This window comes from Lissotriton helveticus, chromosome 6 (genome assembly GCF_964261635.1).
Source record: "Lissotriton helveticus chromosome 6, aLisHel1.1, whole genome shotgun sequence".
Lineage (NCBI taxonomy): Eukaryota > Metazoa > Chordata > Amphibia > Caudata > Salamandridae > Lissotriton > Lissotriton helveticus.
This window is the reverse complement of record NC_136067.1, coordinates 964,242,574-964,314,662: the sequence shown is the minus strand read 5'-3', so window position 1 is coordinate 964,314,662 and position 72,089 is coordinate 964,242,574.

Sequence of the window (72,089 nt, the reverse complement as noted above, 5' to 3'; positions counted from 1 at the left end):
AGCGTTATGACCTAATCAGATAACACGTTCCTGTGCCGTAGTGTGGCTTCGTCAGATAACGGTATCTGCATCATGGGGGTTTGCTGCCTCATGGGCCGACTGCTAGTTAACTTGTTGGTTTGTTAACCAGAATAGGGTCAGGAATAGGGGGATCGATTCAGAACCTATAGGAATACATCACACCCACTCCACGCTAACTATGGACATATTTACTAATCTATGCATAGTAAAACATAGTACAATATATTTATAAAGTATTGTGTATACCTTACCACCCCAAAATACATAAATGCATTTTGAAATTTCCAAATATACGGAAGAAATGCAGTCATATGTATAGTATGCACTCAAGCTGTAGAATAATGCTAAAGTAATAACGCATTTGTATACATTAATGCTATTTGGTACATGAGATTTACACATGAAATGTCTCTTAATACAGAAAAAAGGTTCGAGACCACTTCATCACAGAATATAATACAATGAACATACCAGCGGACAGATAATGTCTATAAGCTATAAGTCTATAAGCTATCTAAGTTTAGAAATCTTAGTTCTCCAAGAATAGTTCTTACTTTAAGCAGAAGATAGTGTCCCGAAAAATATGCAAAAATATTTTGGGGCTGCTGAAAAAATGCTGTCCGTGAACTGGAGGGAAAAGTGTTCATGTGCTTTTAGTATTAAAGTCGAAGGCCAAATTCAGGGAACGCCGTGTACGAGTTTGTTCAAAAGTCTCTATTTCTGTTCTGGTGAGAACATCATATCATTTAGGCTTTCGAAAAAGTTGTCAACAGCTTCCTGGGAGAGTTCCACTAACTCGGAAATAGGTGTAACCATGCATTCATGCGCATGATTGTCTCCATTGACATTCTGATTTGAATTGCTGACAGAAGGTCGTACCTGATCGATGCTGCTTTCATCTTGAACTTCACTACCCCTTAATCGTAGTGGTGAAGCTTCCACGAATGCCGTCATCAGGATTGGTAGCCGTTGAGGGCAGCACAAAGCATGAACCTTGATTGGGCTCAACAATGTTTCTGCATCCATTGGCGCATCCGATTGTAGCGTCAGACAGGTGTCTAACACGCATTCTTCTCCGCATAGCAGGCACCTTAATACAGGTAAAACACATCGTTGCCACATAGGTCGAAATGATAGAAACCATGTCATGTTCAGGTCTCTAAGCCGGGATAGTCCCAGGATTCTTGATATCCGGTCCCGGTATCCAATGGCTAGGATTGTTTCTTCCCTTGTCGCAGGTGTTTTGTCTGTGACATGGTTTGCCATAACGAAAAATAAGGACTAGGAATAGGATTCCTGCAATCAGTCCTAGAATGAGGGGAAGTCCGCCAAAAATCGAATGGACGAAGTCTGGAAAAATACCCAGTATGGCTTTGAATGGTGTTAATGCCATCGAAAATACTGTCTTAAATACTTGTGAGACCCCACTGGTATCAGAAATATTTAAGATTTCATTCAGGATTTCTGCGAAATGTATGGGGGAATTAGTTGATAACAATGAATGTATCTCTGCAGTCGTCCTTGCGACTTGGAGATCATACGTTTCTTTTGATGACGTGAGCCTAGTAGGCCTCTGAAGAAGCACTGTTTTCATTCTGCTTAAAGTATCTACTCGAATAGAAGTAATTTTCAAGTTGGGCCATGCCCTTGCCTCCCTGTCTGGAAAGGAGCTGGGGAACAATGAGTGTCCACAGCACTTGACCTTCGCAGTCGTAGTTACGAGATAAGGAGTCCCGGGCATAAGACTACAGCATCTGCGGTCTACAATTAGAATGTAACTCCCATTATAGAGTCTTTGAAAGAATGGTTCTATCTCTGTTGCAGGTGCGCCTTGCTGGTGACATGAAAGGTTATTTGAGTTCCCTTCACAGGCTCCGTGCAAACTAATTCCGTTACACAGAAGTGTACCGCTTAGTGACATTGCACAATTATTGCCACTAAGAAACACTTTCTGTCCTTTATTACTGACACATGCAGGGCAGGTTCCATGTTGTTTTTATGTACCCTTTTCCCAATTTCTCGTACATGCCAGCCTGTATATATTTTTGGCAGTATTGAAACCTGAAGGTTGAAATTGGAATATTTATTATCCCATGTATTATCCATTCACTGACAGGTCGTTCTGACATTGTCACTGGTAATCTCTCAAGTTTCTCAATGCTCAGGATTGTATAATCAGCTCCCTTTTGGGCCATACTGATTTGTCTATCAGTAAGGTTAAAGATATAGAATAGTGACGTTGTGTTGATTAAACGCCAAGGCACATAGCCTGAACGCAGATTTTGTAACGTCCAGCCAAGCTGTACAATAGAACGCAATTGGGACTGACCGTGTTGTAATAACAGTAAGTCTTGCGATATTAAGTCGATTGCTGAAGACACAATGCTGTCCAAAGAAAAAATTCTGGAGGACTGAGTCATTAACCCATTGTCCACTACAGAAAGTGATTTTTCCAAATTAATACGGTCAATTTCCCGTATTCTCTCTGCTGTTTCAATTTGAGTAACCTTCCAGGCCTCATTGTATGCTGCATATACAGAGGCTGCTATGAATCGCTTGTGACGCTGTTTGCGTGGTCCCATAGTGAAATCACGCAAGTTAGCACCATCAGTAAGTAAAGTTAGGTGTTGCTTAATTTCTGCCAGTGTGGAAGTTTGTAGCCATTGAAGGCATAATTTGCCCACACTGTAGGTGGTTATTATCCCTGGGTGATGTCTTTGAGGATATCTAGGGTCTGGCCTGGTCATTTTGAACCCCTGTGTTTTGTTCAGGAATCTGTCTTGACAGTTATTAGTATCTGTGGGCCAGATCAACCACTGTTTCCAATCAGGATGTGTTCTGTTTTGGTTTAATACATAATTTACGTCTATCTCCTCATCTGTAGAGGTATTGCTGTACATTGTTGGTTTTGGAATAGACGGTTTATTTAAGTCTTTAATTTTGGCTAGGCCAAGACAGGTAGTTTGTTGAACAGTGTCATTTAAAAATATAATTTGTTCTGGGATCATGCAGGCTCTAAACAAAGATTCTATACCCTGTACTTGCCATTCTTTTGTGCCCCAAACACTTTTCAATTCAACATTTTTGTCCCAATAATCAAAAACCAAAAGTATTCATTTGTTCAAAGAATGAGTCCGAATATATCAATTTTGTGTTTGTTATCATGGTCTTTGTCCCTGTCTTATTTGACAATTTGAAATAAAATGTTTCAGCATTACTTATGTTAAAACCTGAAAAGTATGAATATTTGTCGTAAACGGTTCTTGAGCTCCCTTTTGGAGGTGTTGCACAATGTTCCCATTGATTATAATTTAAAACATTTCTAGGTTGTGCAGATCTATGTAGAAAATGGTTACCATAATGGTTATAACAGTACATACTATCATAATTTGTAGAACCCTGCAAATAATCATGTTTGGTAAATTTAGCAGACATTACTAAGTCAGACATCATATTATTAATGCTTTCAAAGTCCCAATCATCAGCAAATGAGCTTGGTTTTACAAAGATTTCGACCGGATCATAAATTTCATAGTCTGTGTTGTCCCATGCTACCCCACCCGGTATAGGATTGGCTGTGAAGTTGGCTGAAGAAAGTTCTCTTTTCTCGACGTGTGAAGATGTGTGTGGTTTGAGGATCAAGTTGATTTTCTGACTTGCTGTGTCCATTTTAGCATATTTTCCCTCAATGAAGCGTCCCAAAGTTAGTATCATGATGAGCCAAAGTATGAGGATAAATGCACCAAAACCCACCCAAAATTCGAGCCATGGAGAAACCAGATATGTTTCTTTCAGTTGTTTCAAAAGTTCTTTAGCTTTATCTTTAAAGGTTTTTGATGATGGCTGTGTCTTTGATTCACTGAAGCCTTCGGAGGAATCATCGAAGTTTATGAAGTAGCCGGATGCAGTTCTGTCAATTGTTCCAATTGGTTCAGGATCACTGTTTCTTGCATTTGCACTTGGTACTTCATTATAGATTGGTGTGTCTCTGCTAAATGTTTTTATTTGGGTTTTCAGAGGTCTAAGTTCCATTGCATTGTTGCATAGTCCTTGTTGTTCTTTTGTAGGTGTTTCGAAAGTGATTAACCTCTTTGTTAGAACCTCTGTACTGGTAGCAAACCTTGGTGTTCTGCTACTTATTGGGAGTCCACTTGGCCTACTATTTGTTATCGGCCACATGATTGTGGTTTTACCAGGTCGATGGATACAACTCGGTTCTCCTTTTTACCAGCAAGTGGCGGTAGTACAACTGATCTTGTCCCGTTGACAGACAAGACAGGAACTGCTTTTCTGTAAGAAGGCCCAAATTCCTTCTTTACCGCGATCTTTTCTCTGACTAGATCCCCGACTTTTGGAATCCAGACATGTCTTGCTGGGACAGGTGGTGGTTCTTCAGTGGTTGTTGGCTGTTGTTTCAACTTTATGTTGCTCAGGTCTTTTCTTGTTTTGTTTAAGTCCTGCAAAATAGCCAAACGGTCTTTGATATCAAAGCTTTTTTCTTTCACCACTGAAGTCTGACTATCAAGGTCAGAGATCAACATCCTAGTTCCAAATAATAATTCGTACGGACTGAATCCCTTCAGAGAATTTCTTGGCAAGTTATTTAGACTACGTTGGACACTTATTAAATGTTTGACCCACCCAGCTCCCGAACCTAATACCTTTGCCGTTATAGATTGCTTTATGTCACGGTTTTTTCTTTCAACAATTCCGTTCCCCTCAGGGTGAAATGGACAAGAGTACCGCAATGCCACGCCCATGCTGACCATGGCCTCCTTATAAGCCCGAGAGCTAAAAGCAGTACCGTGGTCTGAATGCAGCATGCCAATTGCGTATGTGCCGATAAAGACTCGCAAATCTTTTATAACAGTTCTGGCGTCAGCCGTTCGCTGGGGCCACATCCATATGAATCTCGTACATGAGTCCACTGCAACCAAGATATATTTATAGTTACCATCCCTTTGTAAGGGACCACAGTGGTCTAGGTAAACACAGGCTAATGGTTTATCCGAGATTAGAAGGGGCGTCTGTGCTGGACGTCTCACCGTTGATACTTTCATTTTTTGACATATTTCACATTCTAAAACATAATTCCTTGTTTGTCTTCTCATTTGTGGCCACCAGTATCTCTGTTTTAATAATGATACTGTGGCTGAGACGCCAGCATGTATAGAAGCAAGCCCTTCGTGTGCCGCTATTATAAGTCCTAACCTATGTTCCATGTTTGGAATTGCCATATCCCCCACTCCAGGGATTCGAGCAAAAGGAACATTGTTTGTATCAGTTATGTATGAGTATTTTACAGGAAAGCCTTTCGGGAGTGTTTCTATCGAATCCTTTTCTGTAGCGCTGACAGCTTGTAATATTTCGCTGTCTATTTTTGTTTTTGACCGGGTGATGGCAGCTACGGAAGCCGTTTGCACATCTGCCTTCGCGGCCTCATCAGCCAATGAATTCCCTGCAACGTGAACGCCATCACGTTGATGACTCAGCGTATGTATCACGTGAGTCTTTGGTAGTTCTTTTTGTAAAAGAACTACTTGTTCCCAGAGCATTTTATGCTTGATTGTGCCACCTTTCGCATCCTTGAAACCATTCTGAAGCCAGATCTGCAAGTATTCATTGTAAGACTGAACGCAATAATACGAATCGCACACTATGAGTGTGGGGAATTCTCGATCGGTATTTTCAAGCGCCATCTTGAACGCCAGTAGTTCAGCTCGCTGAGCTGTACAATCTCCTAAAGATTGTGTTTTAGTGATTGATGGTTTAAATTTTCCTTCGTGCCAGCGACCTTTAACGATCGCGCACGCAGCACTGTAAGCTTGCTTACCCCCCACTGCGGGTTGTGCTGATCCGTCTGTATATATTATACAGCCGTAGTGTTCTAGAGGCAGAATTTCGGTCGGCGGAGGACATTCAAATTCATATTGGAGAAATTCTTGTGTTTTTAAGTAAGGATCAAATTCGTACGCCACGTCTGTTGCAGCAAGAGAATTAGCCCATTGTATCCATCTCGGATGGAGCGCTTTAGCATTCGGAATGCTTGCTTTTGTTACAGCCTCTAAGGCTGGTATCGGTGTCACGATTATTATTCGTTTACCTTGTGCCAGGGCTCGTTCTTTTGCTATAGCTGTCTGTGTTGCAGTTAGAATTTTTTCCGTTGGGCTGAATTTCACTTCAGCCTTAGTGTACAAGTGTGATTTGAATGCAATCGGTACCTTTTCTCCCTCATTAGAGGTCAGGTATGTGAATCTGCATCTTCCTGGGATGACTCGAATCACAAGATTGCGTGTGTTATCACGTGTTTCTAATTTTGTTTTAACTAGCATGTCTGTTTGTAAGGATCTCTGAATTTCTGTGTGTATTTGAGTCCAATTGGATCTTTTAAAATCTGGTTTTATCGATCATAAAGGCGTTTGACTCTTTCTGCGTAATTTGCAATATATGTTCTTCCGAAATTTAGGAAGCCTAGAATTGACTGTAGGTTTTTTAGTGTTCTAGGTGCTTGGAGGACGGCACATTTTTCTAGAAAATTGTCAGCCAGGCTTTTACCTTCACTTGATAATTCATATCCTAAGAACAGGACTGTCAGATGGGCAATTCTGGATTTTTTAAAGTTGAATTTGTAACCCTCTGCTGCGAACCCAAGTATTATGGTGTTCACTCTCTTCAAGTGAGTCTCCAAGTCATCATCTGTTAAGTATATGTCGTCGACATACGATAATGCTTCGTCGTCATATATTTGTAGTAATTCTGTTACTCTCGCTGAGAATACCCCCGGGCTGTTTTTGTACCCCTGGGCTAACCGACAGAATTGTTTTTGAGTGCCATTTATTGAGAACGCAGACAAATATCTGCTCTCTGGTGCTATGTTTTGACAAAAGAATCCATTAGAAATGTCTAATGTTGTTTTGTATTTTTTGCGCACTATGTTATTCATTAGTGCAGCACTATGCGAATTTTGCACTGCAAAAGTTTTGCAACATGAGTTAAGGTGTCGGTAATCCAAAACTAGACGATATGAATTGTCTGGTTTGGAGACCGGAAACAAAGGGTTGTTCATTTGTGAGGTGCAAGTTTCAATCACCCCCTGGTATTCTAGCTGATCTAGGATTTCTTTTACCTGTTTTTTAGCTTCTTGCTTAATTGGGTACTGCCTTTGTGCAGTAGGTTGTGATTTTAACTGGATTTTGTGAGGAGGAGAGTCCTCATCCCATCCTACGTGATTTTTATATAAAGCAGGAGCTTGAGCTACTGCCCACTTTCTGGCAAGTGTGTATTTTTTATGAATTGGGATGTGATTTGAGAAGGCAGGCATAATTATTTCTTCGCCATGAGGGCACTCCCTGACAAACTCTGGTGGCCAGTCTTTTTCAGCTAGAAGGATGTCATAGCCCTTGGAGAGATTATCCCAAAATAGTCCCCTTATTTTTCTAGTCTTATCTCCCTCTATACGTAATGTTATTTCGTATATTTTGTGAGGTTTGCTAACTCTGGTGTCTGCAGTTTCCACTTGAAGATATTCATTCGTGTCCACTGTCTCCAGATGATTCATAAGGACTTTGCGAGCTATGCTCACTTCTGCTGCGCTGTCTAGCATTGTCTGAGCCCATTCTCCGTTTTTCAGTTGTGTCCTCAGTATTCTCGGCATTGTTAACTACCTTGATACTGGCTACCTTCTTTTTTGGAAATTGTAATTTCTTTTTTAGCTGAGCAGGTTCCTTGTCTTTGGACTTGGCGTGCTCTTCTCTTTGTTCTGATCGTCCTCTTCTTTCCGATTTCTGCGAGGAAGTCTGAAAAGATTGAGAGGGACGTGTATCAATGTCTTGATATCTATCAGGCTTTTTTATATTATCCCTATTTCTAAGGTTATATCTTTTCCCAGAGGGGTCACTCTGTGGTGACCTGTGTCTTTGGTTCGGAGATTTTTCTCTTCGCCTAGGAGACCTTCCTCTGGACTGGAATTTCTTTTCTTTAGGATTGGATTGTTTGTTTCCATCCCAGCTCTTTTTCTGTGATGTTGAGTTATTATGAAAAAATATTTTTTCAGGACTTTCAATCAGTTGTGGTTTTTCTGGTATTCCACCTAAACTATCTCTACCTAGTTCCTCATCGGATTTTTCTATGATTCTGGCAATTTCAGCTGGTTGGTCTGCTATATCTGTCTCCTTTAACCTCTGGCGGATCGCCACGTTTGCTGCTTCACCTTTTATGTTGGCTAATAATATAGCCGAGACCTGCTTGAAGTCTTTTAGTAATTTCATACCAAGAGTTAAAGCGGGTTCTGGACCGTATTCGTCTTGAATTTGTTTTAGCACATCTGGTATTACCGAAATGGATGGAACACCGTGCGTTTTTGTGTAGATGGAAGCGAAGACTGTACCCCAAGTGTCACAGTCCTCAATGTGTGGTGCGATTCCCATTGGAAGACAGATAGTCAGAATCCTGTGTTTTTCTAATGGGGTGGTGTCAGGAAACACCGCCTATATTTGGGTGATTTTCTGTGCCAACCAGAATGGTATTTGTTCCCGTTTAGCCGGTACTTTACCTAGGCAGGATTGTATGTTCTGTGGTGTAATTTTATTTGTGTTCCCCTGGTGAGGGGTCAGCTGTGGAATTTTAATCGCTGGCTGAATTGTTGAAGTCCGCATCACATACTGGACTAATTGTCTGTGTATTTTTATTAGTTGTTTTAGCTGTGTTAAAAGGTTTGCTGCAGACATCCCATCGATGTCTGGATGTGGTGTGTATCCGGCTAGGACCGGCCACGTTGCTCCTGGTCTACCTAAAGGACCGAGCCTGGTGATGTGATTATTATGTTTTAGGGCGCCATCAAATAAGAGCAGGTGCTCTTGAAATTTGAGTGGTACTTCCACCTCCTCGAAAGGAGTGTACGTTTCAGGAGGTTCCTCTATTTTGTAATAGTGGAAGTACTTTGTTACAGCATTTGCTGCTGGAAAATGTATCCTTGAATAGTATACCTCTGTCTGCCGATATTCGTGTGCCTCAATTACGAATATGACTGTGCCACCTCTAGGTGTCAGTCCGTTTTCTATAAGTTTTAAGGTTATAGATTTCCTTTTGATGACCGGGATGAGTATTATCTCCGGGTCTGCATTTTGTAGTGCAGTATCAGCTTCTGCGAGTTCAGTTGCTAATCTAACTGCCTCTCTTTCCTCATCACTGTCTACCATTTTACCGACAGGATGGTTATTTCTTTTGTTTGCAGATCAGGTTTCTTATGGAAACAAAGATTAGATGCACAATATTTTGGAACAGTGTATCCTTCAACGTTGACTATACCAAGAACCATACATAGGAGTTCCCTCCTGCGAGGTCTGGCGGATATGACCTTTCACCCACTCCAGACGTCTTTGGAGTATAATGGGAAAAAGGGGTCTGAGTGAGAAAGCACGACTGAGTTACTCTAAATGTCTTACGTTAGTTTTATCGCCCTTTCCAAACGCGTTGGGCGCCATGTAGTGTAGTTCCTATTATCCCAATAGGCTCTGCGCATTGGAATAATACCTTCAATAGTATAGGCCTAGACAGACGTTAACTAGGTCTACTACTGTCGATATTAGACTTAAAGTTTTGGGTTTGCCAGCTAGCTCAGAGTTCACTAGAAACTTTCTCGAATGTACAGGAAGGAATTAACTTCCCTGATTAGACAAGAAGGGATTTAGTTTCTGACAACCATAGAACATGACAACTTTGCTCTCCCCTAATCAAGAGTGTATCTCGAGAGTCGTGTGAACAAAAGGCAATTTATTTTACTCAGTCAGTATGTGCATTCTTAGTCTCATCAGAATGTAGAGAAAAGGAAGAGACGGGCGTGTTCAATAAAAAGGTGTTATTTATTGATCAGTCTCTTTTCTCGTACAAGAGAAATGGATCGATATTATTGCAATACTTATGGTTAAGTAAAGTGCATACATTAGAAGCAGAAGTATAAAATAATACTGTAAAAACATTGATATGGTTTCTAAGCCATATGAAGGTTTAAAATGATTAAAATATATTACATACACATATACATTTGACTAAACGTACTCAACTGGTGTTTCTAAATAAGCCTACCCCGTGTACCTGACCTAAGTCTAATACGTGGGCGGGAATAGAAAGTTACAGTTTAAGTTAAGTTTGTTTTTGCCAAGTGACTGACTAAAGAATTCTCTGTGAGGGGTTATTCAGTTCTGTACCTGGAAGTTAGGATGAATGAGGGATGGTATCTCTCTTCTCTGCTCTCGATATTCCAGGCGCCTGCGAGGGCTACCCGGAAACGCCGGTGCTGGATTTCTCGGCAGGAGAAAGCAGCGCGTCTCGTTCTCAGCGCGTCAGGAAGGCGGGGCTGCGCCAGCGGGGTCTGCTCTGCTCTGGGCTTCGGCAAGTATGGCTGCTCCGTCTCGTCACCACCGCGTGTGTTTGCATAGGGCAATATCGGTAATATTTATACCTTTAAGGTGCCGAGATTGACGTAAGGATGGACATAGATACGTCAATAAGGATGTCATACGACCAGGTTGTTAGCACATTCTTTTGCTGAAGTTCTCGGTGAAATCAAAACAATGGCCGCAGGGTTTTTCCCAGGTTGTCATAGGTTTGATTTGTTATGAGAACTCCGTATGCCTTATCAGGGGCTGGAGGAATATCGCTTGTCTAATTAGATCTCAAGCGTTATGACCTAATCAGATAACACGTTCCTGTGCCGTAGTGTGGCTTCGTCAGATAACGGTATCTGCATCATGGGGGTTTGCTGCCTCATGGGCCGACTGCTAGTTAACTTGTTGGTTTGTTAACCAGAATAGGGTCAGGAATAGGGGGATCGATTCAGAACCTATAGGAATACATCACAAGGTAAGATGCAGTCCATCCAGACTGGGCTAAATGACAGGAACCAAGACACACTTAGTTCTCTTAGGCGAGGTGTGCCTAGATGTTGTGCCATGCAATCATGGTATTTTCGCTCCAGGAGTACTGTTTCCATCTCCTTGGTGACTGGGAGGTCCATTGTGTAGCAGAAAAATAACAATCAGGATACCTGTGTAAGAAAGTGGCTCTGTATATACTCGACCACAGTAAGGTACAGTGTGTACAGAGTCCACAGTCCCCAGAGGTTTGGCAGAGGCTAAAGTTAGATATAACCTTACTCTCTAAAGTGGTAGCTTGGTTGAGCAGTAAGGCAGTATCAGAGGACAGTGTAAAGCATTTGTTGTACACACTCAGTCAGCAAATGGTCTCACACACTCAAGAACGGAACTCTAGGTGAATTGTTTAGTATCAAAATATATAGTTGTTTTTATTTTAGAACCAACAAGGTATCAAAATATACTTTCTCAGAATGAGTTACTTTAGTTTAAATACTTTTCAAATAGGCAGTAGACTTTTAAGTACAGTAGTTACAGTTGTTGCAATGGGCAAGACAATTTCAAACATAATGCAAAATTGAGCTCAATGGGAATTTCTAGTTAAATGCAATTAGTTACTTTATGGATTACTTTTCTAACCACAGGACTGGATTCTAGATTCAGTTCTGGGACATCTCCTGTAACAGTTGAGTAAAAGCATTTTGGTTACAGTAGTGATTGTTAAGGAATATATTTGTATTTTAAAAGTTGACAGAATTTTTTTCACATAGAATCACCAATGTTATCCTATAGGGGGAAATTCACTTAGCAGGTAAGTAGTGTTATCGTTACTTTTTCTTACTCAGTGTTGGATCCTGGATCCAGCCCTGGTGCATCTCCTGTAAACAATTGAAAGAATGCGTTTAAGTCATACGGGCATTTTTAAGGAATATTTTTAGTTTGTGAAAGTCGACACTTAGAAACGTTTCTGGTGAAAACCAGACAATGGATTCCTCTGGAAGGAAATACAAGTTACTGGTAAGTACGGTTAAAATCACTTTTCAGGGTCAGTGCTGGTCTAAAAAGATGCAGCACTGGGTTCTCTCCTGATAACAGGTGAGTAGATCAGAATTCGTTGCTCAGCTGATTTTAGATGAATATTTTAATGTTTCAAAACTCCACACTGGGAAGAATTTCCAAGTGAAACCAGTCAATGTTACCCTATGGAAAAAAAGTGAGTTATCGGCTTTTGGGTAAGTACTTGACTGGCAGAGTTAAGGTTCTGGGCATAGACTCAGGGGTCTCCCTGGGTCAGGTAGATACAGGTGGTACACCCTCAGCGGCACAGGGGCAGCCGGGTGCAGAGGCAGTTAGGCCCAATGTTATCCAATGAGAGGCAGGGGTGTTCGGTTGGTGGCTGCTGGCAAGTATGCCACGCAGCTGTGGGAGCTGGGCTTCTGGTCACTTGCTCAGGGCTAGTGGGGAAGTAGAGTAGGACAAAGGTTGCACTGCCAGGGGCACTCGGGCGGCCTGGTGCAGGGTGCTTTTGAGCGGTCGGGCGCTCAATGTTATTCAATGGGAGTCTTGAAAGATGAACAAAGGCTGCAGGCTCGGGGATGGAGATTCTTCAGGAATGACCAACCCTTCGAGGGGTAAGTTGGGATCTTGGAGAATAGGTAGGCACCCCGGAGTTGGGCACAGGGGCCGTGGGGCGCCGGGTCCAGGGGTGTCTTTTGAGTCGGTGGTTTCCCTGGTTGTGAGGCTGCAGGTGTCGTCTGGGTCGTTGAGGAGGGTCCTTGGGCACTGGATTTCAGGTCACAATCCCCGGGGGGACATCCTCAGGGCCTTTGTCCACTCGGGCACAGGCCGGGCTCGGCGGGTGCAGTGTGCTGGATTCGCGGTTCCTGGCTGGCACCAGGGGTATTGCTGTTTGAGCAGAACCACTGCTCATAGGAGTCCCAGTCTCCGGGGTTTTCAAGGTTGCTGCCTGCAGGAGACTCCGGGATTTAGCAGGAGCAAGTTCAAGGATCAACAGGCCTGTAGATCTGGGGCCAAGTCAGTTGGTGTTGTCCTCTTGTTAGCAGCTGTACGGCAGGTCTTCTTCTTCTTGATCTTCTTTCTTGTTTTCAAATCGGGATCTGAGGAAGGAAGGTACAGTGTGCCCCTAAATACTAAATTTAGGGGTGTTACAGGTAGGGCAAGGGCAGGGTCCAATGGGTACACCCCCTATCCTGCTCCTCTCCTGTGGGAGGAGGGAAATAGCCTAGCTCCGATTGGGTAGGGCTCCCCATCCTCAAGATGGCGGTAGCCCAGAGTCATGCTTCACCTCGCCTCTCCCACCTGAGAGGTGGAGTTGGCACAGGCTGGCACATCCCCTTTCTTCACGTAGGGTTTCCTGCCAGTCTTTCCGCCAGAGTGGGGGTCAGAACTGGTGGGGGCCAGTTGCTGACTACAACAAGTGGCCTGGAGAAGCTCACAAAGATGGCATGCCTTTGAAGCTTCCCCTGCCCATCCTGGGGGAGGAGACCTAGCACCTCGCCATTGTTGCAGGCCCAGGAGAGCAGATGGCTCTCTACCAAGGGGTCTAGCAACATGTCTGCTGTGTGGCAGCCCAGGCAGCCTCTCAGACAAGACGTGGATTGTAGGTCAGGTTCAGGGGCAACTCTAAGTTGCCCTCTGTTGTGCATTTGGCATTAAATCCCACACTGGCATCAGTGTGGGTTTAAAGTGCTGGGAAATTTGATACCAAACTTCTCAGACTTCAGCGTAGCCATCATGGTGCTGTGGAGTTCGTAATGATAACCTGCCAACACCATTTACTCTTAATGGCATCACTGCACTTACAGTGCCCAGGAATGGCTCTGGGTACTGTAGGGGCACAGGGCTCATGCACCTGTGCCCACACCACTGGCATAGTGCACCCAGCTAGAGGGGTGACTTATGCCAGGGAAGTGTGTTTGTGGGCATGGCACACAGGGATGTGTTATCTAAGTTAATCACTAGCACACCTATGTTTTCCTCTTTTAATTACTGAGTAATCCTGTTATTGATGTGTATCCTACTATGGCGTGCTTGTGGGTATCGTAGGGCTGCCTGTCCCTGCGTGGACTGAATCTGGACTGAAGAGGTTCGAGACGTGCTGTCACTAAACTTAATTTCCACTATCTTATCTCAAATAAAACATTAAATCATTAAATCAACATTTGACTTGTTGTGTTTACATCATTAAATGTTTGTATTCATTTCATTTCTTTTTGAATCATCATATTGTATAAATCCAACCGAAATTTCAAAACATAAACTTTGTGTATGTCATACATTCATTATTTTCATGACATTATACTTCAAAATATACATATCATCAGTATCTTAAATACAAAGCGATAATCAATTGTTGTAATGGCATGCAATGTAAATGTATGCGCTGTAAGGGATGTTGCGGTGTAAAAACTGCGTTGTAAAGGCATGCGTTGTAAATGTATGCGTTGTAACGTCATACATTTGGACCAAATATATCATAATCAATCTTTTCCCATACTATACCATCAGGTATAGGAACAGCAGTAATGTTCACTGATGACAAGTCTCTTTGTTCTCAATGTGACGATAGGTGAGGTTTCAGAATAAAATTCACTTTTTGAGCTGCAGAGCGTTGTCAAAAGTAAGTTCCGTTAATAAGCATACTAAAAACAGTTACTAAGCCTATCCAGAAAAAGAAAGAAAAGTATCCCAGTAATTAACCAGAGTTCTATCCAAGGTGATACCAGATAAGTATTTTTCAGACAGTTCAGAAAATCAGAAAATCCTTAATTTGCTTGTTGCGTGTCTCTTGGTCTGGCATTGTTTCAGGTTCACTTGGATCCAATGAAAACGTATCAAAGTCTATGAAGTAGCCAGATGCAGTTCGATCAATTTTTGGTATTTCCCAAAAGGTCTTGTGGAAACTGTTGCTTGCTCTTGTTGAGGCATGTTGATGTAGATATCTGTGTTAGGTCGAATTGAAATTTGTCTTTCTTTTTTGTTTTGAACTTCAGTTTCAAGAGGAACAAGTTCCATGGCATTGTTGCATGGTCCATCATTCCGTGCAGGTTACTCTTCAAACGTGATGAGTCTTTCTGTTTGAACTTCTTATTTGGTAGTGAGAGGAGGGCGCCGGTTACACCGGAGTTCACGCAGCCTACTACTCAGTATCAGCCACATAGTGTGGTTTGGTAAGATTAATTGAGACACATCTTTGCTCCTTTTTACCGGCAAGAGGCAGCAGAAGTACAGTTCTTGTTCCTTCAATGGCCAGGACAGGAGATCCCCAATTTTAGGGACCCAGACAGGTCTTGCCGTGACTGACTTGACTTCCCCAGTTATGTAGGAAAAACAGTGGTTCCTGTGGTGGAGAAGTGTGGCTCAGGGGTTAGAGGCAGCAGAGCCGGAAGCTGAGATCGGTCCTGGACCAGGGTTCAATTCCCCGCCTCGGCGGGTCTTGGGCTAAAAATTCCACGGACTCGATAATTCTCGCCCCGGTGCCTCCTCGACTCACGGGTTCACACTCTGCGACTCTGGGCAATAGCTTGCTTAATCTCCACAACGGCCCCTCGCGGCGGGATGCCTGACTTTCACCTTGTGGATACCCTGCTATCTCACAGGGGAATACCAGGAAGGGTTCCCTAAGCAAGCGCCGGGAAACCCACTGCGGGTAGCTGTGCGCTATATAAGCTCAATTACATATATTATGAGGTTATGATACATAAGCACAATCGTAATATAAATGGTTAGATAATGGCAGAGTGCGAAGGAACTACTACACCGATTCCAGTGTAGTATATTGTATGGATTTTTTAAACAATAAAGTTAGGAGTACACATTATACATCAAAACAACATTTGTGCACAGTGTCCGAAGTGACAAAGGGAACCTAAACCTAAGTGACAATGTGAATATTATATACAAGGTTGCCACAGTTTGTACAAGTCGACCATTATCAAAATAATTCCATGTGAACAGCAGCCATATACAATGATATGTGCTGGGAAAATGGTTCGCTTGTTCTGTTTGTTGACAGTGTTTTGACCCTCAAAAAAATGTGGGGTCTCTTCAGGACTATTGATGAAGGGACAACTAAATGGAATGAAATAAAAAGAGCATAAGGCCCATATATCGGCACAAAAGGGAAAAAGGAAAATAAAGGCTAGTGGCGGTCCGCTTTACCTGGACATTGCTTTGTAGTGCCCTGGATTCATTTAGCTCCTGTAAAACAGCCAAACGTTTATGGATGACAAAAGGTTTTTCATCCGGCACTTTGCCATCACAATCAAGATCAGGTACCCACATTCTTGTACCAAATAGGGCCTCATAAGGAGTGACACCCCCTAGAGACCTTCTTGGCATATTATTTAACGCTCTTTGAACTCCATACAAATGTTTCACCCAATACTCTAGCTGTTAAAGACTGCTTTAAGTCCCGGTTTTTCTTCTCCACAGCTGAATTTCCCTCAGGATGGTACGGAGAGGAGTACTGCAATGCTACACCCCAACCTCTGATGGCTTCCTTGTAAGCCCTAGAGCTAAATGCGGGCCACGGTCAGAATGTAATGTGCCAATTGCGTATGTCCGTATAAAGACTTGCAAATCTTTTATAACAGTTTGAGCGTCAACCGAGTGCTGGAACTACACCCATAGGAATCTTGAGCAGGATTCTACTGCAACCATGAAATACCTTTAAGCCCCATCTGTTTGTAAGGGGCCACAGTGGTCCATACACGCGAGTGTTTTGTCTAATATTAGCAATGGTGTCTGCGCTAGACGTGCTATGGTGGAGCTTTTCATTTGCTGACAGATGTCGCATTTCAAGACATAATCTTTAGTCTACTTTGTTAATCCTGGCCACCAGTAGCATTGTTTAGGTAGGGAAACAGTTGCCATTACTCCTGCGTGTGCAGAACCTATACCCTTGTGTGCTGCTAGAATTAAACTTAACCTGCGATCCATATTTGGTATTACTCTATACCCCACTCCAGGAATCTGAGCAAATGGAACGTTATTTGCATCTAACTTGTAGGCTACTTGAGTGGAAATGTTTTCGGTATTGCTGATTTATTGTGTGTAGCAATAATCAGAATCAGAATCTCACCGTCTATAATACCGTTTTTGAACGAGTGATTGCAGCTATGGAAGCCGTATGTACAGCTCCCTTCGTGGCTGTGTCAGCCAATGAATTCCCTTCAACGTGAATGCCATCACGTTCATGACTCAGTGTGTGTCTCTCGTGAGCCCATGGTAGTTTGTTTTTCAACTCCACTACCTGTTCCCATAGCGTTTTGTGCTTAATTGTGTCACCTTTTGCATCCTTGAACCTATTCTGTCCCAGTGGTGTAAGTAGTCATTGTATGACTGTACATAGTAAAAGGAATCACACACAATGAGTGTGGGGACTTCTCGATCCGTATTTACCAGTGCCAATAAAGGGGCTTGAAATTCTGCCAGCAGCATCGTGCAGTCTCCTAGAGATTGAGTTTTTGTACAACTCGGATGACATTTTCCATCCTGCATGTGCCTTTTAACGATTGCTCATGCAGCGCTGTATTGCTGTTTACTCCCAATGGCCGGCTTAGCAGATCCGTCAGTGTAAATTATATATTTTTACTGATCTAGAGGCATTATTTCATTAGGGAGAGAATATTCTTGTTCGTATTGCAAAAATGCTTGTGTTTTTTGACTCGGGTCATACCTGTATTCTACATCTGTTGCAGTAAGAGAAATAGCCCATTGTATCCATTTTGGATGTAAGGATTTAGCATTTGGAACGCTTGCCTTTGTAGCAGCCTCTAAGGCTGGTACTGGGGTTATGACAATTATCCGTTTCCCCTGAGCCAGTGCTCTTTCTCTCACTACATCAGTCTGTACTGCGGTCAGAATTTTTTCTGTTGATGCAAAACGCATCTCAGCATTTGTGAACAAATGTGAGTTGAATTCTATTGGCACTGTTTTACCTTCATGATACGTTAGGTATGTGTACCCTGATTGACCCGCAACTATTCGAATCACCAGTGTGTCTGTAAGTGTTTTGAAGCTATCATATCATCTTGTATGGAACGAAGGATATATGTGTGTTCCTGTGTCCATTGTCTAACTGAAAATTCAGGTCTTATCAAATTTTTAGGATTTTGGAGGTTGTAGCAGTTCACACTTTTCTAAAAAGTTAGCTGCTAGGATTTTCCCTTCACTTGAAAGCTCATATCCCAGAAAAAAGGACATTGAGGTGGGCTATTTTAGATTTTTTTAAATTACATTTGTAGCCCTCAGAGGCGAATCCCAATATTATTGTATTTACTCTTTTGAAGTGTTCTTACAGATCATCATCCGTTAGCTACATATCATCCACATAGGACAATGCCTCTTCATCCAGATTTTGAAGTAATTCAGTTACTCTGGCCGAAAACAACCCCGGGCTATTCTTATACCCCTGGGGTAGTCGACAAAATTGACTATGGAGCCTAAGGCAGAGAGTGCGGTTAAATTCCTAATTTCAGGCTCTATATTTTGGCAAATAAATCCATTTGAGATATCTAGTATAGTTTTGTATTATTTCCACACAATGTTATTCATTAATGCGGCACTTTGTGCATTTTATACTGCAAATGTTTTAGTGCAAGTGTTTAAATGTCTGTTATCCAAAACTAGACGATACGAGTTGTCAGGTTTCATTGCCAGAAATAAAAGATTATTCATTTGAGAGGTGCAAGTTTCAATCGCCCCTTGGTATTCAAGTTGATCTAAGATCTCCCTGACCTGCTTTTTAGCTTCTTGCTTTTTTGGATACTGCCTCTGTGGAGTCTGAGTATTTTTTATGGAATTATGTGGTGGGTTGAATCCTCATCCCATCCAACATGGTTCATATATAATGCCAAGGCTAGGGCTACAGCCCACTCCAGTGCATAAGTGTATATTATTTATTTGGGAACCGGGTCGTAAAAGGCTGGTAAAATTAATGGTCCTCCCCTAGGGCAGTCCATGATGAATGCTGGCGGCCAATCTTGTTCAGCTAATAGGGTGTCATAGCCAAACGTCAGAGTCTCCCAAAAGAAACCTGTAACTTTCCTGGGCCTGTCCCCTCCATTTGAAGTGTTATTTCATATAATTTATGTGGAACAGTTACCCTAGTATCAGGTATTTCCACCGTGATATAATGATTATTTATGCACAATTGAAGAGAGGATATATTGTGTTTTCTAATTTCCATGATGTGAGTTTTCAACGTATCACATGTAATTCAAACATACTCATAGATATGTCCGTACGTACACACATATTAGAATCTAGGGCTTTAAACACACAACACATACTAATGTTTTTTAACATTTTAAAGTGCTTACAGATCCCCAACATCATTGTCCTGTGTAATAAACAAAATATATGACACTGCACATCACTAACTACACTTCACTCCTGAACTCCAAAGGACATTGTAGCCTCTGTTAAAGGAAACAAAATATTAGACAGATTCACATATAAATTTCAGACATGTACCTGTTGATCTGGTGAGCCTTAGAGCTGACCATACAGGGAAAGGACCTCCTGTACTAGTAACTCCAGCTCTTCTGCCGAGAAGGCAGTGGCCCTCTCACTTTTTCGACCTGCTCCCAGAGTTTAGTAACAGCAGCAAAAGTGGAGGAGGTCTTGATGGCTGCAGTGTTAGGAGACAACTGAGCTTTTATTGAACTATCACCTACATGTATGCAAATTGCAGCGGAGATGGACACAGCCATTGACCTTCATACATTGCTTTCACACACGTTAGCCTATGACTGTGTCACTTGTGGAGTTGAACACCCACTATGCTTCTGCCACAGACTTCTTATTACACATGGCCTAACGGTTGGTTAGCTGACTGCTATTTTAGAAGGTGAAATAGTGTGTGAGCGTTAAACCAGTCAAAACCAGTGAAACGGTGGGCAGCTTGTTTACATAATCAAACTTCAAAAGACACTAATGTATTTATATGTAGTGCGTTCCTGTGGTTAAATACGATATTTGCACGCGTTGTTTTGTTTGTAAAAAATGTTTAAAAATGCATGTGTAACTGATATATCAAAAATGAAATATTTATCCATTCCTTCAGAATTAAATTATTGATGGCCAACAAATTACATTTTTGAGGGAGAAATGATCAAAATAAATGTTAGAATTAAATTTGTTTTTAAATCACATATCTTTTTTAGCACAACTTTACATTTGTGTCAATAATAAAAAATATATTTATGTGGACAGTGTTTAAATATGTTGACAATTCTTTCAATGCAAACATTTGAACCTGGGGAGATTGAGGAGACAACAGCCTTAAGTGTACCGCCCATTTGCAGACCTTGCCATCATGGAATAATGGGATATTATCAAAAAATTCAGATTGAATAGCAAATTATACTGGATTTATGCCATCAGCTGGAGCCATATCTTCTGCCTCATAACAGAAATACGACATCAAATACTCCAATTGCCAAAGTCATGGCAGTTCTTCATATTGTGTCCACGGAATAATTCCAATACATTGTGGCAGTATCAGGTAGAATGTGACAACCTACTTTCAGTGGTGTGCTATAAGAAGAACTTTCATCAATGATGAAACACATCAACAGCTTCATCCACTTTCCACAACATGAGGAATTTATGAATGTGAAAGGTGATTTCTTGCTTTGGGTGCCGACCACATGTGGTTGGAGTAATTGATGGCACACATATTGCCTTTGTGCCACCACATGCCGGAAGCAATTCCATTCAATCAATGTGCAAATTGTCTGCTTAGCTGATTTGTACATGACAAGTTTCTGTATGTTTTTCCCCGGATCAGCCCCTGATTCCTTGGTAGTACAGAACAGCAGCATTCCCCTGAAAATGTCACAGCTTGGACCTCAGAGGGCCTGGCATGTTGGTAAGTACAATCTGACATATAATTTTTGGGGGTAATTTCAAGGGGAATCATCTGAAATGGTGTTACATATCTTGGCTCTTCTCTTTTTTTTTTGATTTAGGAGACTCCGCTCATTCTAACTGACCATGTTTGTTGGCATTGCTGAGGAATCCAATAACTCCAGGGGAGGTCTGCTTCATTGAGACCCATGGAAGAACACGGAGGCCAGTGGATTGGGCTTTCGGGCTCCTAAAGGCCTGAATTCACTGTCTGGACAAGACTGGTGGAGCTCTCCTCTACTCATCCGTTATATTGTATGTTGTGCCATATCACCATGGCATAGTCGCTGCATTCTGCACAACATAGCCCTGCAACAGAACATCCTTTACATCGCAAAGGATAGTGACCATGAAGAACCACCGGATAAGGATCCTGAAATGCCAAATGATGATGATAGTGATGAGAAGGAAGGAGTTGACTTACTTCAGGATGTCATTGTCAACGTCTTCACATGAGTGTAAGAATCTTTTTACATATTTTCAGAATAACTTTGAAACTAACTATTGATGTAATGAATATAAAAGTTTGTGCTGGACATCTTTTTAGGAAGGGCAGGTTCAGAGAAATCTAGGCCTCAACATTGACATTTGTGTTCATTTTTATTGCTTATCTCTGATTGGGATTTGGAACATGTGTCCTCGAAAACATAACTTTGCAATGTGCCTATTTTATTATGTTTCATTACTTGTTCTAATCTTTTTTAGGTATATTTACCATGTCATCTTCATTTGGACATTTCAAGGTTGTGATATTTGCAGTAAAATGGTGCTGTTTCAAAGTACAAGGGGGCCGTGGATTGTTGCTGTGGAAGACACACATATTTTGTGTGTACATATCTTGCAGGGAGACAACTTGCACAGTGATTGGATGGAAATGTCATAGAAAGCATTAGACTTGCTTTTTGTTGAATGGTGGCACCAATCCAATATGTGCTGCTTTATTTGTTCTAACCTCATGTGGTATTCAACCAAAAGCATAGTCACCCTCCCCTTCACATTGGCAAAATACACATTTTGTGTTAAGTGTATGAATATGTTGATGTGTTTCATCATTCTAGGAAGAAGTTCTTGTCTCACACCACTTAAAGGTGGTTGTGACATTCCCCAAGCTCCTGCAATAGTGGCATTAGTGTATTAGACAGAACCTGTGACCACAAAATTGAGTACTGCCTGATGAGATTCATGTTGAAATATCCCAGAAGGAAGAGGAAATTCAGGATATTTATCCTAAAAAGAAGTAAGTCTCTGAATGGGATTGGAACATGGTGATGGTTGCAGGCTGAAAGGTGAAGACACGGTGCAAATTCTGGGAGCATGACTTGGCAAATGAGGAGCTGGAGGAGATATTGCAAGTATCCTTGAAACTGTTGTATGCTATGGTGAAATCCACTCCATTAAGAATGAACCACCTCTTTACTCTTTATAAATGTGATTAGACTCTGTGTAAATGAGAAAATGTAAGAGTACAAGAGAGTACAGATGTACAAAATTCTGTTTTAGGTGGGCTAATGACATGTACGTTCGTGGAATGTCCAGTTATAGTCACCTATTGGCAAGATGTGGGTAAAGTGTTAAACACAATAACAAACTGCGGATTCTGAAGAAGCCCCATCTTGATATTGTGCTGAGTAGATAAAAGTGGTTCTTGTGGGAGGGTCTTCAATAAAGACCAAAATGCATTGCTATTCTATCTGTTGCTGTTTGCTAGAAGGGGAATCTGTAAAAGATGGACACATGCCAAGCCCCCGTCAGTGAAAGAGTGGTTGACAGTGGTTGCTAATGTGTGTAGGCTAGATAAAGTGAACTTCAGTCTGAAAAAAAGAGTAATTGTCGGAGCTGTTCGAGGCATGGCAGGCGAAGAAACAGGGTAAAACAGTCCGATGACTATACCAAGGTTGTCTCTATAATGTGCTGTAATATTTCTAAGCATAAGAATGAGAGAATTGTTACCTGTCCACAGAGCACCTGTGTGGATGTTATCCGTGTACCCCATTAATGGCAATAAAAGGTAGTCAAAAGCATAAGCATAATAATGATAGAATTGTATGGCGTTTTAGATTCCGAATGGATTTTCCAGATTCATGCCCTTATATAGGTACAATTCAAGTTGCCCTTATATAGGCATAGAAATCAAGCCCTTATTTAGGCATATCCCATGCAGTCCAAATACCGGCATGGCTACTTCCATCCGTTCACCAAATGTCACAACAATTTCTTAGAAAACCAGCTTAAGCCGTTAGGGACTTCCCCTTGCTTGAATATTGATTTCTCTAAAAAGTCAGTTACTTTACAATGAACAACTATTCCCTAGGGGTTCATTCATGACGTCATATGCCCGACTTTACGTCAAACATGGCCTTCCTAAACACCTTCAAGGTATAAATATACCTTCACTTACTATGGCAAAGCATGGTGGTTAGGTGCAGTTCGACGACCTACTTGCCCGACGCAGCTCGACTCAGCAAGTGCCGAAGGAAGCCGACTCTCCGATGACGTACTGATCAGGAAGCTGCCCTCCTCTGCTGTGAAATCCAGCTCCAGTGTTTCTGACTCCCCTTGCGGGGTGTTGGGAAATCGAGTCCCGAGACAGAGATACTAGACCTCCTTCATTCTAAGGTATGGAGCTGATTAGAACCTAGAGAAACCTTTGGCAAATTCTTGACAAAACTAAACCTATGCTAAAGACCATACTTACTTCTTCCCACGTACTAGACTTAGGTTAGATACATTGGATTAGGCGTGTTTTAGAAGCACCAGTTGAGTATTTTAGCCTGTGTTATTTATGTATGTATTTTTATATGGCATAGAAACCATACAATGCTCTTACAGTATTATTTCATATTACTGTTTACGCTGTACACATTACATTTTGCATTCTGCCTAACGATTGTAGCAGTTCACCTCTCTTGCATGAGAAAGAAGACTGTTCAATAAATCCTTTTATTGAAAACGCCTGTCTCTCTATTTCTCTGCAACTCTGTAGAAACGTAGCATGCACGATTGACTGAGTGAAATACTTATCTATTGTTTTCACGACTCTGAAGATAGTTATTCCAGTCCTAGGGAAACAAAGTTGTCATGTTTATGCGGTTGTCAGAAACAAATCTATTCTTGTTTACTCGAGAAAGTTTCAAGTGACCTCTGAGGTAGCTGGCACTCTCTATTAAGTTTTTTTATATTTTATAGAGTCCTACTGACCTAAGTCCTACGTCATATCTATAGGATATATTATTCCAATGCGCAGAGCCTATTGGGAATATAGGAATTACACTGCATGGCGCCCAACGTTTGGTAAGGCACTAATTTAACGCTTGAGACTAAAGTAACTCAGTCCTGCTTTTCTCAGAGACCCCTTTTTCCGTAATACTCCAATAGACGTCTTGAGTAGGTAAAAGGATAATATCCACCATAGCTGAGTAGGACGAAAAATCCTATGTATTCGCTTTTTGGTTTGTTCAACGTTGAAGGATACAGTGTTCCAAAATATTGTGCACCTTATCTTTGTTTCCTTGAAACTTGCTCTGCAAACTTTCAATCAACAAAATGACGGATAGCGACAACAACAACAACAACAACGGTGGAGCTGCGGCTGATCCAGCAGCTTTTAACATAACAGGTTTCCAAGAAACCGATGAGGATACTATATGCATTCCTATAAATGTAAGGAAAGCCATCACTATAAAACCTATAAAACATGTCCTAACATTGATAGGTGGTAGGATAGTTTTTGTGCTAGAGGCACATGAATATCACCAGACAGAGGTATTCTATTCATGGATAGTCTTCCCTGAAGCAAATCCAGTAACACATGTGTTTCACTTCTACAAAGAAGATGAACCACCAACGGAATATATTCCTTTCGAGGATATTGAAATTCCACTCACATACCAGGAGCATGCGCTCTGGTTTAAAGGAGCCCTAAAACATATAAATCACATTACCAGGCTATGTCCACTAGGTAGAGCAAGAAAAACATAGCCGGTTTTAGCCAGCTATACACCACATCCTGACATTAATGAAATGACAGATGTAGAATTACGAACTCAACTAAAAGAGTTAATTAAAATCTATAGAAAATTGGTTCAATATGTCATGCGGACTCTTAAAGTCCAACCAGCAATAATGATTCCACAACATCCCCCTCATCAGGGTAACACAAATAAAATCACACCCCAGACTTTACATTCAGTCGATGGTAAATTACGTGCAAAATGGTAACAAATTCCATTGTGGATAGCTCAAAAAACTACTAAAATCGAGGCAGTATTTCCTAATACTACCCCTCATGAGAAACACAGAATTGTAACAATCTGTTTACCAATGGGGATCGCACCACATCTGGAGGACTGCGACACTTGGGGTACAGTCTTTGCTGCAATTTACACTAAAACACATGGTGTTCCGTATATGGCGGCAATACCAGACGTCCTGAAACAGATTCAAAATGAATACGGTGCAGAGCCTGCTTTAAATCTAGGTATGAAATTACTCAAATATTTTAAACAGGTCTCAACAATAATATTAGCTAATATTAAAGGTGAAGCAGCATCCGTGGCAATCCGCCAAAACTTAAGGGAATTTGATGTAACTGAGCAACCACAAGAACTAGCCAGAATAATTGAAAAATCCTATGAAGAATTAGGCAGAGACAGTTTGGGTGGGAAACAAGTGACACCCCAACTGTCTGAAAGTCCTGAAAAGGTCTTTACTAAAAACACTTCTACTCCTCCCAAAAAGAAGTGGGAAAATAGCAAATAGACTTCTAAAGAGAAGATTTCTCATTCCGGAGGTAGGTCTCCTCAAAAGCAGCCCTCTGAAAGGAGGTATAAGCTCAGGAATGGGGATAATTTGAGAAAACCTGATAGATATCAAGATACTGATATACATTCCTCTCGTACCTTTCAGACTTCATTACAAAAATCCGAAAGATGAGGACGGTCAAAACACAAGGAAGAACGCGTGAAGTCCAAAGACGATCAACACGTTCAATCAAGAAACCTCAATTCACCAAAAAGAAGGTAGCAGGTCTAAAAATCAGACATGCCGAGGATCTTGAGGACACAACTCAAGAACGGGGAATGGGCTCAGACAATGTTGGACTGCGCAGCAGAAGTCACCATAACTCGCAAGAACTTGAAGGATCATCTGGAGACAGTGGACTTGAATGAGTTCATCCAAGTTGAAACTGCAGATACCAGGGTTAGTTGTCCACATAAGTTATATGAAATAACACTCCTAATGGAGGGAGACATACCAAGAAAAGTGAGGGCACTCTTTTGGGAAAGACTTTCTAAAGGTTATGACATTCTTCTCGCTGAACAAGACTGGCCAACAGAATTTGTCAGGGAGTGCCCACTTGGTGAAGACATCATTATGACTCTAAAAAGAGAGAGTTTTCCCAAACAAACCCAGAAAGGACCGGGAAATATCACAATCAAAAAAAGGGGAGATTCCTTTCTGTGTGTTCAAACTCATATACTCAAATCAGCACAAAAACCATTTGTTTAGACCAATTTCAGACTATACAAAGCCCTATGTAAACATTCTAATCAAAGCATAATCATATATGTATCATAATAATTTTGATTAAAAGAAGATCAAATTTAAAATAAATGCATATTTGTTAGCAATCCATTAAAATCAACTACACATATTATTGACATTGACAATATTATGTTACATTTTTATACATTTCATAGTGAATCAGTACATCTTTCACAATACACATCATTTAAAAAATGTATACACATAAAAAGGTCCGTATGTCGACATTCTAAATTACGCAGAAAGGGTTAAACCTCTCTACGAATTAATCAAACCTGATTTTAAAACAGTTAATTGGACACAAAAACACACTGAAAATTTGCGTTCCCTCCAAACAGACATGTTAGCAACAAAACATTTTCAAACATGCGTAAACGTACGCAACTTAGTGATCCGAATCATTCCAGGACAATGCGGATTCACATATTTAACTTTTAACGAAGGTGAAAAAGTACCAATAGCTTACAAATAACACTTGTATACACAAGCAGAAATAAAGTTTACTTCAACAGAAAAAATTCTGACAGCGGTTCAGATTGCTGTAGCAAAAGAGAGAGCCCTCTCACTGGTAAGCGCATAATGGTCATTATACCTGTACCTGCCTTAGAGGCAGTGACAAAAGCGAGCATTTCAAATGCTAAAGCTTTACATCCGAGATGGATACAATGTGTTAATTCTCTTGGTGCAACAGACGTTGAATACGTTTTTGATCCTTATTTGAAAACACAAGCATTTCTACAATACGAACAAGAATGTCCTCTGTCTACTGAAATTTTGCCTCTAGAGCAGTATCAATGTATAATTTATCCTGACGGATTAGCTCAACCCTCTACGGAGGGTAAACAAGCTTATAGTGCTGCGTTCGCGATCGTTAAAGGTCGTTGGCGTGATGGCTAATTCCGACCAAGGGTCACTAAAACTCAATCTCTAGGAGCTTGTACACCTCAGCGAGTTGAACTACAAGCATTCAAGATGGCGCTTGGGAATATGGACCGCGAATTCCCTACTCTCATAGTGTGCGAGTCGTGAATTCTTACTCCGGATGATGAATCAGGTCTAGTGATATAGGCGCTTCACTTGGTTAACGATGTGTCTGTACTCTAATATTTATTGTATTATGGTGCTTAGGGAAGGGGTCATCATCCTTAACCTCATCATTTAGATCTCTACATGAGAACTGTATATCTGGAATAAAAGAAAAGAAAAATAAGAACAAGGGAGATCTATTATTGCTGTCTTATTGTCTATATGTTATGAACTAAATTTAATAAGGGTTTATGTGTGCTAGGACATTGTAAAAGAAAGTGTACGATTCGTATTATTGTGTTCAATGTTACAATGAATACTTGCAGAACTGGATTCAAAATGGTTACAAAGATGCAAAAGGTGGCACAATCAAGCATAAATTGCTTTGGGAACAAGTAGTTCAGTTACGACAAGTACTACAAAACACTCACATGATACAAACGCTGAGTCATCAACGTGATGGCGTTCATGTTGAAGGGAATTCATTAGCTGATGAAGCTGCGAAGGCAGCTGTGCAACCGGCTTCCTAGCTGCAATCACTCATTCAAAAACGAAAATAGACAGCAAAATAATGCTAGCTGTCAATGCTTCAAGCAAGGACAGTGGTAAAACATTACCTAAAGGGTTTCCACTCAAATACTCATACATAACTGATGCGAATAATATTCCGTTTACTCGAATCCCTGGAGTGGGGGATAGAATAATACCAAACATGGAACATAGATTAGGACTAATCTTAGCAGCACATGAAGGGCTCGCTTCTGCACATGCAGGTGTTTCTGCCACAGTGTCATTATTAAAACAGAGATACTGGTGGACACGCATGAGGAAGCAAACCAGAAACTACGTTTTGGAATGTGAAATCTGCCAAAAATGAAAGTCTCTACTGTGAAACATCCTGCGCAGACGCCTCTGTTAATTTCAGATAAACCATTAGCCTACTTTTACCTGGACCACTGCGGTCCCTTACAAATGGATGGTAATGATAAATATATCATGGTTGCAGTGGATTCATTTTCAAGATTCATTTGGATGTGGCCTCGGCGCTCGGCTGACGCTCGAGCTGTTATGAGTCTTTATCAGGACATACACAGTTGGCACGCTACATTCTGACCAGGGTCCTGTATTTATCTCTAGAGCTTACAAGGAGGCCATGGATAAATTGGGTGTTGCATTGCGATACGCTAGTCCATTCCATCCTGAGGGAAATTTGTGGAGAGAAAAAACTGGGACATAAAGCAATCTATTAAAGCTAGGGTATTAGGCTTGGGTGATGGGTGGGTCAAACATCTAATAAGTGTCCAACGTAGTCTTAACAATCTGCCAAGAAGTTCTCTAGGGGGTATCACTCCATATGAAGTCCTTTTTGGGACCAGAATGTTAGTATCGGACCTCGATTGTCAGACTTCAGTGGTGGACCAAAAACTCTTTGATATCAAAGACCGTTTGGCTGTTTTACAGGACCTAAATGAATTAAGAACGGAAAAAAAGTAACGTGTTCCTGAAGCCAACAACCACTGAAGAGAAACCGACCGTCCCAGCAAGGCCTGTCTGGATCCCAAAGCTTGGGGATCTAGTCAGAGAGAAGATCACGGACCAGAAGGAATTTGGGCCTTCTTACAGACAACCAGCACCTGTCCTAGCAATCCATCCACGGATTAAGAAAAGTATTACTGCTGCCCCTTGCTGGTAAAAAGGAGAACAAGTTTGTGTCCATCGACCTGGTCAAACAACATCATGTGGCCGATCATAAGCAGTAGGCCAAGTGGACTCCGCCAATGTAGCAGACGCCCAGCTCTGGCTACTATCCAAGAGGTTCAAACTGAGAGACTCTTCGCCTTTGAAGAATCTGCAGAGCGAAATGAAGGACTAAGCAACAAAGCTATGGAACTTGTACCCCTTGAAACCCAAATAACAGTTTGTCAAGAAACGCCAATCTACAACGAAGTAGCATCTGACTACACAAATGTAACAAGTGTTCAAGTGGTTCCAGCGATTTCAACGAATCCTGATGCAATCCCTACAATTGACAGAACTGCCTCTGGCTATTTCATTAACTTTGATACGCTTTCTGAGGATCCCAGTGAGCCTGAAACAACGCCAGTAAAAAGAACTTTAAAAGAACAAGCAACAGAACTTTATCATCACCTCGCGAAGACTTATCTGGTTTCACCATGGATTGAACTTTGGATTGTGTTGGGTGTGCTTTTTCTTCTACTTTGGTTGACTCTGGTAATAACTTTGGGAATGCTAGTAAATGGAAGATACGTACAAAGGGACACAACAAGTAAGAACATCAACTTACTCCTCAAGTCACACAAATAATCTCATCGTGAACAAAGAGACTTGTCATCAGTGAACATCACAGCCGTTCCTATACCTGGGGGTATAGCTTGGGACCGAACTGATTATGTCATTTTTGGCCCTGCAGGGCTGTTGAAGATTCCACACCAGTTCAATATTTCCTTGAATGACTTAGTTTCATCTAGTACCTTTTCTGATGATTGGGACTTCGAGACTGTTAATAATATAATGTCAGACTTAGAAATGTCTGCTGTATTTACAAATCAAGAATACTTAGAAGGTTCATCAGATTATGAACAAATGTATTGTTATAATCACTATGGTCATCATTTCTTGCACAAATCTGCAAACCCTAGAAATGTATTAATGTATAATCAATGGGAACACTGTCCTACGCAACCAAAGGCTAGCTCAAAAACATTTAATGGAAAATTTCCATACATTTCAGGTTTTAATGTGTCCAAATTCAGAATCATTTTTCTTTAAAAATGTTAACAAGACAGGATAGAAAAGTATGTTGACAAATACCAAACAAATTTATTCTGCAGCCTTTTATGCTCAGCTGTCTACACTAGGTTTCGACTTTTGGAAAGACATCATTGAGACTGAAACCGTCTGGGGCGCAACAATTGGCAAGTGCAGGGGATAGAATCTTTATTTAGAGTCTGCATCATGCCAGAGCAAATTATGTTTTTGAATGACACGGTCCAACAGACATCTTGTCTTCGGTTAGCCAAGATAAAAGACCTAAACAAACAGTCCATACCTACACCTACACAAGTTAGTGATAACACTTCAGAGGGGGAAGTCGACACACATACTACAGAAGAGATCCTGATGGAAAAAATGGTTAATCTGGCCCACAGACACAAACAATTGTCAAGATCGATTCCTGAATAAAACACGGGGGTTCACATTCACTAGGCCAGATCCAAGATATGTTCAGAGACAGCATCCAGGAATAGTAACAACATACAGTTTAGGGAAACTATGCCTTGAATGGGTACATAGATCTACGCTTACGGATGTTAAACAACACTTATCTTTACTTAAAGGTGGCACTGATCTTAGGGAATTCTTGCTAGGACCAAGAACACCGCATCATAAATGTTTTATATATGCCGGTATATATGCTGCATTTAATGAAATATGAAGATTACATAATCCGAGACTGCAGAAAGAATATGAGAAATAGATTGTATTAACTTAGAGAAATCTCTCTCTGTAGTTGACAATATTCTTTGGACAGCATAGTATCCTCTTCCATAGACATCATGGAACAGGACTTGGTCATGTTGCAACATGGTCAGTCGCAATTACGTTCAATAATGCTATTAGGGTGGACGTGATAAAACCTTCATTCAGGCTATGTGCCTTGGAGTTTAATTAATACTACGTCACTGTTTTCAGAATTCAATCTCACTGATAAACAGATCAAATTGACACAAAGGGGAGCAGACTATATGGTGCTGAGCATTGAAAAACTGGAAAGATTGCTATTTACTGTCGCTGAAAAAAGAGCTACAGAATGGATTATACACGGAACAATCACTCTGCCTGTTACAATTTTCCATTTTCAATATTGCCTAAAACACATACCAGCAGGCACATATGAAAGATTGGGTAAAAAATACATCAAGACATCCTGTGAATTACCATACACTTACAGATGTTGGAGTGGGGGTCGTGAAGTATTTCTTAGCAGGAAAAACTGTGATAACACACTAAGCGGTTCCCTCCTTTGTCAGGGTATAAGCCTACACGGGGCATGCAATGGTTCCTCTAACAACTTATCCTGCCACCTGCAAGGTTCTCTGGCTGTGGTGATTGATTCACTTTTTGGACAACTTTCAAATGGAAGTCACATTATGTTGAACGATCACAGCTGCTGTGGCATGTTGCCAGTAATACCATATCTAGTATCTGTGTCAGCAAGGGTCACTTGCTTTATGCAATTATTGTTTCCAAAAACGAAGACAGTCCGGGAGTCGCCTTTATGGCCTTCATTGAACATCTCAAATTGATACTTTAAGCACAATGAAAGCCATTCTTTTACAAAAAACTGTGCCACTGACCTTGGCCAAAGAAACGTATGATCTGCAAGTCGCAAGGACGTCCGCAGAGATACATGCCCTCTTAACTACAAATTGCCCTACACATTTCTCTGAAACGTTAAGTCGTATCTTAAACATGTCTGATACGAGTGGCATTGTACATGTATTTAAGACAGTGTTTTCTGGACTGTTACCACCTTTTGAAGCAGTCCTAGGAATATTTCCAAACTTCATGCACTCTGTGTTTGGCGGACTGCCTCTCATTTTGGGACTCGCTGCAGGGATACTATTTTTGCTCCTACTGCTGCGATATGGCAAGTCATTCCACAAGCGGCACTCAGCTCACCATGGAGACAACTCTACTGGCGATGAAGTGTCGTGAGCGCATCGTCCAAATTTTGGGACTAACTTGTCTAAGAGAATTGAATATCACATGGTTTCTATCATTCAGACCAATTTGGCAAGATTGCATCTTACCTGTTCTACGATGCCTGCTATGCGGAGAAGAATGAGTGTTAGACTCATGTCTCACACTCCCATCAGTCATGCCAACGGCTGTTGATACTTTGCTTCAACCAGTAATGGCCCATGCACTGTGTTGTCCCCAGCGGCTACCAATTCTGATGACGGCATTCATTGAGATCTCACAGACACAAAATGCTACTGCTGAGATACTATCCTCCATCATCGTAGTGCGCATCCAAGGAATTAAAAAACTAACCTACCTTATGGGCAGCTACTTCGCATCAGAAGGAACTGCTCAGAAGTAGAAGACTATGATTCACATGCACATACCTTCTGTGATGAAATGAGAACGAGGGGGTACCCAAATAAATTACTAAAACATGCCTATAAAAGAGCCCGCTACACCCCAAGGGAGTGTTTACTTCAAAGCAAAGAAAAACAAGAATTGGATAAACTGGTTTGCGTAACAACGTTTGGTCCCCACACCCATAAAATCAGGCAAACAATATTGAAAAACTGGCATTTATTAGAGGAATTAGAATGCCCCTTTCCCCGACCGATCTTCGCATACAAGAAGAATAAGAGCATTGGACAACACATAGTACGTGCAGATGTCATGATTGAGAAACCAAAACATGACTTGCTCGCAATATGGGGCCTTAAACCGATTTAGGGGCACCATCGGTGCGGCAACTGCGTATCTTGTGATACAACGATTGAAGGCAGTGAATTTCTGCACAAAAATGTGCGATGGAAGAACCAAGGGTTCTCTAATTGTAGGACCAGAAATGTAGTGTACGCAATTACCTGTGGCTGCGGAAAATTGTACATCGGGAAAACCAACCAGCAGGTGAACACCCGCATAACACAACATAGGTCACGAATAAAAACTAAAGTGCTGACCGCCCCGATGGTTCAACACTTCATGGAGAAGGGCCACACCGAGGCTGATTTCAAATGGACTGTCCTCTTCACAATAACGCATGGCAAACACCCCAAAGACGTTGATGATGTCTTGCTGAGAAAGGAGGCTTACTTAATACTCCGATTCAATAGTATTCAAACAGGTTTGAATACCATGTCTGAAATTTCTAGAATTTAAAAAAACGATCCACCGTACAGTCATGCAGTGCTCCGCAGTGAGATTTAAAGCAGCCCATTTTACCGCAATTACATTTTCATGTATTTTGAGGAATTCCCGTAATGTAAATCAATTTCACTTCACCCCTTTTAAATATACACATTCGGTCAATTAGCTCACGCAAAACATGACTTTGTCAATAAGATCTCAATACACTGCAAATAGTGGGACTACATATCCCACAACCACAGTAAATCATGTGACACGAGCACATATCACGTGTTATCCAAACACGGCACGCTGATGGCGAACTGAGTCGTCTGACTGGAGTTTACCGAGGAAGACGAGAGCTGGCTCCAGCCCTGTGATCGTAATAACCGGGTAGGCATAAACAAAAAACAAAAATGAATACGGGCGTGTAAGTAAACGCTCTGGAAAGGTTAGCAGCTGCTAACGTTTCCCTTTTACTCCGCCAGAAGTGGGAACATTGAAGGGGAAGTACCATCCTAAGCACTTCGGCTAAAGAGAAGCCAGAACGAACACACAGAGCGAACAAGGTACACACCCGGTGTCGTTTGTACTGTATGTTCTGCATGGTTTGTTACAATTGGGACTCAAATGGTTACACCGATTATTCATTGTAGGGAGGCAGACAGGAATGCTGCAGGCTCGACAACTTTGGGAAAAAAAAGCGAGCATCAAACGCACGGAGTGCCGTCCAACACTGAAATTGATACATCAACACCCCACAGGTATTTCCAAGAGCGCCTTGAGCTCCGCAGGCACAGGCTATCTGCTAAGGCCAATAACTAAAACGAGACTGTTGCCATTTTTTAGAAATCATCCATTGACCATAAGAAAGAAAAAATGAACCCTGGACACCCGCTATTAAGCTGAATAAAGGTACTTCTTTTTGACTTAACAGCAGAGGGCAGTCTGTTAAGGGGATGGAAATAGGGATAGATCGACTCACTTAATTTTCTTTGTACATAATTTTCAGACCAACAACTGATAGAGCCCTGATGAGAACTTGCAAAATGAAATAGCAAGTTTGAAACGCGTCGGCAAGAGCAGAAAGGAATCGACTAATTAGTGTATTAACTAGAACATTGAGAACTTGTATAGTCAAATATACTTGTTTGATTTAATTTGTTTCCACTTTCCTTTCTGCAAGTGACTTTATCATCCAACTATCTGTTGAAATACTATACAAAGATTGAGTTCTTTTGTCTTATAATTAAGTATATTTATGTCCTAAGAATGAATTATTGCTTTTTGTCTAATTAATTAAGTATATTTATGTCCTGAGAAAGAATTATTGCTTTTTTGTCTAATGTCATTAAGTAAATGTATATGTATTGTTTAAATGTACTGTTTTTCTCATACAACTAAAATTTTTTAGTAAATGTAAAAGTAAAAAGAAAAATACCGAACGGTATAAATAAATTATACCATACAAATCCAGAAACAAGACTGGTTTGTTGCTCTAACTAACGAGCTGTACTAAATAAACTGCAGGGCCGGCACTTTCCTTTTTTTAAAACTGCTGAGATACGAACACCAACAGGCACACAGGTACCCTCCAATTCGAACATTGCTAATGCGACCAATGCTGATGGCGATGCTTCACATCTATGTGCAGTTGATCTTCTTAACGAGGTAATCCAACTTTCACCTGCAATGGTAGATGACTTTTTTACAGACTTAGAAGATTTGATGTTTTCTACAAATACCAACACTGACTTTGGTTTGGCACACAGTGTTCTGAGAGACTCTGAATTCGACCTTCATTTTTTCAAAACAAAGTTCTAACTTTGGAACTCTTTTTTTCTATGATCATTATTTTTTCAAAATTTGTATTTTTCGTTTTTGGCACAAAGTAATCTGCTTAAAGGAGAACTATTCATAGAGAACTAGAATTCTTTGAAAAACTTCCAGAGACAATATTTGACCTTGTCCTCATACCAACAGTTATAAGTAATATGACGTGAAATTGTTTTGGCACCTTTCTTTTCTGTATTACCAGCCATTTCATAATGTATTTTCGTGATTCATTCAGATAGCATTTTTGAATGTCAACTATATGCTTAGAATGAAACATTGCTTTTAATGCGTACAGCACAAATGCTCTTTTCGTGTACAACCAGTACCAATGCATTTTTATGTTATTGTGTGGGTTTTAAACACTTACATAGATAGTTTTTAGATACGTTTGTACATGTTTTGAACTTAGTATTTAGTAGAAGTCGTACATAAGAAAGTGGAGTGGGTGTTGTATGACGTTTTAGATTCCGAATGGATTTTCCTGATTCATGCCCTTCTATAGGTACAATTCACATTGCCCTTATATAGGCATAGAAATCAAGCCATTATTTAGGCATAGCCCATGTAGCCGAAATACAGGCATGGCTACTTCCATCCGTTCACCAAACGTCACAACGATTTCTTGGAAAATGATCTTAAGCCGTTTTTCTCCAAGAACTCAGTTACTTTACAATGAACAAATATTCCCTAGGGGTTCATTCATGATGTTCATATGCCCGACTTTACGTCAAACATGGCATTCCTAAACACCTTCAAATTATAAATATACCTTCACTTGCCTTTGGCAAAGCACGGGGGTTGGATGCAGTTCGACGACCTACTTGCCCGACGCAGCTCGCTACAGCAAGTGCCGAAGGAAGCCGACTCTCCGATGACACACTGATCAGGAAGCTGCCCTCCTCTGCTGAGAAATCCAGCTCCAGTGTTTCTGACTCCCCTTGCGGGGTGTTGGGAAAACGAGTCCCGAGACAGAGATACCAGACCTCCTTAATTCTAAGGTATGGAGCTGATTACAACCTAGAGAAACCTTTGGCAAATTATTGGCAAAACTAAACCTATGCTAAAGACCATACTTACTTCTTCCCACGTACTAGACTTAGGTTAGGTACATTGGGTTAGGCATATTTTAGAAGCGCCAGTTGAGTATTTTAGCCTGTGTTATTTATGTATGTATTTTTATATGGCTGAGAAACCATACAATGCTCTTACAGTATTACTTCATATTACTGTTTATGCTGTACACATTATACTTTGCATTCTGCCTAACAATTGTAGCAGTTCACCTCTCTTGCAGGAGAAAGAAGACCTGTCTCTCTACTTCTCTGCAACTCTGTAGAAACGAAGCATGCACGATTGACTGAGTGAAATACTTATCTATTGTTTCCACGACTCTGAAGATAGTTATTCCAGTCCTAGGGAAACAAAGTTGTCATCTTTATGTGGTTGTCAGAAACGAATCCCTTCTTGTTTACTCGAGAAAGTTTCTAGTGACCTCTGAGCTAGCTGGCACTCACTATTAAGTTTAGGATATTCAATAGAGACCTACTGACCTAAGTCCTACGTCATATCTATAGGATTTATTATTCCAATGCGCACAGCCTATGGGGAATATAGGAACTACACTACAATAGCAATTGATGTTGACCTTCAAATGGCATTTCAGGTTCTTTATGTTGTCTCATCTTGTGCCTATCAATACACTGTCTCAAGCACATTGTTAATAGGTTTCCCCTAGATAGTAGGACATCAGTGATCTCAGCATTCATTGAGTCTAGACTGAACTACTGTAATCTAATCTATCTAAGAAGAAAGTAAATTTAATCTCCTGCAGAATATTTAAGACCAAGCAGTTTGCCAATTCCTTGGTGCTCCCCAAAGAGCAATACTCAAGATTTGCGGCACACTTATTTGTAATTGTGAGGTATTTGCATGTATTTTATCTTGCTAATCAGCTCTGGATGATTTGGTATATTGGATGTTTGTTGTGTACCATTTTATGTGGAACTCTTTGGAGCTCTAAATCATAATAAATAAATTGAATGAATTGAATTGTATGCGGCACACTATACACTGCTTGTCTTTTCAGCATCGCATTACATAGAAAAAAAAATACATTTTCTATGTTAAGCTTTCTCTCTTTTTGTTCCACAACATTTCAAAACACATTGCTTCACAAGCACTTTGCTCCTCTGATAGGAATCTGTTTACAATTCCTCACTTTCAGGATCCAATAGTGAACAATAAAACTTTCTCTCTTTTAGGACCCTTACTTTTAGACACCTTTCCTCTGGGAATTCATTTTAATACTCTCATCTCTCCTTCCACAAAAACTAAAAACATATCTATTCATCAATCTATAATTAGACTGTTGTCAAGTTTTCTCCCTCAGAGCCAGGAAACCTCACATCAGTGAGAATGGACTATATAAATTCCCAATCAAATAAAAGGGGCGAGAGAGAGGGAACATGGGAGGAAAACAGCAATAGAATAAAAGAAGGGTCATTAAGTGATAACTCCTGAAACAGCAGTTTAAGTGAGATGTGAGCCAGTGAAAGGACATGGAAGGAAGGTGAACACAGTAAAAAGATCCATGTAAACCTTGTAGGATAGCACATTTTCAAGATTAATGAGATTTAGAAAACAAGGCATTCTATGAATTGCTTTCTACCAAACAACAACTGCCACCTGTTCAAAAAATGCTAATTGAACAGTTTCAGCGGAATTATTTGTAAGAAATGGAGCCTGTCATTTAGTTTTTTTTCTATGAGATTACAAACAATCCACTCCAAGCCTGCCTTTCCTTGGCCCTTGAGGTCCTAGTCTAATTAAAATACTGATGTGACTTTGAGGATCCATAAAACAAATGATTACTAGCACATCATTCCGATCTGGTCATTTGTTAACTCTCCAGGAAAATTAAAGTAAACTGAGAATTTTTAGATGCTGCCAACTGTGTGCTAAAATTTCAAGTAATCAGAGAAGATATGTGCTACATGGGGAGAGTCTCGGGACATGACGGATCACTTTGTATTTTGAGAAGAGTGACTGTCCCCAGCCACATGCACAATCCAGCTTTACACCAATGTCCCCTACAGACCTCCTCCATTCCATGACAATGCGTGATTTGCAATCTTATGCTCTTATGCTCAAAAAAGGATCTAGGGATAGTACAACGCTACTGACACTGAAAGGAATAATTGGAACATCTCGGGTGATGGCTGAACTTCAGATATTTGCAGGTGTGGCTGGACTTTGAATGAATTGGGACAAGTCATGTCTGTCCCCAATGCACCCTTTTCTGGAAACAGAGATGCAGGGTCGAGAATCCCCGCTTAGGTGAGAGCTTGCATTACTTAACTATTTGTGGGTCCATATTTGTCATTCTCATGGTAGATTGAAGGGCAGACATCTGGGGAGAGCTTTGACAATCATAAAAGCATCTGCCCCCTTCTGGGTAAACTCCAACTGTTGCCACAGGGAAGGGTCACTATTGTGAAGATGTTGATCCTACCAAGACGACTGTGCTATTTTGTAGCGCTCCCTTTGGTGTTACATAGATCATGGTTTGTGAAAATCAATGGGATATTGTTTGATTTGATATGGGCCCACAAGAGAAAGAGAATAGCTACTGCTAAGTCTGTGAGACCACTACATAGACGTAGAAAGCACCCCCCCAATAAGAAAGCATACTATATAGCAACACAGGTATTATGGTCAATGAGAATGCTGAGCTGTAGAGGAGATAAGGAGCGATGGGGGCTCAAGCTGCATCAGGAGTGACTTCCATTCGGGGTGTGCTATTGACCAAAGCTAAGCTTCTGATCTCATATCCTAGGGCTCTACAGGCGGCTATACATTGTTGGAGGAAATATGTATTGAAGGCAGGGATATGGATGGTATGCTCCCCTGAGATCCCTCTTTGAAGCATTCCACAATTTCAAAACTTGGCTAAGATTCATGGGAACAAAGGGCCAGATGTAGGTGGCCCAATACCGGTCAGTAACGGCTGAAATTACCGAATTTCGGCCGTTACCGACCAGTATTGGGCATTTGGGATGTAGGGGGCCCTAAATTGCAAATTCGGTAATTTACCGATTTGGTATTTTAAGGAATCGGTAAATTACCGATTCCTTAAAATACTGAATCGGTAAATTACCGAATTTGCAATGTAGGGAGCACTCAAATGAGTGCTTTCCCCTTTTTGGGATTCGTTATTTACCACCAACTACAAGTTGGTGGTAAATAACAAAAAAAGAAACAAAAAGCAATTTTATTCAAATTGCTTCAGTGCCATGTTGCAGACATACATGCCCTTAGGGGATGTATGTCTGCAACATGTGCACCCATACACAATTGAGGGGTGCAACAGGGTGTCAAAGTGACACCCTGCCACCCTTCAATGTATTTCCCCTTTTACCGAATCGGTATTTACCGATTCGGTAATTTACATTCATTGGAGGCCCATAGTAATGAATGGCAATTACCGAATCGGTAAATACCGATTCGGTAATTACCGAATCATAACGATTCAGTAATTATTACCGAATTATTAGCTACATCCCATTTACCTATTCTTAAATACCGAATCGGTATGATTCGGTATTTAAGAATAGCTAAATTGAGATTACCTACATCTGGCCCAAAATCCTGTTTTGAATCAGGGATCAAAGTTGAAGGGGCTTTATACTTGAGGGGAGAAAAAGTTTCACCATTAAAGTTCTTAGGGAGGAATATAGGTTGAATCATGGTCACTTCTTAGCTTATGATGCTACTTTGAAGGAGATACTGTAGACATGGGCTGAGGAAAAGACCGAACCAGACAGTACAGGACTTTTGACAAAAATGTTAACATTTTGGAACTGCGGACATGGATTGATGTCTTTAGTCCTAGAATTATCACCCATTTGTTATATAAACATAACTAAACTGAAACAAAGGTGAGAAGAGAACCTGGGGAAAGAGATTAGGTACAAGGAAGGGAGCTTAATAATGATTCATAATGCAAAACACAAAGAAGGTGAAACAGAACCCTCGATATAAGTTTACCCAACTTTATACTTCAACCAGGCTTACCTGTCGCCAGCATGAATTACCAGAATGGGGCCTTAGATTTATGCTCAAGATGTTCATAGTCACAAGCAAACGTCTATCACATGATTCGGGAATGTGAACAGATCAAGGTTTGCCTGGGGAGATACTGGGCTGGATAAGGGAGGTAGCGGACAGAGATGTTGCACTTGAATCTGAAACTTATATATTGTGGCAAAAGTAAGGCCTAAAACAGCTCACCAACTTTGTAAGATCATTTACCTCGTTTAGTACAAGCCAAAAGGAATGTTGCAATGGGATGGAAGGCAAATAGAACACATGGCATATAGAAATGGATGTACCTACGAGGGACGTGGCTGTAGTTGATGTATGACATACACAACATACAAAAGATGGGAAAGGACCGCCCAGTGATGCCTGGGATGTGATTCTGCTTGATGTACAAGCACCAACAGATGTAGTTCCATCCTGAACTGATGTTGAAGCCTCTTATGGAAGATGATGTACCTAAAGAATGTAGTCACAGATGTAACAATGGTACACACGCAGTGAGTTTGAATATGTATGCTTTGGGGGAGGTGCAGCTACGAATATATACTGAGGGTAACTGATAGACAATAATAGACAATGGCGATCAAGGTAAAGAAAAGAGCATAAATTGAAAACGAGATGCTCTCTCGTTGGGGAAGGATTTACCCAATAAAGATTTTTGGTTTCCTTATGGTTTCCGTTGTGAAACTTATGACAGTATTACTGATGTAATGGTTGTTATTTGTGTGTCCCAGAGAAGGCACTGAATCTGGCACATAAAGAAAACAACATTTAATTAAAAAAAGAAAAGAATGATTGGAACAGAGAAACACTCTGCAAGCTCCAAATATTTCCAGAAGATCACAACAGGGCCACTACCCAGCATGAAGCCACCAGGGATTACAATTGCCGGTATGATCCCTTTTTGAGTCAAAAGGCAGTGTCTACCACACCTCATCACAACAAGCAGCTTTAGAGAGAAACACACCCAGCCAGGCCGCCCTCCACTCATCAATCATCAATACAAAAAAGGCCTGGCTGTTAAAGAGAGTAAGTAACTTTACTTTCTCAGGAAAGGCTTCTGACCTGAGGATATCTACCGCCAACCACTCTCTAGCAGAGACTGAATGGAGGTAGAAATCCTCACGTCAGGAGCCTTTCCTGACAAAATAAAGTTACTTACTCTCTTTAACAGCCAGGCCTTTTTTGTAATGATGTATACTACACCTCACCCTGCAAACCATTGCAATACCCTGTATTCCACACTGGGTCAGAATTCCTGTGACACCACAGGCTCCACTGGATATCCATGGTTTGGCTGTGTTTGTCTGATGAATAAGAGTTTCCGATCAAGGGTGAAAATGTAATCAATCAAGAGGGTCATCTTTGGAAAGGGCTGGAGTGAAAACTTTCTTACTGTAACTTTTCATGTGCCAAAACATTCAAAACATCGGGACAGGGCTGTGGTCATTGTTCACTATTATGTAACACATAAACCCTGGTGTTTCCTAGAGGAGGGAACTAGAGGCTATGGGTATTCAGGTTGAGCTGGCCTTCAACATGTACACACAAAGAAGCTACCCTGAAGAGAAGTGACTGGGAAATTACAAGGTACTAGGTGGAGTACCAGGCATCTCCAAAAAAGTGAAGGACTGTCCTCACACACCACCAGATGTCATGCTTCATCATTGGCAGTCCTCGTTCTCTAGAAACTGTGTTTGGTAGAGAGCGGGCCTACACCTGGAGAGAGAGAGGCACTTCTAAAGTCTAAGTGGGGGCCAGTGCAAATGAGTGATTTAAAAACCAACGTAAAAGCCGAAATACGTTTATTCGCTGGGCAATTACTTGGTACTAAAAGTAAATGTGGGGAATGGGGGAAATAGTACCCCATCACCACCGTGATTGTATTCGTCAACATGTTTCTGCCAAAGTGGCCCTTATGGTCCATGGCATTTATCAGGACGGAAAAGACTGTTTGCTCCCAACTTACCAAGATTGGGACTGATGTGGCACTGATGTAGCTGGCACTGATGTAGCTGGGACTGGCTCATAGTATATGTTTCCATCTTCTCTTCCATAACTGATAACTCTAAGAAGAGCTTCTGCTCAACTATAAATGTACAAAGCTGTACCAATATTTGCCATTGGTAAGGGTGTGGTGGCATCTAACAATCCTACTGATTGTGAAGTGGGCGACATTGAGGTCCAGGTTCTGATTACCAGGTGCAAGAGAAGCACATCTTTGTGCTTACACTCACTCACATGGATGTGCAAAGTTTGTGCAATATGCTTTTGTATAATCTGTTTTTGCCTAATTACCCAACATTTTGGGAAATTTCGCAAAATTTCGTGAAATGTAAATCTTGCACTTAGTGCTATATTTTAGTGTCAAATGCATCCTCCTGTCCATTTTGAATATGAGGATTCACTTCGTCCTACACATAGATCCCAAAAAACAGGTTCTGCAAATGACAGCTGATCTTAATTTCATCATTTCCATGCTCCCATGCTATACGTTTTGCACCAGTGCACTGTACCTGTGTGACGTGGTAAAGTTATAGAGTAGCAAGCATAATGCAAAATTCACAAAATTGCACGAATTACACTGGTGTCATTGGAATTTGGCCCAGGCCTAGTAGAAACAATGTTATCTACCTACAGGCATTTCAACTCAGCTCAAGCTCATAGCTTGAAGGATGACCATAACTCTTGAGTTTCCCATCTTTAGTGTGAATATGTAAATTCTTTGTATTCTGGGATTTGTGGTCTAGTTTTCTAATGGGATAAACAGGAATGCAAATCCCACATGTAATGGAATGGATGAGCCTACGCATGTGCAGAATTGGGAAACTATACAGCTCTAGGTCTGTCGGGGGGGGATCCTACACTGACACCTCAAGGTATCCAAAACCATTCCTGCTTTATAGTAATTGCCACATGCATGCCTTTTAAGCCAAGCCACTGAGCTAAAGGGCAAAGACGCCTAACTGCCAAGAATAATTGTAAATCTACACCGTAAAGTTGACAGCTACGGTTGGGTGCAGAATTGTGAATATTAGAAATTCTCAAAGAATTCCACTTGAGCTCCTGAGAAACTGCAACAGTTAGGGGTCCTTAATGAGCGCAAAATAGGCCTTGAAATGATTTAATACCAGCACTAAATTGCAGTGAGTCAGCAGCGGGTGCTGCCAAAGTGCAGTGGTGGGGTATTGCGGAGGCAAATTATTGGAAAAAACCACTTACCTGCTACACCTGCTGCCGGCTGCCTCAGTGCTCCTCTCTTCCCTGGGCCAGCACAGGCTTCCAGACTCCCCACCCAATCCGGACACTGCTCTCATGCTGTGAGAGCAGCACTTGAATTGTTCTGAGTAGCCTGGTTAGGTGCTCACTAAGGGACTGGGAGCCTGTGCCATTTCTCCACCTAGCTGTGGAATGCAGCTGGGTTGGAAAAATCTTAAGTGTGCATGTCTGATTGGCCGTCCTACGACATCCGGCCAAACTGACATGTGAACTTACACGTGCCCTGCACTCCTCCTCCAAGTCCCTGCACTGTCAAGAGAGCATTGCCTGGCCCCGCCCTAGACTTGGCAGCATCGGCTGCCAGTGAAAAATAAACCAATAATAAAATAGTTTTATTATCTTTTTATTTTTTATTCTGCAGTGGGGCAACACTTCTCCACCGTTAGGGGTAGCCGCTGCTGAGAACAGGTGGGGGGATAAGCTGGGAAGGTGGGCCCTTATATCGATGTAGCCAGGGAACAGGATGGGGAAACTGTAATGGTCTCTGAGGAGATGGTAATATCCCTCACACCTGATGGAAATTCCTTGGAGAGGTCTGGGAATACCAGGTGGAATCACTTCCCTAATGGAGTATGCTAGGGTGGGTCAGAAGCCCCGAACTTGGCTTTGGAGCGGTCCGGGGGGTTTAGCAGGTAAAAGAGTAACTTATCCCAAGTGTGGGCAATGGGGCGGTACTTCAGGACCGTTATGGTGTAGGGCCATGGCTTTAGAAGTCTCCCTTCAATCAGGGCTAGGTCTAAGCTATTGTAGATGGGGGTGGGGGAGTTTCCATTTCACTGTGATGGATCATTTAGCTAGTATAAAAGGGCAAGATCTAAGAAGCACATTTCTGCTTTAGTTTTAGGGGTCATTTGAAAGTGCCAAAAGTGCCCGCCTCCCAGGAGTTAACTCCAGAAATGCCTGGGAATCAATCTAGACATGCCAGAACGTGTTCCCAGAAGGGACAATCTGGGGGCAGTCCATAAGCATATGTCTCAATCCAGCCATCAAGGCGTTACATCTGTCACATGTGTCTGGGGCTCTCTGAAACATTCGGGCAATTTAGTGGGGGAGAGATACATCCTGTGTAAGATATACAATTGAATCAATTTTAAGCAAGCATTCCTGGAGAACCTTCTGGGATATACCAGCATACCGGTCCATTCCTTGTCATGGAGGGGCCTGCTAACCTCTTCCTCCCTCAAGGGTTGTAAAGAGACTGGGGTTTAATCAAGTTTGGCTTGGGCAATCAAGCTGACCAGTCTCTGACCACCTCCCAGTGTGTGCAGAACCTGAAGGAGATGGTGAGTGGACAGCTCCATGTCCTGAATCACCCAAATATCATAGTGAACCCTTTCAATAAGGCATACAGGAGGAAATGACCCTTGTGCAACCCATACTGTTCAATCAGGTCCGAGAAGGGAAGTAGTTGCCCATCCTGGAATAGTCCCTGAGGGTACAAAGACCAACGTTGTTCCAAATGTCAAAGTTCTGCATGATAACCATGCCCCATCTCTTCCACAGGGCAATCAGAGGGATGTAGGGGCATAGTGAGTTAAGCTGCTAGGTATAGGGTTGTGGTGAATCAAAGAAGGCATGGGGAGTGCCATCTAGGATGAGTCCCTGGGAGTGACAAAGATATTAGCTCAATCTGTGAGAGTGGGGGTTCTGTGGTACCTAAGTCTCCAAATTTCAGTCCGCTAACCAACAGCATAGCCATTGTAATTGGGCTGCCAGATAGTGGATTCATAGATAGGGGCCCGAGGCTCCCTTGATCAGGTGGGAAGTGCAGTTTTGATAGGGCCACACTTATGGGGGAGTTATGCCACACAAGGTCTCCCAGGAGTGTATAGAGTACCCGGATGAACCGTCTTGGCAAAACAATGAGAACATTAAGAAATAATATATGAGGCAGGGGTGCATCACCATTTTGGAAATGGCTCTGTGAGCCATCACCAAAAAGTGATCGGAAGGACGATACAGCTGTGGTCAAATTGCCATCTAAGAGGTCCAAAAGATGTTAGATGCATATCCATAAATATTGAAGGAAGTGGGTTCCCATCGGATCGGGCCATCGCCTGGGTCATGGTGTACTAGACCTATAGTTGAAGACAACGGGAATAGGCAGGATGTATCCAAGCTTACTCGGATCTCCAAAAGGGTTCTGAATTTTGCCATGAGATACACAACCTGGGAGTAGCAAGAGCTTAAGTCCTCAAGCAGAATAGGACATCATCGGCATAAAGCAAGATGTCATGAATACTGTCTGGGTGGGATACCTCAGACCCAGCACAGTGGCCAAAGCTTACAAGCTCTCTGAAGAGCTGTAATGACAGCAAAACACGTGTCAGGGGTTGCTTTTATTCATTTCAGGTTGGCTTGGATGGTATTTTACCAATCCAAAGCTGAAATATTGTGCCTGGAGTGGTAAATGGCTTTTGACATTTTACAGCTCAGCGTGGATAGCACTGTGCTAATCCTATGCTTAAAGACTTTGCTGTACAAATGGCAAAAGACTTTGTCCATTTCGATCTTGGTGTGGATAGCACTGTGCTAATCCTATGCTTAAAAACTTTGATAGAAAAGGATAAATTTGAGGTTATCAAATTTAGAGTGTCGCTGGTGTTGAGGGTGCTCTATACAGGAGCTGCCTTCCACCTAAACTTGGGAACTACCCAGAGTTCTCTCCTTCTTTTTTGCATAATTTATGCGTCACTCTATGCCTGCAAGGGAATTGTTTTGATATATATGCTTCCTTGTGTCTTGACAAAGCTGTACCTCTCTGAAGAGCTCTAATTAGAGCGAAACACTGTGTCAGGGGTTGCTTTTATTCATTTCAGGTTGGCTTTAGTTGGTATTTTACCAATTCAAAGCTGTAATACTGTGCCTGGAGTGATAAATGGCTTTTTTCATTTTACAGCTCGGCAAGGACAGCACTGTGCTAGTCCTATGCTTTAAGACTTTGCTGTAGAAATGGAAAAAGACTTTGTCCTTTTCTATCTCGGCGTGGATGGCACTGTGCTAATCCTATGCTTAAAGACTTTGATAGAAAAACAGACATTTGAGGTGAGCAGATCTAGAGTGTCGCTGGTGTTGAGAGTGCTCTAACAGGAGCTGCTTTCCACCTAAAATTGAGAACTACCTAGAGTTCTCTCCTTCTTTTTTGCATATATATATATATATATATATATATATATATATATATACACACACACATATATATATGTATGTATATATATATATATATATATATATTCAATGAAAAAACCATAGGTTATAGACCATATATAGTTAGGAATTAGCATTTACAAAACCTTGAAAATTCACTGAAAAAACCATAGGTTATAGACCATATATAGTTAGGAATTAGCATTTAAAAAACCTTATTTTACTCACACAAAACCATTGAAATTCCATATATAGTTAGTTGCACTAACTATATATCGCGCACCCGCAATCCACTGCTGATGATGTCACATATTACATCATTCATGACATGGTCAGTGACATCACTGATGACATCACTGATGACATCTCAAATGACATCACTGATGACATCACTGATGACATCTCATTTGACATCATTCTTGTGCTAATACGATAAACCTCTTCAGACTCTAATATAACCTTAGATACACTCAGTGTATACAGACACTCACACACTGTCACTCATCCATGGAGTTACTCACACACCTAGTCAGTCATGCAAAGAATCAATCACACCTCCATTTCCTCAACTATACAGTTATACACACCTTACTTATTCAAACATATACTAACACATATTTACTCTCTTATACAATCCCTGATACAAGTTCACAATGATCCATACAGCCACTCACACATTCAGTGGCTCTCATGCACAGTTATTTATATATGCCAACTCTCACATGTACTGTGTTTTACATATGTACTTACTATGACATGTAGCATTGAGATATCCATTCACTCATCAATACACTCATGCACACAGTCAACCGCCCATGTAGCTGTTTCCACATGCACTCTTGAACTCATACACCTAGTGAATCAACTGCTCACACATCTATGCACAGAGTCACACACCTCCCAGCCACCCCCACACAAACTCAATCTCCCATATAAATACTTGGGCAACCAATCAATAACATATATAGCCTCTCGTATAGCTAATGATCCACACATGCAGCAGTTTACATCACAACAGACATACTGAAGCACACATTCAGACAGTTTAGTCACTAACCCATGCATTTAGTACGACACATTTATTCACTCACTCATACAGTCAGTCACGCACCTACTAAATCCTTCATCCAGACACTTATACATCCACTCATTCTTCAATATATCAAACATATTTAAACTTTACAGAAACACACAGTCACTGGATGATGTCATCAGTGATGTCATCAGTGATGTCATTTGAGATGTCATCAGTGATGTCATCAGTGATGTCACTGACCATGTCATGAATGATGTAATATGTGACATCATCAGCAGTGGATTGCGGGTGCGCGATATATAGTTAGTGCAACTAACTATATATGGAATTTCAATGGTTTTGTGTGAGTAAAATAAGGTTTTTTAAATGCTAATTCCTAACTATATATGGTCTATAACCTATGGTTTTTTCAGTGAATTTTCAAGGTTTTGTAAATGCTAATTCCTAACTATATATGGTCTATAACCTATGGTTTTTTCATTGAATTTCATTGGTTTTTTAACAGCTAATATCTGTAGCTGTAAAATGTATTCTTCTTTAAATCCAAAAATATATTTTATATGTTTATTAATAAATTTTTTTTTAATATTTTTTTTTCTTTGCTCCCGCTTCGCGAATCGGGAAGCTTCCCGTTAGCTGACCTTGATGCCGCGAAATAGACCGCGAGCCGGTAAACGTTCCTTTACCGCAACTGCCGCGTTAGAAAACAACATCGTGACGCATCCCGTCCGCATGACGTTTCGCGTTGTCGCGTGATACGTCATATGACGTGCTACGTTAGCGAACTGGTACGCGAACTGAGGCGCAAAGCGCAGGTTTCTGGAAGCAAACCGGGAGGCGGCGCAAAGCGCGTAACGTAAACACAGCAGGTCATGTGACTTGGTAATAACACTTTTCATTGGTTCATTTCACTTTTGGTTTCCTAATGATGTAAGACTAGGTCATATAATCTAAAATGAACACTTTTCATTGGTTGAGAACTATTGTTTTTCCCAAATGATGAAAATCCCTCCTTCTTTCCTCACTCTGACTTTCATCATTGTGAGAGAAAGACCCTTTGTTACCAGTGAGCAATGGCTTCTTTAGTAGCTTCAGCTGGTGCTTCCCCACCACCTCCACCACATCCAAGGAAGAGAGGACCACCTGCTGAAGTTATAATTCAGCAAGAAGAGGAAGAAGAGGAAGAGGAGGAAGAGCACGAAGAGAGGCAGTTTTTGCCTGAGGAGCCCAGGACGTCTCACCGGAAAGAAAACTTCATTTGGCAATTTTTTAAAATTCCCAAAGGTCAGAAAAAAGTAAATGCAAGATACGTAACTTGCCTTATATGTCAAGATAGACTGTCCAGAGGGACCGAGAAAAAATACAGTTTCGGAAACTACACAATGCATCGCCATATGACTAGGTGGCATCCTAACAACTACAGTGCTGCACAGTTTCGTAACGACCTAGATAATCTCCCTATTATGGCCAGAAGATCTGTTGTACCGGAAGTAACGGGACCAGAGGGCAGGGAGATGGTGCCAAATATACAAATGAGATTTGGTGAAGTAAAACAAGTCTGCATACATTGCAGTGGATTCATTTGCTACAGAGAAAGTAGCATCACTCTGATCAACAGAGCTATTGACAATCATATGCAAGTTTGTACGAAACGCCCCAAATAATAAATTCTTTTTTTTTTTGTTGCTCCTGTTGAGCCCTTTACAATGAATCGTTTTCGTTCCCCCCCGAAAAAAACCCCCAAAAAATATAAAACCGTTCAGAAAAATTCAAAAAAAGTAAATAAAGTTCAGAAAAATAATAAAAAAAATATAAAACAACAAAAACAATAAAAAATAAAGTTCTTTTCAGAACTACCTCCCCGTTATTAAAAAATTGGTACAATATTTTGAACTGTGCCAACCTCTATTTCTCTTAGTTCGCTTCCCAGTTCGCTCGCCGGTACGCGAACCGGGAGCGAACCAAAAATTTTTTTTTTTAAAAAAGAACAGTAAGTATAAGGGAAGGAAACAGACAGTTATGTTAAAAGAAAGACAGCTGTAGGGGAGTAAACTAGAGATACTATTACCCGTAATCCACTGCTGATGATGTCACATATTACATCATTCATGACATGGTCAGTGACATCATCAGCAGAGGATTGCGGGTAACAGTATCCCTAGTTTACTCCCTATAGCTGTCTTTCTTTTAACATAACTGTCTGTTTCCTTCCCTTATACTTACTGTTCCTGTAAAAAAAAATGTTTTAGATCAGTCAGAAACAGTGAAAGTAATGAAATATAAAAGACTACATAGAATATGAGCACTGTATGCAACAACTTTGACACTTACAGAAGCCTCACCTTCTCCATGCCTCCTACACAGTTCTACATGTACATCATAAATGCAAACAGAACAGAATTAATTATACATGTTAAATGGTTTATTTTTGCTGTTCTCAGAATGTATCAAATTTCACTAAAACAGTGACTTGAAGGTATTCATCATATAACAGCGGGGAAAAAAAACCACAATCAAAATGATTGTGTTTAAAAAACCCATACAACATAACAAATCAGAATTCAGAACTCCTTAAAGTTAACTTACTTTCCATGACGGCGAAGGATGTCCTATGAACAGCTTACACTCTGTTGTGCTGTAATTACTTTCAACCCGCCACTTTCTGAAAGAAAACCTCCATAGTTTTCAAATACATGTTACATACAATAAATGACTTCTCGCTCTCTACCACACGTTTCCACAAGGCCAAATCGTGTCTGAGCCATTTATAACTCTTAGAATTCTTTTAAGCCAATCCCGTCATGTTGTATTTCCGCAACTTTCACAATTAAAATGTTGAAGATCATTTTCACAATCCTGGACAAGTAATATCTTCCCCTTCTTGCTCAATCATGTTCTACATTTCCTATCACACTGATACTGCTTACTATGAAGCAGACTTACACTACCTTTATGACTAGTACAATTATTTAATTCTCTACATCACTTTTAATCACAAAGAAATGTAAAACAGTAGACAGCATTGCAGACTTACATTCCCTCTACTCCATGTTTTGATTGGCTGCTTCAATTAGCTTATAAAAAGAAACAGTTTTTCTGAACTCATTCAAAGTGCACGTATTTCTCCATGACGTCCAGTGTTATGGTAAGAAGTTATGTCTCTGTACTACACTTATCCTCAAGGCCAAATCGTGTAGGAGCCATTAGAACTTCTTGAAATTCCTCAGAGCACATCCCGAGATTCTTTCCCTAAAATTTTGGTTTTAAAAACACCAGGTAAGAGTTTTTAAGGTCATACCTCAATTTTGTTTTTGAAAATTAAAACAGAATCATTGCAGAATGACCAGCCATTTCTACACTTTAACTAAGCTGTGTAATGTCCTGATGTTATTGAAGGACCATCATGATATATAATTACTACAGTTACAAAAGTCCTTCCTGATATTGACAACTGTGAAGCCACAAAATTTTTAATTAAAGTTGTCAATTTTGTTCCATCAGGCTTACATCGTTGGAACATTAAAATTACATACTGGCCATATGTTCGTATAAATAATGTGGACATCATTTCAGATTTACATTGGCTACACTCCATGTTGTGATCAGCTGCTTTTACTAGCTTATTAAAAGAGACTGATTTACTGTCTGGCAAAGTTAAATATATAAATCTTTCTGAGTCTACACTAGTAGTACTTGATACCCTACAGTTCTCGCAGTCATGCTGCCATTGATAAGAAAGCCCAAACAGGTGATCTACATCTACACCTTCATCATGCAATACATCAAGCATATACATTAAAAACTCCTGACAATCTTGCTGACTATTTTGAGAGAATTGTATTTGGCCTGAACATCTGTCTAACAGATTTCGAATTTCAGACACACTTTCTATGTTTGTTCTATCAGTGCTACATTTCTCTAACACAGAATTTAACAAACTGCAAAATCTTTGATCAGAATTGACCACAATCTCTTCTTTTACATTTTCTAGAGAAAACAAAACATTAACCACTACATTAGCATAGCAGTTGACACCAGAACTGTTTTCAAATTGAAAACCAACAACATCTTCAGCAGAATCCTTTTTGTTTCTGCTTATAATTTCAGGTTCATCGACTTTTCGTCTTTTTGCTACAACCTCCCCAGTATTGGTCACATTTCTTCGTTTCCGGCCTACCACACGTTTCTCAAACAAAGGATACTGAGGCAAATGTGGCGCATACTCTCTTCTTAACCTATTGTATTCCTTAACATAATCTAGATCCGCACAAATGTTTGTGACATCACACTCAATCAAGTACAATCCCGATAAAGTTCTAACTCGTGACAATGCCACATATGCCATACCCTCCTTGAACACAGAACTGCCAATATTCACCAATGCACAGTCTACACTTAAACCTTGCGATTTATGGATTGTCACCGCATATGCCAAGCAAACAGGAAACTGCTTACGACGAACATATAAGTCTTTTACAAGCAAAAATCTAGCAGAACAACGACCAATTAGCTGTACTTCCTCAATCCCATCAAATTTAATTTTTAAAAATTCAATTCCATCTCTATTTCTGTATTTCACAAAATCAACAACATTACCCATTGATCCATTTACCAGACCTCTTTCAACATGTAAATTCCTTCTTAAAATTATACGGCAGTTCAAGCACACATTCAGAGTCTTTTCAAAACCTGCAGTTTTAGATATACTCTTCTCTAATGAATCCAATTTTGTTTTCAGATTCTCAGACAAAATAATTGTTGATCCCATATGCTCTACTCTGTCAATAGCTTCCAGTTTCACAATCTCTTGCTTTTCTAAATGCAACATTTTGTTGTTGAATTTGGCACATTCTGCAAGAGTTGGCATCAAACATATTCCAGATTTTTTCTCAGTAATTTTCTGAAAAATATTCTCAGGCACAACATCTTGGTCTGGATATAAATTTGTCAGTAATCGTGCATGTAAAGCTTCTTTCCCATGCTCGGTCACTTTTCCAATTCTAACATCTTGTAGAATAGTCTTGTAAACTTCATCCTTTGCCTGACGCATATTTTCATGCAGTTCAGCATAATTGAAGTTTAACCATATATTGACGTTGCCAATGCTCCCTAAGCACTTCCTGGTATCTTCATGCGTGAGCATTTTGAACACAGGTTGCCCTTTCACTGGTGTCAGCTGCAGAAGATCTCCGAAAACAATGATGTGTTTGCCACCAAATAACACATCATACTCTGTTTTGAGAACTTCTTGCATTCTCAAATGCACAAAGGCAAGCATGATATTGGAAACCATGCTTACTTCGTCAATGATAAGAAGTTTCATTTTCCTCAAGACTCTTGAAACTTCAAAACAAGCATCTCCAGATAGCTTGTGATATTCTAATTTGTTGTCATGCTCCACTGGCAGCATCAGTAAACGATGTAAAGTAATCCCTTTAATGTTATGTGCTGCCAGTCCAGTTGGAGCGGTGACAACACAAGACAGCGATGACTCTGTCCTTTCCTGCAAATAACATGAAATTGCTTTAATAAGGAAACTTTTTCCAGTTCCCGCTTCTCCACTCACGTACAGTCGGACAGGCTTCAACGACGTACATGAGCACTCTTTCTTGTCATGACTTAATCCATGATCAATTTGCATGGTAAGTTCGTCATATATTTTCCTCTGCTCAACGTTGAGTTGTCTTTCCAACTCTTCTAAGTTAACCGCATCCTCCTGAGCATGTGCCATGGCTCTTTCCACTTCATTCATAGCAGTGGCAGCTTCATTTTCGATAACAGGTCCTCCTAGTGGATCCTGACTCAATGAAGCAGAACTCTGACTGTCCTGAGAACTGTCTCTGGCAATCTCGGCTGCAATCGTTGCTTCCTGCTCAATTTCCACATTCAACATTTCTACATATTTGGGAAAAGCAGGACATTCTATGGTCTCCTTGGCAGCATTGAAAGAGTCTTCGTAACAAAGGAAATCTCCAAGCAGTTCCTCTTCTGCACGCCAAGGCTTAAAAAGTTGCAAAAGTGCTAAATAGAAAAACTCCATTTTTTCAGGAGATTCGCCACTCAATTTTCGATGGTTTATCAAGTGGCATTTTCTTTGCTTGACCAGACATCCCTCACTTCCTATTACAGCATACACTCCTTTCTCAGTATCTTCTTTGATGTTCCTCTTGAATATGTAATTTTGCAGAACCTCATACAGACAAACATTCTCGAGGTGACTGCTTCGATTTGGATAATATGTATCCAACATGTTGGTCTTCAAAATGTCGGTACTGTTTGGCTCCTTTTCCGCCAAATACTCAATTTCCCGCACAGGTTTGAGAACTCGATTACGCGTTGCAGCAAGACCAACACTCGCCCAAACGATACTCCTGGACTTGGCATAGAGACTTGCTGAAGACAACCGGTCAGAACATTCGTAAGCTCCGATTTCTCGATGCGACAACATCTTCAGACTGAAACTGTACAACTTCTTGCTGAGGCTCTTTTCATGGGAAATGTCCTCCCACATATCCTTCAATTCTGTCTTCTCTTTTTTGGTGATGTAAGATGTCACATACCGAGCCACAGCCATACAGTTATCAGCCACAAACTGTATATCCATGTTAGCATTCCACATGGACAAAATCACCGGGTTGTAGTCGTTGATGTACTTAGACTCTTCGTTCCTCTTCAAATTGTATGTGTTTTTAGGTGATTTCTTCATCACATTATGTCGCAGCGAAGACATCAAACTGTTCACTCTTCCTTTAGAAATCACCGGTCGTGGAAAGCCAAAACGACATTTGGTGTAGAACTTGTCTTTGTTCCGGAATTTACGACGACAGTACTTTCCACATCGATGGCTTTGGAAACGTAGAACTTTTTCTCTTAGGCTTTTTTTCTCCTTTGCGTTTGGAACAGCACACGTAGAATACTGTTCTATGAAACTCATCACTGAGTCTTCTGCATCCGTTCCAAATTTAGGTGCATCCTTGATCCACAGCAACATATGTATATGAGGAGCACCTCTTGCTTGGTACTCCTTCCTCCAGAAGAAATCCAACACCTCTCCAAGAGGTGGATTCTTCTTATTCATGATGAAAGACATCATACCTTCAAATCTATGATTGAAGTACCTACATACATTGACTGGATCCAAAGAGCACAGTTCTCCGGGTGTCTTGAATTCGATGTTTTCTACGTTAGCATTTGCCTCTCGTAGAAATTCAAGTAAGTCTTCCCAGCCATACTCAGCACAGCTCAGCGTGAGGAACCATACATTTTAAATCACCATGACGACGGTACCAGTACTCATTAGTACCACGCTGACACGCCATGAGATTAATCAGGTGAGAATCCAAAATACTGTCTTGGACATTGACTTTATCCATAAAGTCACTTGCCGAGATGTTTTGCATGTGTATACCACTTTTCAAGATGTGGTTCACTGCATATGACAGTCCAGACAGATCGCTTTCAAACAGGAGATGAAACAAATAAGGAATGCATTGTCGAAACCTAGGATCTCCTGCATACAATCGCAAAGTCTGGTATTCAGAAGCAGGAATTTGATGAGGTCGCTCATCATATCTTCCTCCCTGACCTGTTGGAAAAAGCTGTGGGAAACACCGAGCTTCCAAACTTTCCTCCCAAACACTAATGGGACTCCCTTTCGCTTGTTTCATTTGAAACAACTCAATAGCATTCCCCATGACTTCCTTGGAATGCAAAGGATGAACACTATAATGTTCATATATTTCTTCACTAGTACAGGGTTCTACTTTCTCAATTTGACCAGCACACAAATCGCTATCCTCTTCCTCACTTACTTCCTCTTCTGCAACATATACATTTTTATAGTATTTGTTATATTTTTTCAAATACAATGTTGCCCTTTTGACTTTCCTAACATCTACTAAATCTTGCCATATTTTCTTATTCTTTGTCGGAACCCCATTAACTAAGATAACAAGAGGTTCCTCTTCCACTTTTTCTACTCCAATTGTGTTAATGTTTTTCTTCAAATCTAAAGGCAAATAAACAACTCTTCCCTTTAATCCTCTCTGTAAATCTGATGGAGGCAATTTCCCTGTCTTTGGCTCCATTCTTACAATAGCCTGAAAGGGATGGATACTTTGAATCAAAATAGATTCATAAGTATTTAAATCCTTCAATTCAGAAGGAATCTCAACCAATTCCAGATTATTATGAACTGCTCTAGCAGGCATCTGGTTTTGATTTAATTTGTTACAACAATAAGTACACACACGTTGATCCAATCCCAAATCAAAACAATTTTCTACCATCAAGTATGTTGTAAAATCCTTCCATTCACTATTATTTTCCCTTTCACTTTTTCCATATAAATCCACTAACTTAGTCTGATTCTTATAATAAGTGCGTCGACAACACACACAAGTGAAATTTGGCCTCTCACTTGATTTCACCTCAAACGTCGCAATTTCCCTCTGGAAATTATCTGTACTGGAAACCTGTACACTATCTTCCACATTACTCTCTTCTTCTTGGTCAATTTCAACATTCTCCTCTTTACTTCCAAAGTAACAAAACTCAATTTCTTCACATATATTCTTCACTTCTATTTCAGAACCATGCAAAAGAGCAGCGCATAATTGTTTAAGCATAATTGCTGGACTCTTAGAATAATACAACATTTCATCGAATTTCATAGCGCGCACTGCATCGCAAAATGCGATGCTGTGCGCGCTACGAATTTCGTTTAAATAATTAAATTGTGTACTTACCTGCAATTATCCATATGCCAGTTTTTAGGTCCCTCCACCCTGCCCCTCCCCCTCCCCGCCTCCCTGCCCCACCGTAACTCCCTCCACGGCCCGCGGCTGTGAGGAGGTGAAGCCTATCTCCAATTTTTCACTGAACAGGACTCATCTCTTCTTAACCTTGGATAAACCTCACCGACTCTGTGTCCCCTGCACATAATTAAATGTAAAGGGGCAGATTTATATTAACTAGCACATCCCCAGGGATGCAACAGTTAACGTGCACCGCTGCTCTGCCACCCACGGTGTACCGCTTTTACAATCAGATAGGACAAAGCTGCATCAAAACCCTGCGCCTGCTTGAAGCAGGCATAGATCTTGACGCAGGTAGGCTGAAAGCTAAAGCAACAACTAAGTGTCGTGTGCAGAAGTTGCAAAAAAGGAAAAATGGCGTTTAAACCAGTAATGAGCCCATGCTAACTTAACACAGTGTAAAGATATCCAGGATCTACATCAGTTTGGGGTTCACGAACCTGGCAGGTTCAAGGCACTGAGGCTTTGCACCGTGCATGTCTCATCCCAAATCATATGTTGTTTGTGAATGAAACAATTTCCCAGACCAAATGCTTTGGATTGGCTACTTCTAAAAAATTAAACACCCCTACTATCCCGGAGTTAGAGGAATAAGATGGTTGGAGTAATTTTACTCGGTTGTCCATTAGTGATTTACAGGCCCTACTCCGTAATTCTTCCTTTAACATTTCCAGTATAAATCCAAAAGGTTGGCTGCTTTGGCAACGTGCCTTATCCACAGTTTCATAACGCTGCCTTTTGCTTTATATAAGTTTTCAAATTGTATGAAATATATACCAATAGGTCGTTATGAACCTTTAGGTAGTGGTTTTCTTCATGAGGTCTGGTCGCTTCCATACACATACAGATGTTTCAAAGATGATCAAGAAGTTTATCTGAATGGAGAGGAATGCACTGAGACGCCAGATCATTCACTAATGTGTAGGCACATACAGTTACACGGTTCATGCAACAAAGACCGACCAAATATGGCTTGCGTGTTGCAAGGCACGCCAGTTCCTGCTATCATCCCCACGTTCAGTTGTTGGAAAATGGTAGTTATTTGATGCTCAATAATGAAGATTGTTCTGGGTTAATTAAAAGTATTCCTTTTATGGTAACAGTAAGTAAACGGGTTATTTGCTGCAGAAATGTTCTATTTCCTCCCACACATGAACATAGGGAGTTTTCAATCTGGCCACAAATACCAACCTTGGGAGCAGATTTCAACGGCATGGCAAGAATAAGGGCTCTTTTGTCTCAGAGAGAGGTGGCCTTGAGTTCGGCCCGTGAAACTTTCGTGCTTCACATAGCGAACACCCGTACAGAGGTGCAGACCCTTTTAAATACTGATTCGCCTTTCCATTTCAGCAAGATGGTTCGGACTATCTTTAACGCGTCCTCCACAAAGGGCCTGGCGCACTTTTTTAAAGTTGTTACCAGTGGTCTCGTGACTTCATTTGAGAAAATCTTTGGAGTCATCCCTGCTTTCTTTCATTCTATTTTTTCCACTGTGCTTGGTGGATTCCCATTTTTACTTGCATTAGCAGCGGACGCTCTTGTGCTTTTTTACATTTTTAAATATGGATGTCCCTCCTGTGCAAGCTCCCGCCCTGCAGCTGCTGACGCTGTTCCGCAATCGCATGCTTGAATATTATGGCACAATGCCGTTGGCGATATTAAGCACGGCATATGGATTATCTTTTCGATTCTCCTACTTCACCTGTGTCCAGCCTGTATTTCACTGCCTGACCTGTGATTTCGATTGGGCCATTGATTTGTGTCTCTGCGGACCGGTTTCTCCTGACGTCGACTTTAATCAGCTGATGAGTCCTATCATTACTCACGAGTTGGTTTGTCCTGGCGAAAGGATTATGGCTGTGGCATTGATGCATGGACTAATTGGTCCCTGGAATTTACTGGCGGCAACACAGTCTTTCTTGGAACAGAGCTTTCTTGAAAACCCACCGAGCTGTCCTCTGATGGTGATAGAGGATCCGGTGCTGGGAGAGCACGTATGTTCTTTTCCGCTTTTAAATTGGATGGCTGAACTCTTTTCGGATGAAGACGGTGACTTCCTATTGGAGGCTGTTGCAGCTTATTTTGCATACACAATTATGTCATAGACCTTTTTCATGTTTGATATGCTGAGTACTAGCATTTCATTGACAATTCATTGACTTATTTGTCAAGTTTTTATTATTTAGCTTGCCTATTGGCTTAAGCCTCGATAAACTAGTTGACTGTTTTATTTTTTCTTAGCATTAAATTGTGCTAGTTTTTAATATTTTACCTTGCGGACCGTGCACATATAAAGTTGCAATCTGCTCTCATGAGATGGCACTTCTATTACCTTATTTTGTTCGTTTCCGGATCATTGAGGGGTATCATGTAGATCCTGGATATCTTTACACCGTGTTAAGTTAACATGGGCTCATTACCGGTTTAAACGCCATTTTTCCTTTTTTGCAACTTCTGCACACGACACTTAGTTGTTGCTTTAGCTTTCAACCTAGTAGTTCATCATGGTTTACATGACAATAATATGTTATTGCTCTACTATCTGCTTTGCTTCTTAAACTATATTGGTACAGCGAGTGCTGAAGTTTCAAGAACAACACGATACAGAATTGTTATGAGGTCTGATCTCCACGACTTCATAGTCATAACATAAGTGCAGCTTCTGCCAATTCTGGGCATGAGGCGGGTTTTCTATTGCTCTACCGAACACACACATACACAACACTTGATGCGGTTCACATGAAGAGAGAGCTGGTGTATGCTGATGTGATACCTTCAAATCTAGGACACTAAAGTATAGGCACGCCCTAAACTAACCCAAAGAGACCTTCTTAGCAAATAATATAATATGTGTATTAGGCAGGGTGAGATATAAGTGTTGCTAACTCTTATTCATTTACAGCATGTTAACATACTGTCACCATTCGCTTTTTATGTACTAGTAACTATGCTGGTAATTTTGCTACTGATAATTGTGGTAGCGTTCTAGTGTTCCTGCACAGGAACAGGATTTGGGGAAACAGAAAGCGGAAGGCGGCCATATTGTTTGCTTGGCGCCGACCGTTGAGCAACAGCTTAGCCCCGGCGCTCCGGAATAAAGATAACTAAAAAACATTTAAAGACGTACGTTCTCACATTATTACAATGGCGACGAAGATGTGTACTTGTATTATCTAAGATACTACGCCTGAGAAGACGGCATTAGTAAATAAACATTTCAAATACACATGTGTTCTTCTTAACTCCATGTTCTGGTTTGTAATGAATATATAACGACCGAGTGTTCATGAGTTCCACGTATCCTGAGGTACTGTAAGTTCATATTCTGGATTGTCTAAACATTGAGAGTTTGTTATATCCAATGTGACACTGTAGCTAGCTTGCTAAGGGGTTTTTCGGTACTAAGGTGAGTTTTGGGGCACCCTAATTCGCCGAGGTTCCAATCCTCTGTGCACAGTTCTGTGTGAGAACAGAAACCCTGCGACAGGGGCACCCCTGAGCCTTGCTGGAGCTTCATCACACTTGCGATACAACTCCAGCAATGCGCCACCTTTACGGCACAGATGCGTCACGCATCTATGCTGTTTTTACCCCATGATGCGCCGCATTGTAAATGCAGCACACCATGGGTGGCGGAACAGCGGCACAGGATGACTGCAGCCGCGGGCCGTGGAGGAAGTTACGGTGGGGCAGGGAGGCGGGAAGGGGGAGGGGCAGGGTGGAGGGACCTAAAAACTGGCATATGGATAATTGCAGGTAAGTACACAATTTAATTATTCAAACGAATTTCGTAGCGCGCACTGCATCGCAAAATGGGATGCTGTGCGCGCTACGAATTTCGTTTGAACAATTAAATTGTGTACTTACCTGCAATTATCCTTATGCCAGTTTTTAGGTCCCTCCACCCTGCCCCTCCCCCTCCCCGCCTCCCTGCCCCACCGTAACTCCCTCCACGTCCCGCGATTGGATGACTGGCACATCCCTGATGATACGCCAGTCATCATAAATCTATCCCTAAGCTTCTTATCTTGTTAGAGATGAACCGCCATATGTATCATCAAAGTTTTTTACATTTCCTAAATAGCGAACTTTAAGGAATAAATAGCGATTCTTTACCATTCCTAGTTTGCGATGAGCTATTTGCTAATTACAAATTACCCATTCATTTCCATGGAGCAGGAGGCCCATAGGAATGAACGTGCAATTTGCGATTAGCAATTAGCTCATCGCAAATTACGAATTTTTTCGAGGGTGCAGGGGTGTCTCAAGAACACCCTGCTGCACCCCTGAAAGAGAAATTTGGGGGCATATGGCGCACATACATTTTGAAAACATTCCTTTACCTCAAAAACGATTTTCAACTCATAATTTGAAAACACTGCCCACGGGGAAATGACTTAAAATGTCCTCAAGACACATGAAAATGTTTTTTTAAAGCCTTTGCAACTTTTTTGGGTCACTTTTAACATGGCTATGTAACGCAAACATTCAAAATCTAAATTTGCCATGCACAGGTGGGAGCATATTTACAAGCAATTTGCTCCACAGGGAAACGTCTTACATTAAAATGGGAAAAATAACATCAGAGACACTCAATTGCCTTATAAAGAAGCATACACCATTATGTCCTTGTCATAAGTATTAAAACCATTCCTTTTCCTCAAAAACGATTTACAAATCATAATTTGAAAACACTCCACAGCTCCTATGCACATAAAAACCCTGTCAGTACTAATACTTCACATTTTCTCCAATTACAATTTCTCAAAGAAACAAAATCTATTTGTAAAACACTTGAGACAAAGCAACATTTGAAAAACACAACTTTCTTCATAATTTTCTCCTTAAAGCACACTATTTTCTATCTAAATTAAAGAAATCTTTTCTCACCTTAGCAAATACTTTGAGTTTCAAAACAGTCTCAAAAACACACCAATTTGTCTTCAGCAGAGCAAAAGGTATGCACTCCAGAGTCTGCAGCTATCAAAAGCACAGAAATGCTGTAATTCTTCACACATATCTCTCATGTCACCCAATCAAAACTCTTCCCTCACTTTTTTTCAAATGAAAACCCTTCCCCCCTCTGCCCTCTCTCCTTTTTTGCATAGCAACCACCTCTTGCAAGACCTCTGGTGTTTGCAAGTTCACACAACAATGTTGCAATTGAACTCTGAACTCTCAGTGCACCTGCATATCCAGTGCATTCTTCCATTTAATGATTTTTTCTTCGCCACTCAAAATACATCTTTCAACGAACTCATCCATGCACCCTAACTTTCTGTTTTCAGCAATCAAAATCCACCAATCACTGTTACTGCTTCATTAACACAGAAACTCCACAGTTTTTTTCATTTTAAACTCTTATTTTTTCAACTGCCATTTCATTGCCACACTTCATCTGACTGCAGCAGAACCTTCTCTCGCCATGTTTTCTGTCTGGATTGTTGGACATAGTTACATCTATTGGGCTCAGAGGTACGCTGAAAACAGGAATTTACCTAACCTCAATTTACAAGATGTGGAAATTAAGTGGTTTGGCCACAGGTGATTAAAATGTCACCAATTGATACCATTGGTGAAAACCTTTATGCATTTGCCAAAACCTGACCTGTTAATTGTGCACTGTGGAGGTAATGACTTGGGCACTTTGACTGGGGTAGGTCTGGAAATGCTTTTAAAGGACACCTTTGAGCAATTGATGGCACTTTTTCCTCAGACTGCCTTGGTATATTCAAATATATGCCAAAGACAGAAATGGAGGTGGTCGAACCAATTTTGTCCACAAATTGAGAAGTCGAGGAAGCATGTAAACAAATCTGTTTCAGCTTACATGAGAGACCATGGAATGGGCTCCTTGTACAACAATAACTTGCATGCATGCATGCATGCATGCAAGATATCTACAGAGGAGATGGAGTTCACTTCTCAGATGAGGGCAACAGAGTTTTCATTCTGAATTTAAGACTGTGCATTGGTACCTACTTATAAGTACCTAAATGTACCATAAACCCAAAAGCTCTTCTCAGAGCTACCCTACATCTGATCACTCACAATTATTATTTAACTCTAACTTTTTTCACTAATTTTCAAGAAAGTACGCTCCCCAGAACGCTTCCCGGTTCGCGAACCGGGCGCTCCCCACGCAAAAGAACTAAAAAAACGATTTTTTTTTTTTTGCCCTGCGAGGCCCTTTTAAAGCCTCCACATCAAACCTAGGGGGTCAGGGAGGATCTACTATGCCCCCTTATGGTCATTTGCCCCTTCGCTTTGACCTCCTCTTGTCTCTCGATCCTACCGAGAGACAAGATGGCGGCCGCTACGGACTGTTTGGAATGTTTACAGACGCCGGAGAACCAATCAGCTTCGCTTCACAAAGCTCCGTAACGCGAAAAGTCCGCGAACCGGAGCGCTGTTACAGATATATATCTTTTTTTGAACGTTAATTTCTCAAAATCCACTGGAGCACATATATTGAGACCTAGCAAAGGCACATCGGGCTACCAGTACCTACAATTTCCCCAAGTTTCGTGCAAATCCATTCAGCCGTTCGATTATTATTATTTTATTTTTTTTTTGCCCCGCGGGGCCCTTTTAAAACCTCCACATCAAACCTAGGGGGTCAGGGAGGATCTACTATGCCCCCTTATGGTCATTTGCCCCTTTGCTTTGGCCTCCTCTTGTCTCTCGATCCTACCGAGAGACAAGATGGCGGCCGCTACGGACTGTTTGGAATGTTTACAGACGCCGGAGAACCAATCAGCTTCGCTTCACAAAGCTCCGTAACGCGAAAAGTCCGCGAACCGGAGCGCTGCCCGGTCCGCTGTTACAGATATATATCTTTTTTTGAACGTTAATTTCTCAAAATCCACTGGAGCACATATATTGAGACCTACAAAAGGCACATCGGGCTACCAGTCCCTACAATTTTGCCAAGTTTCGTGCAAATCCATTCAGCCGTTCGGGCTAAAAGTGAGGCCAACCGCCCTATGGAAAACTCAATGTTAAAAACACGTTTTGGGACCCCCCTTTTTTCTCGGCCCCCCCTTGACGAAACCCCCCCAAATTTTCAGGGGCTGCTCAGAAACAAAATGTTCCATTTTCCTGAAAATTTCAGCCAATTCCGTCCACAAACGCCAAAGTTATTAGACATAGAATTTTCAAAAATCCCATAGAGAAAAAATCCTAACTATATATACCTACTGGCGACCGCCAGTAGGTAATATATATATATATGTGTATATATATATATATATATATATATATCTTAGGCATAATGACTGCAGAAGGACAGCAGGGTGCGCTGGCATGCATGCATGTTTCAGGGATTTAGCATTTGCGTGTTAGTCAGCCACAGTGAATTCATGCTCATGTGCATCCTGGACATGCTCTGTCTGAAGTCATCATTTTTGAGCTCACACTCCCTTCGAGCCAGCAGCACACATGCTTCATGGCGCTCTCTTCTTTAAATACCAAACATTCTAACTCCCCCAATCCGGATTCTCATTTAAATCCCCTCTTGTTGAGGATTGATAATAGCAACTGCAGTCCTAATAACTTAACCTATCTAAGGAGAAGTTTGATTGGGTACCTGCCTGTCTATTCCAAGAAGTCGATGTCCTCACTAACTCATTCCTTCATGCAGGCATTTATTAATGCAATCACATTTTCTTTCCTCCAACTCTGCGCTTAGTTACTAACTCATCCATACATGTCCTCACAGATCCATCCACTGTTTCACCCAATAAGACCTTCTTGCACTTACCCTCTCCACATCCAAAATACAGACACAAACGTGCAAATATAAAAGCACTTTCACTTATAAAACAGCCAGGCCTTTAAGCTTTATCAGTTCTTGTTTTAAGAATGAAAAGGAAAAATCTAGACCAGGGTGAAAGTAAACAATTGATTTAACTCTTTCATTGCTGCCTCTCTGCAGCCTTTGACACGGTATACCACCACACACATATCGAAAGACTCTAACACATTCGCATCCAAGGGAACTCTCTCAGAAGGATCTCCTCCATCCTCACCGGAAGAACCCAGAGGATCCACCTCCGACCTTTCTCCTCTGAACCCAAGGAGGTCACCTGCTGTGTCCCCCAGGACTCATCCATCAGCCGCACACTATTGAATACATATATGACCTCGCTGATCCAATGGTCTCAAAATAATTTCCTACGCATACGACACCCTACTCATCCTCTCGCTCACCGATGACCCCACCACCACAAGGTCCAGCTTCCACAGATGTATGATTAATGAAGATCAACTGCCTGCAGCTGAACACAGACAAGAAGGAAGTACTGATCTTTGGGAACAGCAGCCATACATGGAAGGACTTCTGGTGGCCATCAGACCTAGGCCCTGCACCTACTCCCTCCAACCACGGCAGAAAGCTCGGAATCATCACTGACAACAAGCTGACTATGAAATCACATGTCAAAGCTGTCTCCTCTGCCTGCTTTCTCACTCTGGGCATGTTACATAAGAACTTCAAGTGGCTACCCCTACACATGAGGTGCCCCGTGACACCACCCCTCATCACAAGCTGACTACACTATGGCACTACCCTCTACGTAGGAATCACAGCCCACCTTCTACAGAGACTTCAGACCACACAGAATGCCGCAGTCAGACTCATCCTCGGCATTCCCCGATGAACCCACATCCCACCCACTGGCTCCCCATACAGAAGAGATGCCAATTCAGGCTGCTGACCCACGCACACAGGGTTCTACACAACCAAGGACCCGCCTACATTAACCACTGCGTGAAGTTCCACCAACCATCGAGAAGGCTACGTTCCGCCTCCCTTTCACTTGCCCATACTCCCCTCTTCTACCAAAGCATAATTGAGGACGCTCCTTTTCCCACATCACAGCAAAGACCTTGAACAGCCTTCCTACACACCTCCGGACCATCACCTCACTTCCGGAATTTCGAATGGCCCTCAAGACCTGGCTGTTCGAATAAGCCTCCAGGGCTGGCAAGTGACTGGATATCCTATCTGGCGATTAGCTTCGCTTTATAAATGCAGGTTGATTGGTTGATTGAGTCAATATAAACCTTCAAACATTGAACAAACTTGGAAAAAATGAAAGATGAAATAAAACCTGAAACACAACTCAGGCAAATGAAGACTCATCTTTGCCACCAATATGGAGCCAGGCACCCTTGTAGAGATGGATGTGATTGCAGCTTCACAGAATTCACATCTTGTTTGGATGGAAAATATATTACATTATGCTACTGTCAGTTTACACAAAGATGAAATGCCGTATTCTTTTATTCCCGTGAGGCGCTGAAAAGATTATTTTGCTACTCTGTGAAAACATTTATATTTCTGAGTGAGTAGTATGCCTCAGGGTAATGTATTTCAGTACATGATGTGACTTATTTGCACTATATAATTGCACCACACATAGGAAATTCATTGTGGCATGTGAAAAGTGGGATCTGACGCCTTGTTTTACCTATTTTAAACAAGCTTTGACAAAACCAGTAGGTCTGGCCTTGGCCACTAACATTCACTAATGTGGTCGTTTTACTCATGAGTTCTTTTTTAACTAAAAGACTTTCTGTTATGCCATGCATTATATTATTATTTGTGAAGGAGCAAAGAATATCTCTAACCAAGCACTCAAATCACAGGCAGCTACAATGTTATAGTCTCACCTAAACACTTTAGAACTTTAACAAGGAAACATACACTAAGGGCAGATGTATGAAGCTCAAATGGGTTCGCAAACGGCGAAATTCGCAGAATTTCGCCGTTTGCGAACTCATTTTCACTAAATGGTATGTATGTCGCAAATTTAAGTGTAAACTAAGGAATCACAAATTTGCGATTCCTTATTTTGCGATTGCATTTAAGGAATCGCAAATTTTGCGATTCCTTAAATGCAATATATGAAGCACCCAAGTTGTGCGATTTCTCATTAAGAAATCGCAAATTACCACCAACTTGAAGTTGGTGGTAATTTGCGATTTCTTTCACAAAAGCACTTTTTTGCATTTCTGAAGGTGCCATGTGGCGCACATACATGCCCTTAGGGCATGTATGTGTGCCATATGCGCACACATGTGAATTTCAGGGGTGCATCAGGGGATTGTGTGACGTTACAACCCATACTTTTACAACGCATACCTTTACAATGCATTTTTTACAACGCAACATCCATTACAATGCATTCCATTACAACGCATGCCATTACAACGAATTTTTAAAAACTAACTTTACAACGCATTCCATTACAACACATACTACCTTTACAACGCATACCATTACAACGCATAACATTACATTGCATGTAGGGTAAGTATTGGATAGTGTAGGGGTAAAATTACTATTCTAACTCCAGGGGGGTGCAACAGTAGGGTAAGTGTTGGATAATGTAGGGGTAAAAATTACTATTCTAACTCCAGGGGGGGTGCAACAGTAGGGTAAGTGTTGGATAGGTTAGGGGTGAAAATTACTATTCTAACTCCAGGGGGTGCAACAGTAGGGTAATTGTTGGATAGTGTAAGGGTATTATACGTTGTAATGTTATGCGTTGTAATGGTATGCGTTGTAATGACATGTGTTGTAGTGGTATGCATTGTAGTGTCATGCATTTTAATGGTTGCGTTGTAATGGCATGCGATGTAATGGATGTTGCGTTGTAAAAGTTTCATTGTAATGGTAGTGCGTTGTAAAATTTGCGTTGTAAAGGTTGTTCACCGCATCAGGGTGTCCTTATGACACCCTTGCACCCTTGAAATTATTCTCAATTTGCGATTCTCAAATTGGGAATCGCAAATTGAGAATAACTTCACATTCATTCCTATGGGCCTCCTGGCCCATAGAAATGAATGGGAAATTATTCCTTAATTGCGATTCGCAATTTGCGAATCGCAATTAAGGAATTTTAAGAAATCGCAAAAAAAATGCGATTTTCTACATACATACCAATTTGCAAATCTCAAATGGCGATTTCTAAAAAATTGCTATTTGAGATTCGCATATCTGGATGTTGATACATCTGCCCCTAAATTACCAACTTACTGGACATCCAAAGTGAAGGCAAAATAAATAACCACTTTTTAAAGGTAATATAACAAATATATACAATGAAAAACCCCACTTGGAACAGAATTGTCACTGAAGAGACCAGAACTATTTTTAGGTGGAAGTGAACAATGTGCACAGGTTTTCTTCAGTCACTCAAATTGAAGGGAGCTAAAGGGTTGGGCAGCAATCAGCCACCAGTGGTCGGCGCCACACTCCTGACCTGCCATTGACTATAGACTTTGCACATTTGACACAACTACAAGACACTATGACAGAGCAGCACGCGGTCTGTGCCGCCTGCTCATCAGCAGTGTTTGGCCAGGGTGGCCATTTCGGTCTCACTTGTCTCTTCCTCTGCACCAGTGGTAGTGTCACAGAGGCGCTGCAAATGCATGACCTTGCATTTTTGTGCGGTGATGCAGACCCCTGCGCAAAAATGCGTTAGTATCACGCCTGATGCGTGGCATTTGGCAGGGCTGCAATAGTCTGGCAAGATATATGAGGAGCGCCATTATTATTGAGAGATGGACTCTGATCTCCACTGCTTGTGTGTGGGCATAAGTAATCTATTTAGGGAGGGGTTTTTAAATACTCACCTGATCCTGATGAGACCGCACATGGAAAAATGCAAAGTGCAGTCAGTTAAAATTCCAATTACCGAATGGCTGTCATTTGGGCTGAGCCAAAATGTAAATGACACTGCCAACAAAGCAAGTCTGAAAGTGGCCCCTCTATGTATTTTTATTTGTATTGTTTTTCTCTATGATAATACTTCTCGTGGGCACCTAAAGCTGTCTTTATGCCAGACCGAAAAAGGATAGATAGGAGAGGAGGCTGGTGTTGGGGAGAGGTAGGAGGAATTCAGAATCGTCACTGTTTCCAAAACATGGTTAAAGTGGGGGAAGCAACCTAGCTACACCCTGCTCTCAAAATAAAAAAACAAGCATTTGCAATAAAATGGGTTTCACTTTTTTTTAAAGCACATTTTTATTAGTTGTTTACTTATTTCAACGTACAGGAAATAGTATGGATATACTCATGACATGACCAATATATCAGTACATTCCAATCGTCGTACCTCGCATCTCTTCCTCATTTCCTATTTAACAATTTCTCAACTTGTCCTTATTCAGTTGTGATACAGTCAATCTCTGCACACACATTTCCCCACTTTATCAACTACTGGAATATAACAGCTGGGGTGTAACAAACTGCTTTTGCCTGTTTAATGCAAAATGGCAACCTTTCCCCCTTCCCTTCTCCCCGCCAGGTGTGTCTTAAACTGTGTGCTCTATAGCCTCTCTTGGTTAGTCTCTCATGAAGCCTCTACCCGGAGTTGCCATTCTTTGTTCTCCCTTCAGTCTCCTAGTATCTGGATAGCGCTCTTGAGTCCCGAGTCCCCTGTCTCTATTCTTCCACCTCCATGTAATGCAATAGGTGTCGCATTCATGCGAGTTTGACCTATTCGCATTATAAATGACAATGCCTTTTATTTATGTTTTGGGTTTTAATATATAAATATAAGGCATTGTCATTTACAATACTAATAGCTTAAACTCTCGCAACTGCGAGACTATTGCATTGCAATAAAGGGCCTCTCGACCGCTTGTTAGATTGTAAATATCAGAGGAAGAGACCGGCCTGTGACGTCTTAAAAGTAGTGATAAATAGTGCAGTGTAGAATATGTGTTAGTGTTGTAAATTACACAGACATAAAGTGTGAAGTGAGAGTTGCATATGATCCAAGCTATAAACACTACTAAAGCACTCTCCAACACCTTTCAGTCTGTGATTACACTGTTGTGGCTCAGGAGGAAGAGCGGGAGGGGGGGCTATTTCCTGCCCTCTTCGTGATTTGAGTGTGCAGTATGACATAATGTTATTGCAATCCTTGGCCTAATAAAAAACACTCCATCTGTAGTAGGGCCCTGGCTTCACCTCCTGATGCAGGACAGGCTGTGCTTTATGGCAGGCATGGAGGGAGGGAGGGATGGTCTTGGCTGCAGCTTTGGCCTCGAACAGTGCCCCTACTATTACTAGTGATTGAGAGGCGCTAAGGTGGTGGTATTGGTGGTGATGGTATTGGTGGTGGTGGTAGTATTGGTGTTGATATTTGTGGTGGTGGTATTGGTGTTGGTGGTATTGGTGGTGGGGTATTGGTGGTGGAGGTGGTATTGGTGGTAATGCTGGTATTGGTGGTGGTGTTGGTAGTAGTGGTATTGGTGGTGGTGGCATTGGTGGTATTGGTGGTGGTATTGGTCGTGGTGGTACTGGTATTGGTGGTGGTGGTATTTTGGTATTGGTGGTGGTGGTATTGGTGGTGGTAGTGGTATTGGTGATGGTGGTGGAATTGGTGGTGATATTGGTGGTGATATTGGTATTGGCGATGGTGGTATTGGTGGTGGTAATGGTGGTGGTGCTATTGGTATTGGTGGCATTGGTGGTGTGGCGGTATTGGTGGTGGTGGTCTTGGTGGTGTTATTGGTGGTGGTGGTAATGGTAGTGGTGGTAGTATTGGTGGTGGTGGTATTGATGGTGGTGGTATTGGTGGTGATGGTGGTATTGGTGGTATTGGTGTTGGTATTGGTGGTATTGGTGTTGGTACTGGTGGTGGTGTTGGTACTGGTGGTGGTATTGGTGGTGGTGGTGGTATTGGTGGTGGTAGTATTGGTGGTGGTATTGGGGCAGCGGTATTGGTGGTGGTGGTATTGGTGGAGTGGTATTGGTATTGGTGGGGGTGGTACTGGTAATGGTGGTGGTATTGTTGGTGGTGGTATTGGTGGTGGTATTGGTATTGATGGCGGTGGTGGTATTGCTTGTGGCATTGGTTGTGGTGGTGGTATTGGTAGTGGTGGTATTGGTAATGGTGGTATTGGTGATGGTTTTAGTGGTATTGGTGCCGGTATTGGTGGTGTTGGTATTGGTATTGGTGGTAGTGGTATTGGTGGTGGTGGTATTGGTGGTGGTATTGGTGCTGGTATTGATGGTGGTATTGGTGGTGGTGGTATTGGTGGTGGTGGTATTGGTGGTGGTGGTATTGATGGTGGGTTTGGTGGTGGTATTGGTGGTGGTGGTGGTATTGGTGGTGGTATTGGTGATGGTATTGGTAGTATTGGTGGAATTGGTGGTGGTGGTGGTTTTGCTGGTACTGCTGGTGGTGGTAGTGGTGGTATTGGTAGTGGTGGTATTGGTGGTAGTATTGGTGGTGGCGGTATTGGTATTGGTGGTGGTGTTATCGGTCGGGGTCATACTGGTGGTGGTGGTAATGGTGGTGGTGCTGGTGGTATTGGTGGTTGGGGTATTGGAGGTGGTATTGGGGGTGGTGGTGTTGGTGGTATTGGTGGTTGGGGTATTGGTCATGGTATTGGTGGTGGTATTGGTAGTGGTATTGGTGGTGGTGATATTGGTGGTGGTATCGGTGGCAGTGGTATTGGTGATGGTATTGGTGGTAGTATTGGTGGTGGTGGAGCTATTGGTGGGGGTGGTATTTGTGGTATTGGTGGTGGTGGTGGTATTGGTGGTGGTGGTATTGGTATTGGTAGTGGTGGTATTGGTGGTGGTGTTATTGGTGGTGGCATTGCTGGTGGTGGGTTTGGTGGTGGTAGTGGTGGTGGTATTGGTCGTGGTGGTGGTTTTGGTGGTGGTGGTATTGGCAGTGGTGATATTGGTGGTGCTGGTATTGGTAGTATTGGTGGTGGTGGTGGTACCAGTGGTATTGGTGGTATTGCAGGGATTGCTGGTGGTAGTGGTGGTGGTGGTGGTTTTGGTGGTGGTATTAGTGGTGGTATTGGCGGTGGTGGTATTGGTGGTGGTGGTATTGGTAGTATTGGTGGTGGTGGTACAAGTGGTATTGGTGGTGGTGGTATTGCTGGGATTGCTGGTGGTAGTGGTGGTATTGGTGGTGATAGTATTGTGGTGGTATTGCTATTGGTATTGGTGGTGGTATTGGTGCCCGTGGTATTGGTATTAGTGGTGGTGATATTGGTGGCATTGATGCTATTGGTGGTGGTTGCATTGATGGTATTGGTGGTAGTATTGGTGTTGCTATTGGTAGTAGTGGTGGTATTGTTGGTGGTGGTATTGGTGGTATTATTGGTGGTGGTGGTATTGGTGGTGGGATTGGTGATATTAGTGGCATTGGTGGTGGTATTGAGGAGGTATTGGTATTGGTGGTTGGGGTATTAGTGGTGGTGGTGGTAGTAGTGGTATTGGCAGTGGTGGTATTGGTGGTGGTGGTATCAGTGGTGGTGATTTTGGTGGTGGTGGTGGTATTAGTGTTATATTGTTGGTGGGGGTATTGTTGGTATTGGCCGTGCTGGTATTGGTGGTGTTATATAGCTTGTGGTGGTGGTGGTATTGGTATTGGTGTTGGTGGTATTGGTGGTGGTGGTATTGGTATTGGTGGTGGTATTGGTGGTTGTGGTGTTGGTGGTGATGGTATTGTGGTGGTTGTATTATTGGTGATTGTATTGGTGGTTGTGGTATTGGCGGTGGTGGTATTGCTGGTGGTGGTATTAGTGGTAGTGGTATTGGTG